The following is a 60,948-nucleotide window of genomic DNA, read 5'->3' as shown; positions in this document are numbered from 1 at the left end:
CACATTAGTTGCCTGCAATATGTTAAAACTACTGAGAAATGCAGATTTAGAGATGCGACCATCAGTTTTGTTATAAATACTTATTAATCCAGCTGTGGTATATACTAATCAACTAGATTTTATACTTTGGGGCTGAAACCCTGAGGAACCTGTGGGGTCACTGAGCAGAGTTCAGTATGCACCTATTCCCAGAGTTCAGTATGCACCTATTCCCAGAGTTAAAAACTAAACCATACCCATCAAGAAATAAAAATCCCAATATATTTTAATGTTTGAATATTTATTTGTAATCACAGGCTTTCCTAAATTATTAGATTGCCTTATACTTGGCTGTTTTACTAGAATAATGATTTAGGCTATTTAATGCAGAGTACAGTCATTTTGTTTAGAATGTGGTATAGACAGGTTTTTCTTGCTTTTCAGAAATTACTAAGCTCCGTCAGTGCCACAGCCGATCCTTCTTCAGTTCCAGAGGCCTCTTCTGGTGTCTGTCGCTCTTGGCAGTGGTACTTCACTTTCAGTGGTTTGCTGGGGTACCAGACCAAGTGAATACGGCAGGGAATAATTTCCTGGGGAACAAGAGTTCTAAAAGATTATGATCTGCCAAAACTTCTGGTTTAAGCAATTCTATGTACCATTATGTTTTACCTGTGTTGAGAATTCATGGAGTAGAACAGTATAATCAAAATCAATTGCATCATCATTTGTTTTCTGGAAGAAGAAGAAAAGATTTAGTGCAACAGATAGGATAGGTTTATACTAGCTCAGAATTTGGAAGGCTCGTCTTACATAACTTCTTCAATGGGTGCCTTGAATCACCTGCCACCTCTTTGAGTCTAGCCTCATCTCCTTTGGTGCTATCCTACATCAAGATGTAGAAGTCATGGATTCTTACTGTTTTGCCACCAAGTCAGGAAAATCTAGTAAGATCTTTCTATCACTTTTTCTCTCTAATACTTACAGGTTTTCATGGAGACTAAGGTCTATGAGGATAGGGAGAATCTGTTGATACTCATATATGCACCTCAAGCTGATATGTAGACCTGCTATGCCAGGCAGTTAAGACAAGGGCAGGGCAACCAGGATTTCTCGAAGGCCACTGTGGCCAAGTACTGTGCTAGGCATTTATTTCATACATTTTCTCATGGAATTCTCCCGTCCTGCAAGAATATGTATTATGGTAGTGGTAGTCACTCAGTAGTGTCTGACTCTTTGCAACCCCATGGACTGTAGCCCACCAGGCTCCTCTGTCCATGGGGTTTTCCAGGTAAGAGTCCTGGAGTGGGTTGCCATTCCTTTCTCCAGAGGATCTTCCCAACCCAGGGATCAAACCTGGGTCTCCTGCTTTGCAAGCAGATTCTTTACCATCTGAGCAACCAGGTAAGCCCTAGTTTTATAGGGAAGGTAATGTGAGGTTACAGCTAGTAGGTGATAAATGGGGATTCAAACCCAGATAAATCTATGGACTCCATCACCCACATCCTTCATGTTTTACCACACTGCTTCTAAAATCAGCACATTTTCCAGGTAAGCAGGCAGTCTCCCACATCTCTTTTATTCATTTGATTTTTATAAATGTTATGAGTGACTAAATCAATTTCCTGTATTTTGACAGTAACCACTTGGGCTACAAAAGAGCTTATCCCTTTAGTTAAAAAAAAAAAAGGGAAGAAATATTTAAACTAATTTGGATTGTGATTTTAATCCACCAGGCTTTCATTCAGACTATTTAAGAATATGAAAAAGCAAAAACAAAAAGGGCTTGATACTACATTCTGTCTTCCCTTTGCTTAAACTGTTGAAGATTTTTTACAAGCCATGAAATTTCCATCAGGTGGAGAAAGGGAGGGAGGGATAAGGTAAAAAGAGTGGGCCTGGATCAATCACAAATTGACTGCTTTTCTGTGATGCTTTTCATCATTGGGTAGGTTTGCCTTCTGCCTCGCAGCGTACCCATGAATGGTAAAAGCACATATCCAAAAGACAGACTGCACAGTCAGAGAATTCCTAAGAGAACATGTAGAGTCTCTTTTCTACAAAGGAACAGCTTCTGGAGGCCCCAGTTGTCAGTTGGGCATTGCTGGCTTTGGGGTTGGAGTTAGCCTGTTTGACTCATTTGGTGGCGATCTTGACCTTGGGCTCTATTGACACAGCTGGCTGCTGTGCTGCGTAATTCTTGTCTCAGACTTCTGTGCTGCCTGCACGATTTCTCGAGATCTGTTTACCATATATTTCTACAGCTAAAAAAATTGGTCTGGGGGGTTCAGGATGAAGATTTTTTACAAGCCATGAAATTTCCATCAGGTCGAGAAAGGGAGGGAGGGATAAGGGAAAAAGAGTGGGCCTGGATCAATCACAGAACACATGTACACCCATGGCTGATTCATGTCAGTGTATGGCAAAAACCACTACAATACCGTAAAGTAATTAGCCTCCAATTTAAATAAATTAATTTAAAAAAAAACTGGTCTTATATGTATGTTTTCAGGGCAGTGCCTCTTTGTTTTTGAAAATAGCATTTCTGAGGGAAAGTGGCAATCTCCAGATTTATGGCAAAACGGGAAAAGGCCTGAAATAAACGATGGCATTCCAATTAATCCAGTTAATAATCCAAACAAAAATTTGGGTTATTGTAATGCTTGGACACTCTCTACATTTAATTAAATAAAGTGATTGAAATTAGGCTTATTAAAGAACTGCAGCCCAGACAAGGCACATCCATGAACCTGGCAAAGTATCCAGGGTGCACTGCCCATACCTAGGGCTCTGCCAGGAAGCCATCATTTTTAATATTATTCAGAAATAATCCCTTAGTTTTGTTGAAATCATCACATATGTCAAAACCTTAGTCCAAACTGATGACCTACTGTCACATTTTCTGATAATTCAGCACCGTAATCTTCCTAGAGACAGACTGAAGTGTTTGGTTTCCTTACTCATGACCCACCCTACCCGCTACTGCCCTGCTCACCTCTAAAAAAGGAACGATCCCTGGCAGAACCAGGGTGGTTTTAGTAGAGAATAGGTAGGCTTAGGTTGAAGGCAATGGCACCCCACTCCAGCACTCTTGCCTGGAAAATCCCATGGACGGAGGAGCCTGGTGGGCTGCAGTCCATGGGGTCGCCAAGAGTTGGACACGACTGAGCGACTTCACTTTCACTTTTTACTTTCATGCATTGGAGAAGGAAATGGCAACCCACTCCAGTGTTCTTGCCTGGAGAATCCCAGGGACGGGGGAGCCTGGTGGGCTACCTCTATGGGGTCACACAGAGTTGGACACGACTGAAGCGACTTAGCAGCAGGCTTAGGTTATTAGTATATGCTATGAAAACTTTTTTAATTGAGTGTAGTTCATTTACAGTGTTGCTAGTTTCTGTGTATAGCCAGGTGACTCAGTTATACATAGATATACATATTCTTCTTCCTATGTTGCAGTAGGTCCTTGTTGGTTATTTTATATATAGTAGTTTGTATCTGCTAATTTACCCCTCTCCTACCCCTTTCCCCTTTGGTAACCATAAGTTTGTTTTCTATGTGAGTCTTTCTGTTTCATAGATAAGTTCATTTGTATCATATTTTAGATTTGTCATATAAGTGATATTGTATGGTATTTGACTGACTTCACTTAGTATGATAATCTCTGGGTCCATCCATGAAGCTGCCAATGGCACAATTTCATTTCTTTTTTATGACTAATACTGTGTATCTATACTACATCCTCTTTATCAATTCATCTGTTGATGGACATTTTAGGTTGCTTCCATGTCTTGGCTATATTGTAAATAATGCTGCTGTGAGCATGAGTATCTTTTTGGATGATGGTTTTCTCAGGATATATGTCCAGGGGTGGAACTGCTGGATCATATGGTAATTCTATTTTTAGTTTTCTATTCCTTAGTTTTCTAAGGAACCTCCATACTGTTTTCCATAGTGGCTGAATCAACTTACATTCCCACCAACAGTTTTAGGAGGTTTCCTTTTCTCTAAATCTCCAGAATTTCTATTTGTAGACATTTAAAATGTGATGGCCATTCTGAGAAGTGTGTGGTGGTACCTCACTGTAGTTTTAATTTGCATTTCTGTAATAAACTAGCAAGATCAGTCCTGGGTGTTCATTGGAAGGACTGATGCTGAAGCTGAAACTCCAGTACTTTGGCCACTTCATGCGAAGAGTTGACTCATTGGAAAAGACCCTGATGCTGGGAGGGATTGGGGTCAGGAGGAAGAGGGGACAACAGAGGATGAGATGGCTGGATGGCATCACCAACTCGATGGACATGAATTTCAGTGAACTCTGGGAGTTGGTGATGGACACCAGGGAGGCCTGGCGTGCTGTGATTCATGGGGTCGCAAAGAGTGGGACACGACTGAGCGACTGAACTGATTGAGCGTCTCTTCATGTGCCTGTTGGCCATCTGCATGTCCTCCTTGGAGAAATGTCTATTTACCTCTTTTGCTTATTTTTTGGAGGTCTGTTTTTTTTTTTTTTATATTGAGTTATATGAACTGTTTGTACGTTTTAGAAATGAAGCCCTTGTCGGTTGCATTATTTGCAAATATTTTCTCCCATTCCATAGGTTGTCATTTTGTTTATGGTTTCCTTTGCTATGCAAAGCTTTTAAGTTTGATTAGGTCCCAATTGTTTATTTTTGCTTTTATTTCTGTTGCCTTGGGAAACTGACTGAAGAAATTTTTGCTACAACTTTTATCAGAGGATGTTTTGCCTGCATTCTTTTCAAGGAATTTTATGGTGTCATGTTTTACATTTAGGTCAATAGTGGTTTTCTTAGCGGAATAAAAAAGGTAAGTAAGATGGTTTCTGTAATATACTGTTGTTGGCCAATGGGGGCCTCTAGTTAGGGTGAAGACCTGTACTGACTGACTGACTGCTACTGGTTAGGTAGTTTGAGGTGCCGACAATAGCTAGTACTAATATCATTTGGAACAATGCTAGAAAAGTAACAGCCTTTAATGTGAATTGAGAAAAGTAAAGCTAAGGATGTCAGTAGGTCTGTATCTTTTTTTTTCTCCCTGGTCAACAGATATTTCCACTGCCCTTGGTTTGGTCCTCATGGTCTGAGAATGACGTCTGTTCTTCAGTTGTAAGGCAGTAACTGCCAGGAAGATGGGTCTTATATTTGTAGTTCGGCTTTCTTAGCCCACTTTCTCTCAGGCTGTGTTTGCTTGAGGCTGTGAGTTTCTAAAGCTGCACTTCCTTACACAATTGGATTAAAAGGTGAGTTCATCCCTGAGTGTACAGATAGTAATTCCCACCCAGAAAGCTTTCAGTAAAACTATAACCCTTGTAGTTTCCTGAGCTACCTTGGGCCACGGGGCCCCTCCAGTCACTCCTTGCTTCTCTGTCTTGGCTTTGTCAGCCCTGCCTTCCTGGCTGTAGTCTCCTAGGGACAGTCCCGAGACTTTCTGATCTTGGTGACTTTTTTAAAAAAAAATGTTGCTTGTTTCGCTTCTTGCTGGTTTTGTTTTGTTTTTTTCTGAAAGATCACAAAAATCTTTAGTGGCTACCAAATAGAATTTGAAAATCTATGAGGGTTAGTGCATACTTTTCTTTAAGAGAACTCTAATCTTGGAAGCTAAGCTAACAAGTGTCTGGCCCAGTTAGTACTTGGATGGGAGACTGCCTGTAAAAATAAGATAGCTCTGATCTGAAATGTGGACTTCCCAGGTGACTCAGTGGTAAAGAATCCACCTGCCAATGCAAGAGACATGAGTTCAATCCCTGGGTTAGGAAGATTCCCCTAGAGAAATTAATGGCAACTCACTCCAGTATTCTTCCCTGGAGAATTCCATGGACAGAGGCACCTGGCAGGGTACAGTCCATGGAGTCACAAAAGAGTCAGACATAACTCAATAAAGCAACAACAATCTGAAACGCTATCAACCTTAAACCAAATTTCCAAGTTGCTTCAGTATTGAAGCTAACATAAATCTAAATAAGTTTGTTAATCTTCATTTCATAGTCCTAAGAGAAGTGATTTGCCTCAGGTGACCCAGCAAGCAGTTGCACATTCAATTATTATTTATCTAAAATACCACAGAGTAAAAATCTAGAACTACTCAGTGACCATTCTCCCCCTGTGTTTGATTTCCCTAACCCTACAGTTATATTTGTCCCCACTTTCCCACTTTGTAGGCTGCTTAAAGGATATTGATGGACAGATGATAGACATCAAGACTGGCTAGAAAGAGCCAGAAATGGAGCTGCTGTTTTTGAACCACAGCAAAAACTGGTGGTGACTTTGGTGATGTGAGATACACAAATGCAAAAAATGGAAAACACTGCCATTAAAAGATACTAATTTTTCTGTTTTGTCTCTGTTACTCTCTTCCTATTGAGTTTTCCTCTGACACTCATTAAAATTATTTATATTACTTTGACACCATTTTCTACACTAAACAAAAAATTTCCCCTAACTTCTCAGTTAAAGTCTTGTGTTGAGGATACGACTGTCTTGATAAATGAGAGAAAGTGACCTAACGAAAGATTTAGTGCTGTATCCAGACCCCTAATGTAACAACTCTCAGTTAAATGGTCATCTCTATTAAAAAGTGCTCTATAGGGGAAAGAAATGTGTTCATTTCAATAAGTAAAGAAAATACATTTCAAACAGTTGTCCACTTTACAAGTGACCTTTGAAAGGCACACCAAGCTCTTACTGGCATTAATAATGCTGACTGGATGCTGGGCAAATCCTTGTCCTCAGAAGATACTCACTGAGCAATCCACAGCGAATCCACTGCTTCACCCACCCGAGAAGAAAATGATTTTTAGAAATCTGTACTTAAAGTTGGCTCAGTTGCCTCTTGCAGAATAGTTGATATTGTTTACTCTGGAAATGCCCCTCCGCTTCCTGCACATCATAATTGGCTGAGAAAACCCCACCTCAGCCTTCTCCATGTCCACACCCAGTAATCGTTCAGTTGTATCCAACTCTGCGAACCCAAGGACTGTAGCCCACCAGGCTCCTCTGTCCATGGGATTCTCCAGGCAAGAATACTGGAGTGGTTGCCATTTCCTCCTCAGGGATCAAACCCGGATCTCTTGCATCACAGGCAGATTCTTTACCATTTGAGCCACCAGAGAACACCCAACCAGCTGAGGAAGACTGGCCCTACTTTCAGTTCATGACCACAGACCTAGGGCCTGCAGAGCTGTGTGATGCTCAAATCCACGACTCCCCCTCAACCCCCACAAACACACACACACACCCCATCACCTCCTGTCTCATCCTTGCTCTCAGCTGGTGACTTTCCCTCATTTTTCACTGAGAAGAGACAGAATAGAACTTCCACAAGCTGCCACATGACATCAGCCCTCCCAGCAGCATCTGTGCCACACCTGTCTGCATTTCTCCAGGTGAACCCTGTGCCCTTGACCAAGGTCTTCTCCTGGATTGACCTTATCCTCTCTATATCTCTCCAAAGATACTAACTCCATCAAGTCTTCCTTCTCTTCCCTACAGTTCTCCTTCACCCCTCTCTACTGGATTTTTCTCATCAACATACAAATATGTTGCTAAACCTCCCCACCTGAAAATACAACAGAAAACCCATGTGACCCACCCTCCAGTGCCAGTCTCTTTTTTAAAAAATTCCCCTTTATAGCTAAATTCCTTGAGACAAGGAGTGTCCATTTCCATTCCCATTCTTTCCTTACCCTGCTCCAGTCAAGATTTCACCCACACTGTGCCAGTGAGACAACTCTTGATAAGCTTGCCAACTGCCTATATCAAATGGCCAATTCTTGGTCCTCATCTTCCTTGACTTCCCAGGAAAATTTGAAACAATCAGCCCTCATTCTTGAAAGACTTTATTTCCTATTGTCTCCAACTTCTAAAGTTAGAAGTGTTCCAGGACTCAGTCCTTACATGACCTTTGTCTACATCCATTTTCTGATCTCATCCACTCTTGTGGCTTTAAAAGCCTTCTGTGTTGTGTTTGGCCTTGAAATATAAAATCAAGCAGGGCAAAGGCTAACAGTGTTGCCAAGAGAACGCACTGGTCATAGGAAACACCCTCTTCCAACAACACAAGAAGACTCTACACGTGGACATCACCAGATGGTCAATACCGAAATCAGACTGATTATATTCTTTGCAGCCAAAGATGAAGAAGCTCTATACAGTCAGCAAAAACAAAACCGGGAGCTGACTGTGGCTCAGATCATAAACTCCTTATTGTAAAATTCAGACTTCAATTGAAGAAAGTAGGGAAAACTACTAGGCCATTCAGATATGACCTACATCAAATCCTTATGATTATACAGTACAAGTGGCAAATAGATTCAAGGGATTAGACCTGCTAGACAGAGTGCCTGAAGAACTATGGATGGAGGTTCATAACACTGTACAGGAGGCAGTGATCAAAACCATCCCCGAGAAAAAGAAATGCAAAAAGGCAAAAGGGTTGCCTGAGGAGGCCTTACAAATAGCTGAGAAAAGAAGAGAAGCAAAAGACAAATGAGAAAAGGAAAGATACATCCATCTGAATGCAGAGTTCCAAAGAATAGCAAGGAGAGATAAGAAAGGCATCCTAAGTGAACAATGCAAAGAAATAGAGGAAAACAATAGGAGACTAGAGATCTCTTCAAGAAAATGCGAGATACCAAGGGAAAAGTTCATGCAAAGATGGGCACAATAAAGGAATGAAATGGTATGGACCTAACAGAAGCAGATATTAAGAAGAGGTGGCAAGAATACACAGAACTATACAAAAAAAAAAGATCTTCACGACCCAGATAATCACGATGGTGTGATCACTCACCTAGAGCCAGACATCCTGGAATGTGAAGTCAAGTGGGCCTTAGGAAGCATCACTACAAACAAAGCTAGTGGAGGTGATGGAATTCCAGTTGAGCTATTTCAGATCCTAAAAGATGAGGGTGTTAAAATGCTGCCCTCAGTATGCCAGCAAATTTGGAAAACTCAGCAGTGGCCACAGGACTGGAAAAGGTCAGTTTTCATTCCAATACCAAAGAAGGACAATGCCAAAGAATGTTCAAACTACCTCACAATTGCCCTCACTTCACAGGCTAGCAAAGTAATGCTTAAAATTCTCCAAGCCAGGCTTCAATAGTACATGAACCGAGAACTTCCAGATGTTCAAGCTGGATTTAGAAAAGGCAGAGGACCAAGAAATCAAATCGCCAACATCCATTGCATCATAGAAAAAGCAAGAGGATTTCAGAAAAACATCTACTACTGCTTCACTGACTACGCTGAAGTTTTTATGTGGATCACAACAACAAACTGGAAAATTCTTAACAAGATGGAAATATCAGACCACCTTACCTGCCTCCTGAGAAATCTGTATGCAGGCCAAGAAGCAACAGTTAGAACCAGACATGGAACAATGGACTGGTTCCAAATTGGGAAAGGAGTACGTCAAGGCTGTATCTTGTCACCCTGCTTATGTAACTTATATGCAGAGTACATCGAAATGTTGGGATGAATGAAGCACAAGCTGGAATCAAGACTGCTGAGAGAAATATCAACAACCTCAGATACACAGATGATACCACTCTTATGGAGGAAAGTGAAGAGGAACTAAAGAGCCTCTTGATGAAGGTGAAAAAGGAAAGTGGAAAAATTGACTTAAAACTCAACATTCAAAAAATGAAAATCATGGCATTTGGTCCCATCACTTCATGGCAAATAGAGAAACAATGGAAACAGTGACAGACTTTATTTTCTAAGGCTCCAAAATCACTGCAGATGGTGACTGCAGCCATGAAATTAAAAGACACTGGCTCCTGGGAAGAAAAGCTATGACAAACCTAGACAGCATATTAAAAAGCAGAGACATTACTTTGCCAACAAAGTTCCATCTAGTCAAAGTCTAGGCAAAGTCTGCTGGTAACTTGCACCAGGGTTATAAATTTGGGTACAAGTTTGGGTAGAAATTAGCTTGATTTGGGGCATTCCAAATTCCAAATAGAGAATTTGGACAGTCCTCTGAACGTAAGAGTCTCAAGTTCAGGGGAGAGGTCTGGGTTGGTGTCAACAGCAACGTTGCTGTTTCGTCGCTCAGTTGTGTCTGATTCTGCGACCCCATGGACTGCAGCACGCCAGGCTTCCCTGTCCTTCACCATCTGAAGATGAGAACATGAGTTTGAGCAAGCTCAAACAAGACTCATGCTTGAGCAAGACTCAGGCTGAGTCTTTTCTTTCGGTGTGCTCCAGTCCATGGGGTCGCAGAATCAGACACAACTGAGCGACTAAACAGCCACGATGCTGTTGACACCAACCCAGACCTCTCCCCTGAACTTCAGACTCTTACGTTCAGAGGACTATCCAAATTCTCTATTTGGAATTTAGAATGCCCCAAATCAAGCTAATTTCTACCCAAGTCTGTTCCTCTGTAAATGAAAAGTAGCCTTCCCGTTATTCATGCCAAATCTAAGAATCATCCTCAACTTTTCTCATTGTCGTACATTCCACATTCAGCCCATAATAAATAACTAGCCCATAACTAAATAGCCCATAACTAAATACTGTTAGTCCGTCTTCAAAATCCAAACGCTTCTCACCACCTCCACAGCTGCCGCCCTGGTGCAAGTTACCAGCAGACTTTGCCTAGGTCACTGCAATACTCTCTTGTTCTGCCGGCTTCCACCCTTGTCTGTCTAGTCTGTTCTCAACACAGCAGCCAAAATGATCCAATCTGAAAGTCAGATTGTCACTCTTCTGCTAAAAAGTCCTACAGTAAGTAAATGACAAGGTCCTTCTGATGGCCTCCCAGGCCTTGTGTGGACTCATCCAGCCCATCAGCCACACTGCTGCCTCGGGTCCCTCTGCCTGAAACCCCTTCTCATCTGGAGGCATGGCTCGCTCTCACTTCTCTTGGACCTCTGCTCAAATTAGAGGGGCCTTACTTTAGACCAAAGTATAATTCTCTCAATGCCCCACATTCCCTTCTCCCTACTTTATTTTTCTCCATAGCCCTTATCACCATTTGATACACATTTTCTTATTTATCAGTTCACTATCTTCTCTCACTAGAATTAGTCCCAATACAGATAGCTACATTTGAGTCTTTTGTTCACTGCTATATCCTCAGTCCCCAAAACAGTACCTGACATTCACAGATTTATTGAGTGAATGAAATGCAGTTAAAACTCTTGCCACAAATCTAGAAATTCATATTAATTTTTTCTAAGAACATTGCACTGGTTGTACCCCTTGGGTTACAAGTTAATTTTTTGTTTTTCTTACCCACTGCTTGACACTGCTAATCTGTGACATGTAGTAGTGTAGAAACGGTGTTGACTTCTGCCACATCACATAAGAGCTGCCCAGAAAAGCTAGGTCCCAGATGGGTCTCAGAGATGGAGCAATATATCCATGACTGTCTGAAGGAACAAAAAAAGTGCATTCATGTTAAGACATTTATAGGACAAAAGTTTAGAAGTTTCAGTAGTCAAACAGGACTCGTATCTGTGTCTACAGTGTATAGAGGTTTACATGCTTCAGCTTGCCTGGTAAGTAAAGCTACTATAAAACAGTTTAAGGGCTACTTGCTGTATTACATAAATGCACACTAAGAGCTGTAATGATTAATCTAAAAATCCTCAGTCTCTTAATTAGATGGGAATATCTATCATTATATTCTCCACATCACTTTCTACTTTGGTTCTACAGTGAGTGTGCTGGTCTTTACCAATCTAGCGAATGTCTTTGTCCTTCTCTGATCCTAGGCGTTAAAGCCAATCAGTGGCAGCATCTGTCACTTTTTTTGACCAAATGAAAAAAATCAAGTGGGTTTTTTCTGTGGTATTGTTTTTGGAACTGTAATCTTTTAAATTCAGCATTTATTTTTTAAAAATTACTTAATATCAGATACTGGGATAGGTAGGGAAACAATGACTATCTTTTGTGACTTTTAGGAACTCTAATTTTAGCAAGTTATTTATGAGCTGTTCATGGACCATCCTTTATGTAGTTTGAAAGAGAGATTCCTGGTCTGTATTAAAGCCCAATAATAATTTAATATGTGAGGAATACTAACAGCTCACTTAGGAAATGAACCCTTCTTGGTAAAATAATCTTTTGCATAAATTCTGCTCTGTGTTGGTAGAACTTGATTGATTTACAACAGTATCAGCTCAGAAGGCATTCACTGATTGCCTGGGTGCTGTGGGCAATAGAGAGAGAGACCCTACCTCCTCTTGTTGGCAGTGTAGAAAGGCAGCTGACACCTTTCTTAAGAGAAGGAAGATTAGAGAGGATAGAGAGAGATCCTACCTCCTCTTGTTGGCAGTGTAGAAAGGCAGCTGACACCTTTCTTAAGAGAAGGAAGATTAGAGAGGAGAGGAGGGCACAGGGAACGGGGAGATTTCTTTGGGCTGAAGAAGTTGGGGAAAATGTCACAGAGATGAGATTTAAACTAAGCCTTGAATTCTTGTGTGTGTGTGCGCACACATGCATGTGAGACAGAGTAACAGACTTCCTTCCTCTTACAGTGCCACTCTGGGTTTAACTCTCGAGATAAAACAAATTAACCACAGAAGAAAAATCAGTTATACAAAATACTGCGAATAGTGAGAGCAACCGAATTTGTGTCCAGCGTGAATTCAGTAGCACTGATGCAGAGTCACTTTGGACTTTAGCTGGTTATTTCCCAGTCTTTTATATGTAACATATTGGGCTCAGCTATAGGAAGTTTATGACCTTATCAGAAAAGGTGAAAGTTTTACTTATAATGAAAACTAGACAATTACTTTTTAGGGGAAAAACAGTGCAGAGCAAGGATATCATAAAATGGATTAGATCTTCTCACTCACCAATTGTAGAGAAAACTGCTCAACAGTCAAAAACTCTGGGTTAATTAAATAATGGGATCTGCTGAGAGTTGAATTGCCTACTCCAACATGGATTTTGATTCACTTTATCCAAAACCAAACCTTTTCAGTTGTAAGTAGATAATTTTATATATACAGGCTATAAATAGCACCATTAAATGTCTCTGCTGAATTTAAAGTGACAAGAGAACTTGTAGATTTCATTGATGAAAACATGCACTCTATTAAATTATTTGAATCTTCATAGCAACACGTGGAGAAGGCAATGGCAACCCACTCCAGTACTCTCGCCTGGGACTACAGACCCTAGGGACTGTAGCCCACCAGGCTCCTCTGTTCATGGGATTCTCCAGGCAAGAAGCCTGGAGTGGGTTGCCATTTCCTTCTCCAGGGGATCTTCCTGACCCAAGGGTCGAACCTGCGTCTCTTATGTCTCCTGCATTGGCAGGTGGGTTCTTTACCACTAGCGCCACTTGGGAAGCCCCCTTTTCTTCCCATTTGCACTTAGCTAAGCAGGGGATCAATCCCTAAAAAACTAGATTGTAAGCATTAGTCAGTGGCCCCCTTATTGCAGGCAGTTAAATATAAGCAAATTCTACTACAGTATGAGATTCTGATTCTTTGGAACAGGATTTAATCCAAGTTGTCAGAGACCTATAATGAGAACGATCCAAGCTCTGCATTTGAGAAGCGCAAAGAGCAGGATCCTACCTCCAGGTCTGTCAGAACACTCGGCCCCTGTAATGGAGGGACACATACGCAGTAATGAATGGGGACCGCAGGGCCTCCACGCTGAAACGGGTCTCTCACAGCCTCCGGGCAAATGAGCAGGCTGAGAGAGTGACACAGGGAGCACTGTGGTGGTCAGATGTCAAGTCTAATGCCTAAGTGCAGGTGCAGAGATGACTTTGCGGTTTTGGAAATTGGATTTGCCAGTAAGTGCTGAGTCTCTGAGTGCCAGAGCAAATGCGCTCTGCTTCACTTCAGCTGAGTCACTGGAGAGGCAAGGTTCATTTCTCAGAAGAGACGGCACCACTGCCCATTAGCTCTGGATAAAATGAGATCAGCTTGACTCCACTACAGCCTCCCAGCAAGGCCCCGAGACAGTCGGCTCACCCAGCCCTGGTGCAGAACGCGATGCTGGGCATAGCCAAGGCCCTTGATGGGGTCTCATCACTTTAAGTTCCCAAAGCCACCACCAGAAACCTCTAGAAACGTCTCCTTGGCTCCTGGGCTCAACCCTGAAAACTGCACTTCTGTGTGTGGGTCCTGTTACAAAGACCTCCACCTCTTTTGGAGTCGAGCTCTTGCCCTGCCCGCGTCTGGGGTGGAAGTGGGCAGGCACAGATAGTTCCTGATGGAGTCACTATCTTGTACTGGAGGAGAAGAACCGGAAAAGGATACTTCTGAATTTTGTTTAAATAATGAGGTAAACCACCTTCTGTCATTAAAGTGCCATTTGGGAAATAAATTTTCAGATAATCATTCTTCTTGAGATTTAGTAATGACACTCATTCCTGAATATAGAAATTCCAGAGATGGGTATATACCAGGAATGCTGACTGCATTCAAGGGGCTTTTAAGTTGCTTCATGAGCTTGTAGAGCTGGTAATCCTCTTCCTGTCTCCTCTCCTTCTTAACGAGCTGAGTACATGTCACATTAACGGCTGGTCTGGGTTTCTCATTCCTGAAAAATACTTGAGCAGAACATTTTCCCAGACGTTTCTCACCTTCCTGAAATAAAGATTTTGGAATTAAAAAGGATGGTTCCTCATCACTTCGCACCCACCCCAACATACAAACACAAGACTGGGGAGCTCCCCGTACATGGCAGGTATGCCCTGGCCTGCATATGTAATGGTCTCCTTTGTAGAGTGTGGTTTTGGGGCTCACACTGAACACAACAATCTTCGCCTTTGCTGTCTTTTAAATTCCTGCTTTCTGATGGTGCCCTTAGGAAAGAAGGCTGGGCCTTTTCCAAAGAAATACTCACTGACAGCTGTGAGTGCTGCTCAACTCAAAACTCTAGGACAGGTACTTTGCTCTCTGGGACCAATGTAATGCTCACTTGGAGCTCAAGCTTGCAAACTTTGACCAAGAGGAAGCTGATCTCCATGAACACAAGTGACAATACCATCATGCTGCCGGATGAATTTGGTCCTCCTACTCCAATTTTACAGATTAAGACTCACGTTTAAAGAGGAACCTCCTCCATGTGTCACAGCTAGTAGGTAAGTGGTCAGCCAGGACCTGAGCTGTATCTGATGCTGGGGCCCTAGCTCTGTGAGAGCCCCGAGATCTAATCTGGAAGAAGTAGAAGCACAAACCACCCCAGTGGTGCTGCTCCAACTACCCACGTGACTGAGGGCTGTCGGCTTATACTCACATTGAAACCTGGACACACTGAGTGTTCTGGGATCTCCCCCAGAGACACGTGGAGCTGGGTAGCTGGATGCTTTAAGTAGACGTCAAGTGCACGACTCATTTCTGGGACAGTTCTTTACTCTTTTAGGTCACTGATTCCTTAATCTAACAATAAAAGCCAAGGAACTGCTTCCCAGAAAAATGTATGTTCATTCAAACCATCCACTGGGCCTTTGATTTGAGGAAGTTCATGGCCCGAGTTAACTCCTGTAACAACTTGGTCAGTTGACCAAGTTCTTTTCCCTTTTACAGTCATTTGAACTGGGCAGAGTCCCAGTTAAAACAACCAGAAAAAAAAAAAGCCCACAAACAAATTGTAATCAAGATTAGATTTACCTAATAAGCTCCCCCTCCTAGAACTAAAGCCAAAAACTCCACAAAAACTGCAATAGGCTTTCCTAATCATCAGTGCCATGCAGCGAAATGGTGAAGGGAGCATTCCAGAAGAGGCTTATCAAGGGCAAAAGACAGGGCTGGCACGTGGGCTCTTGATGTCAAAGCTATTTCCAAGGCAGCAGAAACGAAATGGGTGTTGTCCTCTTTTATTTTTCTCCCCCTCCACCCAGTTGGCCCCACAGAATCAAAGCAGTTGCCTGAAGATGAAAGAACTCTCCTCAGTCCCTCATCAGCTCCCCATGCCCTTCAGAGAAGCACAGCAGGTCAAAATAATCTAGTAGTCATTTTCCCTTTCGCTTTAACTGAACACCTCCACTGGCAACACAGAAACCAAAAGCACCCTCCTTATGCTTTAAGAAAATGTTAATTCTTAGGTTAATAAGCAAAGTTGGCGTACTGTTGTCTGGTCAGCTCTGAATACTGGGAAGCTTTCTTCCAGAAGCCTCCACTGGAGGGGCCCTGCCTTCTCTGAAGCGCTGCCTCCCTGAGACACCTTGGTGCTGCCTGCCCACCCTTGCTGCCCTGACTCAGAGCCACATAGAGGGATTTGGCTGCTCCCTCCACCCAGGTTCTGGTTGATGCCTCCCAGCTCGGCCCAGCCCTGGGAAGTTCATCCAGCTCTGATTTCTGTCTGAATCTCCTGTTTACTCTCTTCTTGACAGCAGAGGAAAGGAAACTTGGAGAATCATGGGCTGCTGGGTCACAACTGGAGAGGCTGAAGGTGCCTGCGGCGTGACAGGCTGCTCTGGGTTACAGAATACCTCTGTTCAGGGCAGCTCCCAGAGATGGTCTCCTGCTACGCCAGTCCACTAACGAGAAATGTCACCAGCTGACAGGAAAAGAGCAGGCTGACATTTAGAAGTGAGTCACTCCAGGGATTCTGAGATGTGAGGGAGGGGCAGCAGATGCTAGGGTGCGAAACACTTGCCTAGCGACAAAGATGGCTGTGTGGACTGTTAAAAGCAACCCTGTTTAAGGTCATGAAGTTGTCCTGCCAAGCTCTAGTCTTTGATTCTTGAGAACAAATAGAAAATGAAGCAGGACGGGAAAACACACACACACAGGTAAACCTCCAGGCCTCTATATACAGGTTTGATCAAAAAGTCTGTTCATCTATTATGGAAAACTCCAAATGAACTTCTTGGCCAATCCAATATTAAGATTCTCAGTTAAAAAAAAAATCCATAAAAATTGCTAATGGGACACTTCACGAACCATGGCAGCTTACCTCTGCGCTGTAGAATTCTGTGGTAAACACCAGGTCAAATTTATATTCCTTCTTCTGATTAACCTGAAACACAGAAATGGAATTTTAGCCAAGTGCAAGTTCTGTTAATGGAAATCAAACCTGAATATTCATTGGAAGGACTGATTATGAAGTTGAAGCTTCAATATTTGGCCACCTGATGCAAAAAGTCAACTGATTGATAAAGTCCCTGATGCTGGGAAAGATTGAAGGCAGGAGGAGAAGGAGACAACAGAGGACGAGATGGTTGGATGGCATCACCAACTCAATGGACACGAGTTTGAGCAAGCTCCGGGAGAGGTGAAGGACAGGGAAGCCTGGCGTGCTGCGGTCCATGGAATCACGAACAGTCAGACGAGACTCAGCAACGGAACAACAACAACCGCTTACTCTCTTGGGATAACATGACATGCAAGTGGAAGCTGTAGCACTTATACCTGAATAAAATCGATTTTTTTTTTTTTTAACCAGGAGAAAAGATCTCAAATTTTAGTCTGGTTATGCCACTCTGCTTGCTGATTTGACAGCTGCTTACAAACAGGAAGGTTGAGAGGGGGAAACTGGTCCTGACACTAGAAGTTGGCTTTGTGGGAGCAGCTAGATGAGAAACAGATGTGAGCACACAGGGTTGAGGAGAGGGTTCCTTCCTTCCCCAACCATCGGTGCCCCTCCATGCCCTGTGCTGGGCACCGGGCCTCAGCAGCTCCCCCTCCTGCCACTTACAGTTGAAAACAGGATCCGGTGACAAAGATGCACCCAGTAATAAATGATGGGTTTTCAGATGGTGGTAAGTGAAAAGACAGTGGTAGTTAAGGAAGGCGTCTGGGGGAGGAGCCCTCAGCTGAGGTCAAAGGAACAGTGCGGAAGCAGCACCCAGACGCAGGGTGCGCAGAGTGGATCTACATGAGAGGCCTGAGGTGGGAGAGCTCTGTGATGGGCTGAGCCTGGGGCAGGGTGAGTTACCACGGCAATCATGGTCTCCACTTTGGAGCTTTCACGAGTAGGCATGCTTCTAAACTTTGGAAATGCATATTTAGCCTTTTTAAACCTTTGAACTGATTCCAATGCAGAGCTTTAGAGAATACATATCCATATCACTGAAGCCCATTAGACTGTTCAGAAGAACTTTGTTATTGGCCATCATTTTTTTTTAAAGAGCACAATGATCATTCAGTAAAAGGAATGTTTTCTAGAGAAGAAAAGGAGCTTCTGCCACCCGGAGCTGAAGTTATTCCACACAGTGTTAAGTTATTCAGGAAACAGCCATTTCCCTTTTGTGGGAGGTGGGGGTGAGGTGGAAACACAGCCGCACGGGATCTTAGTTCCCCAACCAGGGATCGAACTCAGGTCCCCCTGCAGTGGAAGCAGAGTCTTAACCACTGGACAACCAGGGAATTCCCTCTGTTTCCTGTGAACTTCAGCCCAGGAACACAAAAACCAAGCATGGTTATTTTAAGTAGACGAGATATCATCCATTTCTATCACAGGGTTTAAAAAAAAATAAATTCTGGGAAACTGGAGAATGGAGAGTGAGGATTCTATGGCAATTGTTTATATAAGGAATATTTAAATGTGTGGATGTATAGATATTGCTGGGGGTCAAGGGGCACCCAGAGCCCATGCATGAGAGTTGTGTGCTTAGGGCTCATTTTCAATCTCGAAACAAGTTCTGGTGGAAGCTGAAACACTGATTTCATTAGATATTCATACAAATTACAAAATTCATACACACGTGTCTGTCTTCTCAGCCATTCACTGTTGGCCACCTGGTATGCCAGGCACCAGGGAGATACAAGGAAATTAAACATCCTGTCCAGCCTGACTGGAAACTTGCGCCCTGTGTGGAAAGGGTACATCAACAGCCACGCAGTGCAGCTCTCCTATGCGGCCAGAGCGGCATGTATGCTGGGCGCTTGCTCTAGGGAAGCTTTCTAGAGCAAAGGGGAGCCAGGCAAAGACGTGGGAAGGGAGGGCAGGGGCTGGCGTTTCAGGGAAGGCTGCAAAGCTAGGGAAAAGGCTGTCTGGGGATGTTGGCGCAAGGTCACAAAAGCATTTTTTGTAAAGAGGACTTGGAACTTGATCCCAAAGTATGTGGGAACCCCAGTAAAGTAAACATATTGCAGCGCTCCGGCTGTTGTGCAGAGTAAAGCACGACAGACTTTAGATGGTGCCTTGGTCAGGGTAAAAGTCCAGTGCTCACTATTTGTATTGTTATTAAAACCTGTTCAAACCCACAGCTAACATCATACTCAATAGCGAAAAGCTAAAAGCATTTCCTCTAAGATCAGGAACAAGACAAAGCTGTCCACTCTCGCCACATTTATTCAACATAGTTTTGGAAGTCCTAGCCACAGCAATCTGAGAAGAAAAAAATTAGAGGAATCCAAATTGGAAAAGAAGTAAAATTGTCACTGTTTGTGGATGACATGATACTATACACAGAAAATCCTAAAGACGCCACCAGAAAATGACTAGAGCTCATCAGTGAATTTGGTAAAGTTGCAGGATACATGGAAATTCTCTGACGGTCCAGTGGTAAGGATTTGTGCCTTCACTGCAGAGGGCCCAGGTTCAATCCCTGGTTGGGGAACTAAGATCCTACAAGTCACACCATCCCTCCCCGCAAAGCTGCAGTATACAATACACAGAAATCTTGCATTTCTACACACTAACAATGAAAGATCAAAAAAAATAAGGAAACTATCCTAATCACAACTGCATCAATGCAATCCCTATCAATTACCAATGGCATTTTTCATAGAACAAAAATTTTTGTAATTTGTAGGGAAACACAAATGACCTTGAATAGCAAAGCAATCCTGAGAAAGAAAAATGGAGCTGGAGGAATCAGGCTCCCTGATCTGAAACTACACTACAGGTACCTTCCCTGGTGGTCCAGTGGTTAGGAATCCACCTTCCAGGGCAGGGGACAAGCGTTCAATTGCTGGTCGGGAAACTGGGATCCCACATGCTGTGGAGCAACTAAGCCTATGCACTGCAGCTACTGAGCCCACATGCCACAGCTCGAAAAGCCCACACAGAATTAAAAGAATTAATCTTCAAAATGCACAAGCAGCTCATATAGCTCAATATCAAAAAAACAAACAGCTCAACCAAAAACTGGGCAGAAGATCTAAATAGACATTTCTCCAAAGAAGACATACAGATGGCCAAAAAGCACATGAAAAGATGCTCAATGTTGTTAATTATTAGAGACACGCAAATGAGTGTTCACCTCACACTGGTCGGAATGGCCATCATCAAAAAGTCTACAAACAATAAATGCTGGAGAGGGTATGGAGAAAAGGAAACCCACCTGTAAATGTTGGTGGGAATATAAACTGGTGCAGCCACTATGGAGAACAGTATAGGGATTCCTATAAAAACCAAAAACAGAACTACCATATGACCCAGCAATCCCACTCCTGGGCATATACCCAGAGAAAACCCTAATCTGAAAAATACCTGCACCCCAGTGTTCACTGCAGCACTGTTTACGAAGCGACCTCAATGTCCATCAACAGAGGAATGGGGAAGACGTGGCACATACACACAGTGGACTACTACTCAGCCATGAACAGAAGGAAATACTATCATTCACTGCAACGGGGATGGACCTAGAGATTGCCATACTGAAGGAAGTAAGTCAGGGAAAAACAAATATCATACGATATTGCTTGTATGTGGAATCTAAAAAATGATCAAAATGAACCTATTTACAAAACAGAAATAGAGTCACAGATGTAGACAACAAGCTTATGGTCACCAAAGGGCACATGAGGAGAGAGGGATAATCTGGGAGACTGAGACTGACGTATTCATACTACTATATATAACTAATAAGAACCTACTGTGCAGCACATGGAATTCTTCCCAATACTCTATAATCACCTACAGGAGAAAGGAAGTTTAAAAAGAGTGGATATATGCATATGTATAACTGATTTTCTGTGCTATATGGCAGAAGCTAACACAACATTGTAAATCAACTATACTCCAATAAAAATTAACTGAAAAAAATCACATCAGGGAGAGCTAGAACTGTGCTGGGAAGTAGGGTCTGGCCCAAGGATGAGACTATGGAAGGCTGAGATCCAGACTCCATTTAGCTTGTGCTGCACTCAATATGCCAGCAAATTTGGAAAACTCAGCATTGGCCACAGGACCGGGAAAGGTCAGTTTTCATTCCAATCCCAAAGAATGTTTAAACTACCCCACAACTGCACTCATTTCACATGCTAGCAAGGTAATGCTCAAAATCCTTCAAGCTAGTCTTCAACAGTATGTGAACTGAGAACATCCAGATGTACAAGCTGGGTTTAGACAAGGCAGAGGAACCAGAGATCAAATTGCCAACATCTGTTGGATCATAGAAAAGGCAAGGGAATTCCAGAAAAACATCTACTTCTGCTTTATTGACTATGGTAAAGCCTTTGACTGTGTGGATCACGACAAACTGTGGAAAATTCTTAACAGAGATGGGAATACCCGACCACCTTACCTGCTTCCTGAGAAAGCTGCATGCAGGTCAAGAAGTAACAGTTAGAACCGGATATGGAACAACAGACTGCTTCAAACATCAGCCTAGTGTGCTACGGTTCATGGGGTGACACAGCCAGCCATGATCAAGCGACTGAAAAACAACAGCTTGTTTTTACTTTGGTTTTCTCCTGTCTGGAGCTTGCAGAGAACGAGCAAGGCTGTATATTGTCACCGTGCTTATTTAACTTATATGCACAGTACATCATGCGAAATGCTGGGCTGAATGAAGCACAAGCTGGAATCAAGATTGCCGGAGAAATATCAATAACCTGAGATACGCAGATGACACCATGCTTATGGCAGAAAGCAAAGAGGATCTAAAGAGCTTCTTGATGAAAGTGAAAGAGGAGAGTGAAAAAGATGGCTTAAAACTCAACATTCAAAAAACTAAGATTATGGCAGCCAGTCCCATCACTTCGTGACAAATAGGTAGGGGAAAAAAATGGAAACAGTGACAAGATTTTATTTTCTTGGACTCCAAAATCACTGCAGATGGTGACTACAGCCATGAAACTAAGACACTGGCTCCTTGGAAGAAAAGCTATGACAAACCTAGACACTGTATTAAAAAGTGGAGACATTACTTTGACAACAAAGGTCTATAGTCAAAGGTTTGGTTTTTCCAGAAGTCATGTATGGAAAAGTTGGACCATAAAGAAGGCTGAGTGGCAAAGAATTGATGTTTTCAAACTGTGGTGTCGGAGAAGACTCTTGAGAGTCCCTTGGACTGCAAGGAGATCCAACCAGTCCATCCTAAAGGAGATCAGTCCTGAATATTCACTGGAAGGACTGATGCTGAATCTGATGCTACAATACTTTGGCCACCTGATGTGAAGAGCTGACTCACTGGAAAAGACCCTGATGCTGGGAAAGATCGAGGGCAGGAAGAAAAGGGGACTACAGAGGATGAGATGGTTGGATGGCATCATCAACTCAATGGACAATAGTTTGAGCAAACTCTGGGAGATAGTGAAGGACAGGGAAGCCTGGAGTGCTACAGTTCATGGGGTCACGAAGAGTCAGACACAACTGAGCAACTGAAAAACAACAATTTCTTTTTACTTTGGTTTTCTCCTGCCTGGAGCTCACAGAGAACCGTTAAAGAGTATAAATGGGACCTGCATGAAGGTAGCTGAACAAGGTGCCCCATACATCTGTCTCCAAGTCTCAACACCTGACCCGAGTTAGAAGAACACATAGAACACTCCCCTAAGCCACGCGGACACAGAGGCAGCAGTTCCGTGTGCTGGCAGGTCTAAGGCTTGACCTGCTTGCTGCGCCAGCCCTGTAGACCTCCCACCTGCTCCACGCATGGCCTAGGAGTCTGCCCTTCACCTCCACTCAGGGGTCTGGGGTCAGCCCCCTTCACAGGAGTCAGGATGCCCCTCAGGCTGCTATCTGGGGGTCAGCACCACAGGTGCTAAGAAGAGGAGAGGTCAGCAGAGTTGGTGGCACCACCTTCATGCTCCAGGACACGGAAGAAGGCCAGGAAGCAGCTGGATGGCATAAAAGGAGATTCAGTGGAGGTGGTGGTTGAAGCTGTGGCATTTCCTGTCATACCCCCGGGAAGGTAATACTGAGAATAATCTTAAGGACCACCCACCTTTCCATAACTAATAAACTGGACACACTTATTTGCTATCCACAGAAATTCACAAAAGCCTGCTATAACCTTGATATAATTGTGCATATTTCAAATAGAGTACTTAAGATATTATTTAACTCTGTAATTTTTTTTTTGAAAACACATGGAGGCTAAATGAGGAGCGGTTACAGAGTCCAAGCTCGTTCTGCTCACCATAAGATGAGTCAGTGAATCCTAGACGAGGTGTTGGGATCAGGAAGGGATTTTATTCAGGAGCCGGCTGACTGAGAAGATGGCAGGCTAGCATCTCAAAATAACCATCTTTTGGGGCCTGGCTGGCAGGTTCTTTTATGGATCAGAGATGGGGGGCGGGGGGAAATGAGGAAACAAAGTAAAAAGCTATTCAATCCTTGTAAATGAGCCCTGGAATGGCAAGCCTCGGGCAGGGCCATGTTTTTGCCTCACTTCCTTCACAGGTGGGCGGCTCAAGTTACTTCCCTGAGGCAGACCACCATATATGCTTATAACAATAAAAGCTGCAAAATAAAGGTTAAAGTCGCAAGAGCAGATCCAGAGTAAATTCAAAATTAACCCTTCCCAGTTACAGCATCAGTACCTACTCTTTGCGGGGAAAGAAACACCTGGAGTAACCAAGGCTGTGAGCTGAGTCAGGATGGAGCTGTCCTTTTGAAGAGTAATTTTCCTTCCCGATTTGCTAATCAGGCACTCTTAAGAACATCAGCAAGAACATCTACATTTTGTCCCAAACAGGATTTTTATATTTGTGGTTGTACTTTATCATTTATCAAGACTCAGTCCCTTTATCTCCCCTAAAGCCCTCTCCCGGCTCCCTTCCTCTGAGTCACCAGTTCCTCTGAGGCCACGTGGCTGGTTCTCCAGAGATAAGGTGGCAGCCTTGGAAGACCTGTCAGGGCCATCTGGGATAAGTGTCTCACGCTCCTCAGGCCACTTTAGGGCTGTGTACTCCCTTGGCTGTCTCTGATTAAACTATCCTGTGATGAAGAGGTCTCTGTAGTTCAACATGCACCCCAGGAGTTCCTAACGTGAAACAGGGCTGGGAGCAGGAGGACAGGGAAGAGACTGTCACAGCTGCCCTCAGGGCAGTCAGGGCACAGGAGAAGGACTTCAAATAGTTCATGGTACAGCTGATTATGTGGTCATGGATGACTTAGGAGCTATGAAAGGATAACTGGAGAAGTGATCTAGTCTGGGGGCCAGAAAAGTGACATTTTAAGCTGAACTCTGAAGTTAGGAAGGAATTAACTTTGGGGATGTCAGGATCATGGTATGTATGGACATGTTCATTCGTGTCTGACTCTTTGAGACCCCACGGGTTGTAGCTCACCAGGCTCCTCTGTCCATGAGATTTCCCAGGCAAGAATACTGGATAGCCATTCCGTTCTCCAGGGGACCTTTCTGACCCAGGGATCAAACCTGCCATGTTGTAAAGCAGATTCTTTACCATCTGTGCCATCTGGGAAGCAGGATGACTGTGAGTGGCTGGCAAACATTCCGCAGGGAAGGATGTGGGATGAACCAAGGTGGGGATGGCAGAAATGCAGGGAAGCGTATGGTGGACAGATGTGGATGTGAACTCGCAGGCCAACATGGTCAGCCAAATACATTATTCAAGGTCAGAAATAATCACTAGAATTCACAGTTTGTGTTAGGACAACGTTATTAAATCTACCATCATTTAAAGGATGCTTATATTTATAGAACAATAACATATACCCTCTAGGGCCTGTGCTGGGTGTGGCTCTAAGCATATCACATGTCTTACCTGGGTTAACAGAGCTCTGAAGGCCTGAACACAAGTGAGTAATTATGAGACGCAGCTAAAGAAGCAGGGAGGGACCACTGCGCAACTGTGACATTGGCAATGAATGAGAAAGTGCATAAGGCCAACCTGTTGGCCAGGGCTGGGGGTTCATGGCTGGTGGGAGGTAGCCCGGTGCAGCCCGGCTGGGGGGCAGTCTGAATGACTCAGTCAAATCAAGATTATACATGCTTTTATGATCCAATAACTACTTCCAGGTGTGTATCCCAGAGAAACGGTGATACTGTAACAGGGGACTTATGGGAGGATGTTCCTTGAGGCATTCTGTGTGTGGTGGGAAGTTGGAGACGATCTGCTGTGCCTCCCTGGGGGGTAGGCAGGTAGAATGGGGGTGCTACACAGAAGGGAAGGAGGAGAAGGGGGAGACAGAGGATGAGCTAGTTGGGCGGCATCACTGACTCGATGGATGTGAGTTTGAGCAAACTCCAGGAGATAGTGAAGGACAGGGAAGCCTGGCATGCTGCAGTCCATGGGGTCATAAAAACTGGACACAACTTAGCGACTGAACAACCACCACAGATCACAGCGGGGAGAGGTAGCCAACTAGCCATACTTAGAGCAACTAAGAGAGACCCTCAAGGCAGGAAGTGAAAACAGCAGACACAGGAAAATGCACAGCATACCACTTACGAAAATGTTTTAAATAAAAATTTGCACACACAGCAACAGTATCTCTCATAAGAACACTTACAGAGACTTCCCTGGTAGTCCAGTGACTGACTCAGTGTTCCCAATGCAGGGGGCATGCGGTTTGATCCCTGGTCAGGGAACTAGATCCCACAGGCTGCAACGAAGACCTGACGCAATCAAATTAAAGAGAAGAAAACAAAGACAGAAGAAGATACATCAGCCCTTCTCCAAGTTCCCCAAGGGAGGGGGATGAATGGTGTAGACAAAGAGAGTCGCCTACCATATCAGTAAACAAAAAATACTGCAGCCATAAAGCCCCTACAGTGCGCCCTGAGGGGGATTCAGGAAGGAGAAAAGCAGGACACTGGTCCTAAATAGTTGAGGTGTCTATCAAAGGAATGATTTCAATGAGCCCAGACTCCTGCATCTTCCCATACATATACAAGCTCTAAACTCTAACTTGAAATGTCTGTATTTGTGAATAACAGTAATCTTGTAATCTTTGGATATTTGACATTTTCCCCCCCAGAAAAAAACTCCTACATCTCCAGGCTCCTCCCTCACCTCTTTGAAACAGCCCCTCAGCACAATCTGAGAGGCTGTATCCTGGGCTGTAGTCCTCAGTGAGTCCACCAAAGAAAACAAACTTCTCAGCTCTTAGGTTATGTATTTCTTCAGTTGACAGATCTGGTGGCCAATGAAGGGACCCAGTGCAGGCTTCTCTGCTTCACCAGGATCCGGAGCCGAGGTAGCAGCAGTGGCCTCTTAGCCCAGCCTGCCTCCTCAGAGAGAGTCGCAGTGAAAACGACAAGAAGAGGAGTGAGTTTTTTTTTCTTTCCCTTTCCTGACAACAAAGAAGATTAAGCACAACAGTGAGCAGGCCTGAACATCCCCTAGCTTTTTTTTTTTTTTTTTACTTTAACTGCTAACTCTGCGGGTCTGCAAATAAGTTTGCTTTTCTGCCTTCTAACTCTGCAGTGGTGCTGTGTCAGCTGTGCTTAGCCACTGTGCTGTGACTGTGCTTAGTCACTCAGTCGTGTCCAACTCTTTGTGACCCCATGGACTGCAGCCCTCCAGGCTCCTCTGTCCTTGGGAATTTTGAACAAGGCAAGAATACTGGAATGGGCTGCCATGCCTCCTCCAGGGGATCTTCCCAACCCAGGGATCAAACTCAGGTCTTCTGCATTGCTGGCAGATTCTTTGCCATCTGAACCACCAGGGAAGCCCAATAATACTGGCATGGGTAGCCTATCCCTTCTCCAGGGGATCTTCCTGACCCAGGAATCGAATCGGGGTTTCCCTCATTGCAGGTGGATTCTTTACAAGTTGAGCTACCAGGGAAGCCCCTGCAGGAGCTATACTTCACACCTATTTTCCTTTGGCTCTATGCTAAATGCATCCTGGACCTGGTGTTTACCCCTACAACCCTCTTCCCCTTATAGTTCCTCTTTTTACAGAAGGCCACAGAGCCAGCCAACCGCCAGACTCAGTGACTGGGTTACTGACGCAGACTATGACTGTCTTTGAAACAATGCAAGAGGAAACAATCAAGATGCTAACCCTTTTGTTACTCATCGCCGACTCCTGACTGCGAGCCCTCATCTTACATAAGCCCCTAGACTCCCCATAGCGCAGGCTGCGGGGGAGGGGGGTGCACAGATCTTGAGGTATAAGCCTACTGTGTTCCCCTCTCCACCGGCTGAGAATTAAAGCCACCTTTCTACTTCCTCGAAGCTCTGTCTCTGTATCTTTTGTTTGGCTTCAGTGGGCAGAGAAAGCTAAGATTCTGGCCGGCAACAAGAGTACAGACAAATGTGGGTGAATCTCTCCTGGCTTGTAGCTCTCCCAGCAGTGGCTGAGGGTCCTAAGTTTTACTCGGTGGTGTTAACCTCCTCTTGCCTCCAAGATTATCCTGAAAACTTAGTTTCAAGAAGAGGTACCTGGGTTATCCTCAGTTGAAAGACACTCAGTAGGGTTGGACTGTGTAATTAGGTGGGAAGCTTGCCTGTTGTTTTAACTTGGATTGGCTATTTTAATAGAGTTCTTCAGAATAAAATTGAAGATATCTCATGAGAGCTTTCAGCTCCAAGGAAGGAGATCTCCCAGTGGGCTTTCTCAGGCAATTGAGAAACTTGTGGGAGTGCTGGAAGCACGTCCTCATACCATGCAGCTGTCCCTATAGGGAAACCCACACATTTTAATTAAAAACTTGCTCTGCCAGGGATGAGCCTACGAGCTGGCCACTCAGTGACCGGAGCACTCAGAGTGGTCTTACACTACCAGAAGGAGAAACTGAGACACGTGAGAGCTGGATCGACTCTGGGGTGACATCTAGCGGAGTTAAGCTTGCAAAAAGCACACAGGTCCGCGACAGGATTGCCGCTAGCATTTTATCTGGGCAAACTGACTTTACAACGGGGACCAAAGCTTTCAAAACAAAAGAGCAATAGATGGCCAGCCTCCAACTAACACCCCAGCCAGGTTCATGTACAACACATATGGAAATTTATACTTGCAAATACTCACTTGACTGGAATAACTATACTAGGAGCTCTCAACCCAAAATGGTCAAACTGGGGCTCTTTTAACATTCTGAAACTCATTTTTAAGTGTGTATGCAGCTAGAAAGAGCCTACTCGATAAAATATCTTTTCAGAATTCAGAAACAAAAGCCCTTCTAGGAGAAACTTGCATTTCTCTCCCTGTGTCTTTAAGATGTAAATGCTCTACCTGATTTTCTTAAGCGTGTGTGTGTGTGTGTGTGTGTGTGTGTGTGTGTTGGCAGTTTGGTCTCTACCATCTGGAAGGTACACATATGGTGCACAACTGGCAACCCACGGAATAGACTGGGGTTCTGAGAAGACTTCGTCTGGCTGAGGCAACTCTCAGGGGCTTTTGTCACCCTAAGCTTTGTTGCATCTACCTGTACATCAAAGATCTTTCCTTTCTTAGACTTTCAGTTGTGTCTGACTCTTTGCCATCCATGGACTGTAGCCCACCAGGCTCCTCTGTCTGTGGAATTCTCCAGACAATACTGGAGTGGGTTGTCATTCCCTTCTCCAGGGGGGGCTTCCTGACCCAGGTAGTCTATAGGGACAAACTAAAATGGATATAGAAAGCTGTAGAAGAATTGTAGGAAGGCTGCTCTGACAAAGTTATTCTGTGCATGGTTCCGTTTGGATTGAATTTAATTAGGTAAGTAAATTTTGTTGTTGAGGGTGGGCTGGTGCAAGACTGGAGTTTGGTTTTCTCTCTCTTTTATGAGAATAGAGTTTTCTTATGAACTATTTTTGGTAACAGATTGTGAGTTGCTCTGCCTTCTACATGATCTGTCATTTGCCTTAAATATCTTTTATTGTCTCTTTAGTTGAGTGAATAAGCATTGCTTCAGTGACCTATGATCCTATTTGATCAAGTGTTTAAAAACTTGACATTTTAAAAAAAAAGAACAAACTTCCCAAGTATCAAATTCTAATTAAGATTCTTTTGACCCCCAGCTAACTTTGGGATGTTTCAAAGGACCCCTGAAGCGTCCCGGAGAGATTAATTAGGTTTATCTGGCATGTTAAATTACATGGGTAGCACTATCAACTAAGTGTAGCAAAACCTTCTTATTTTATGGGTAAAAGTCATTAATGTAGTCATTCCAAAAGTTATACAGAATTCCTAAAAATCTGATGTGCCCTAATACACTGTTATCAGTTATAATTCTAGTCATTATCTTTAAAAGGTTGTTCACCACAAAAATAAGTTTCTTGTCAATTATATTGTGAACAGATCTTTAACCATGCCATTTTAAGTCTTTTGTCATTTATAGACAATCATTGTTTTACTCTAATGCTTTTACAAAATGAGGATTTTCAAGAGGATTCATAAAAAGAGCTTTTTGACAAATTTGTTTCTGATAACTTTGAGATCATACCACTGAACTCAGTAAGAAATTACAAAACTCTAATGGAAAACCTGATGACTTCATACAAATCAACTGGAATTACACAGAACTGAACGAATTGATAAATATGATTTACAATTTTATGACTTCTGAAATATTCTGATTTTTAATGTTTGTTTTCCAGAAAATCTTTCCTCTTATACTCTTTTTGATCTACAAGCTGATAAAATATACCTTTGTAAACAAAGGTGAAATATTTATCCTTTTCTCTCTACATGATCCTTCCAAAATTTGGCTTATCCAGCTGGCTCCCCTGTGAACTTGATGGCTTATTGCGAACAGATTACAACTAGTTACACTAATCATTGTTTTAATTTTTTCTCTTGCTGTTTTCAAATTATTTATGCCTTGTGTCTTTCTCTGCTGTATTTTATTAATGTTACTAGCTGTATTACCTATATTCTATTTCACAAGACTATTGTCTCTTTCATTACCCAATGCACAACCAGGCCACTGAAAAAAATTAATGATGGCTAAATGTCTTGAGGCAATTGATCACATATATAACTCTATATAAAATAACTGTAACAGTAAAATTCTAGATATGGGAAGAAGCAACAAGGGAAAACATTTCCTGGATGATAACTGACTAGTAAAACGGACAATTCCGAGGATTTTAGATAATCAACAGGGCCTCATCCAAAAAATTTAGCACACTGAGTAGCCTATCAACAGAACCCTCACCTAATCTAGGGATGAGCTTTCCTAGAGCCATGGGACAAAACTGGTCATGAGATGCCTCCCAACTGTTGGGTCAATTTAGGACCAAGAACAGGCACTGTGGACAAAGAATGCTGCCTGCCATTTCAGTAAACAAAGAGTACTGCAGCCTTAAGACCCCAAAAGTGGACCCTGAGAGGAAACCAGGAGGGGAAAAACAGGATATTGCTCCCAGATAGTTAAGATGTTTATCAAAGGAATGATTTCAATGATCCCAGACTCCTGCATCTTCCCATACATAGAAAAGCACTAAAATCATTAACTTGAGGTCTCTGTTTTAGTGATCAGCAGTAATCTTTGGATGTTCAACCAAATATTTGTTTGTTCTTTTCCAGCAAAAACTCCTACATCTCCTAGCTCTTCCCTTACGTCTTTGGAACAGTCCCTCAGAGCAATCTGAGAAGCTGTATCTGGGCTACAGTCCTCAGTAAGTCCGCCGAATAAAACAAACCTCTCAACTTCCAGGTTCTGCTTTTGTTTGTTTGTTTGTTTGTTTGTTTTTTCAGTTGACAATGGGAAAGGGGATAAAAGAGAATAACCAATCATCAGAGAGGGGTCTCCAGGGAGCAAAGGTAATGAGGGTATTACTCCCTCAGCTTTGTGCCTGGGACCAACAAGTGCAAGAAGTCAAGTCCAAAGTAACTTGGTATGGATGTCTCCACCCTGGATCTTAAACTTCTGCTTTTGACCTGCATATTGGTGTGATCAGATCTGTGCGTGCAATAAACTGCTCACTGTCGTGATTTTGAATCTAGAGGCTCTGCACCTGGGATGCAGCTGAGGTCTCAAGTTCAGGTGGTCCTCCCTACACTTAGAGCACGGGTTGCTACACGTGGTACGTGGTACAAAGCATGTGGTTCAAAGCTAATCCATTCATTAAAAGATGTTTTTTTTAAAGCTGAACCTTTTTTAAGAGCCAGGTCTGTCGGGAAGGGGACAGGCAGGTCTGGCTTCCCTGATGTGAGGCATGTTCCCACAGAGAGGATCTCAGGGCTCTGTTCCTCCCATCATCACGCTGCCAAAACTGCCCATCTGCGAACAGATTAGGAAGCTCCACAACCCTCTCTTAAAGCATGGCCCGGGGCACAGCACCTCATTCTAATCTTTTCCAGAATGAGGCTTTTTATATCAACAACAAATCAGTAAACAAAGCAATTGACCATGTGGCTGTATAACCTGAAGGAATGAATTGGCAACTCTTTGCTACAGATTTCTAATTACATATAAAAGAGGACTTATTTACTATAGCCTAGAAGTAAATGCATTGTAGTCATGGACCACCAATGATGTGGTTCATGTTCTAACCAGTTTTTTTGTGTGTTCTGTAGATTTTTCTTGGTTTCTTGGTTTTTGTCCCCAAAGGCCATGAACAAGGATAGTCCCCCACAGCCGCCCTCTCTCAGGACAGGCTCCTTAGAAAAGTGACTAGCACTTTGATTTGGGGCAATCCTGGTGGCTCAGATGGTAAAGTATCTGCCTGCAATGCGGGAGATGCAGATTCGATCTTTGGGTTGGGAAGATGCCCTGAAGAAGGGAATGGCAACCCACTCCAGTATTCTGGCCTGGAGAATTCCATGGACAGAGGAGCCTGGGGGGCTGCAGTCCACGGGATGAGACACGACTGAGAGACTAACACTTTTCTTCACTTGGAGTCATCTGGGAGGGAAACAGGCCACTTTAAAAGTCCTGTTTAATAAAGTGTACCAGAGAATGCCTTCAAAGTACAACTCATCTCACTAGGTATTTTTTTATAAACAAAAAAATGCTCCTCAAATATCTATCAAAATGTCAAGCATTTATTCAGGGATTGTGTATAAAGCATCCTGCTAGCCACTGGGCAGCATCATGATAAAAGCTACAAAATACATGTCAAATATCCTGAACTCTCACTACATGCTTCATGTGGCTCAACACAGTGCCCAGGAAGTACTTAACACAGCACAAGAGTCCTTTCAGGGAAATACTGATCTTATCCCCATTTAAGGATGAAGACGGAGGCACTTACCCGAAGTTAAGGAATTACACCAAGTCCCAGAGGTACTAAGTAGTGAAGCCTGGCTCCAGACCCCTGTTCTTCCCTTGAATAGCGCAGAGGTTACACATATAGACCCAGTCACTCCCCTTAAGAGAGGACAGAAGGAAAGCTGCCTGGGGTATGTGTGGGAAGTGTGTGTGCATGAGGTATGAGAAAGGGAGGGAGGGACAGAGAGACTGACAGAGTTGGACTGTCAATAATCATGCTTCCTGTAGACAAGACAGTGAAGACCTTCTGGAAGGGAGACGGCCAGGCAGGGTATTTCTGTTTCCTACGGCTGCTATAATGAAGTACCACAAACTTTGTGCCTTAACAGGACAGACATGAACTCTTTCACAGCTCTGAAGGCTACAAGTCCAAAATTAAGGTGTTGTCTAGTCCCTCTGAGGCTCTGGATAGAATCCCCTCTTGCCTCTCTGAGTTTCTGGTGGTGGCAGGCAAACCTTGGTGTTCTTGGCTTGCAGCTATATCACTCCAGTCTCTGCTTCTGTCTTTAAATGGTGTTCTTCTCTCTGTATCTTCACATGACCTTCTGATAAGGTCATCAGTCACTGGGTTTAAGGCGCATGCTAACCCAATATAGCCTTATCTTAATTACATCTGCAAAGACTCTGTTATTTCCAAGTAAGGTTGTAATCACAGATAGAGGGGTTAAGACTTCAACACAGCTTTTTTGTGGGCACAATAACCCACAGAAGTATGAAAGTGAGGATCATCCAGGACTCTGGAAGGAGGGCCTGTATACACCCTTTCAGGCAAGGCTGAAGTGGGCACTTGAGTCAGTGCAGCACATGAACAGGAATCTCCAGGAGGAGGAGGGAATGGAGACGACCTGGGAGAGAGAGGGTGAGGGCCCTCAGGACAGGAAGAGAGGTGAGCAGCCAGGCTGGGGAGACCAGCAAGTTAGTGATGGGGATACTTGGAGTGGAGGTTACCATGATGGGTGGGGCCAGATTAGAGAAGGTGTCTTCAGGGACTTTATTTTAGAGCAATGGGTCTCAAACTTGAGCTGGAACAGAATCTCCTGGAGGGCGTGCTAATGAAGACACTGGCCCCACCAGTGTCTTATGGGGCCACTCCAGTTCTGATTCAGTAAACCAGGGGCGGGGCCGAAGCCCCTGCATTTTCACCAGTTCCAGGGGATGCTGTGGCTGCTGGTCCAGGGACCACACTTTGAGAACTCTCTGGCACTGAAGTTCAGAAGGAGGGACAGGAAGTAAACACCAGAGGTGGTCACTAGAAGACAGATGACCAGGGGATGAAGGACATGACCATCATTTCTCTCCGAAGGCCTGAGGAGTCTCCTATCATGAGACTGAATGAAATGGAGGAGTGTTATCGTAAATTCTGATCCACCTGGGGTCTCTGGCAAATCAGGTCATGATGCCTTACAAAGTTCAGGGGACAGGTATACCCTCTCTTTCAGGGGATGCAACTGATAAACTCCATGATGACATAGGATGTGCTGTTTTTCAAGCAGGGATATTTGGAGTAGGTAGTCTGGATTAAAAAGAAATGAATGGATTATGGTTGTCCTAAGGGTTAAAGGAGATAAGTTTATTTTATTATTGATATATTTACTTATTTAGGCTGCACTGGGTTTTAGTCACAGCATGTAGGATCTTCAACCTTTGCTGTGGTATGTAGAGTCTAGCTCCCTGACCAAGGATTGAATCTGGGTCCCCTACACTGGAAACTCAGAGTCTTATCCATTGGACCACCAGTGCACGCATGTGTGCTAAGTCACTTCAGTCGTGTCTGACTCTTTGCCACCCTAAGGACGGCAGCCCGCCAGGCTCCTCTATCCACAGGATTCTCCAGGCAAAAATACTGGAGTGGGTTGCGATTTTCTTTCTAACACAGGATCAAACCCGAGTCTCTTACATCTCCTGCATTGGCAGGTGGGTTCTTTACCACTAGCACCACCTGGGGAGTCCCTAGACCACCAGGCAAGTCCCTAAAATTGTTTTTGAAGAAAATTCATTCCTTTGCTTCCTGCTGCATGGGTAGCTACTTGGCCATGTAATACAATTTATATTCAGAAGTTAAAAATCACACATTCCAAAAGCAACTCCACTAAGTTGTGTCTCATTTCTCAGTAAAAAGCTGTTTCTGTAAAACACAAAGGTTTTGTTTTCATGTCAGTGGGATCAAAGATGTTTCCTCCAGCACATGTCCACACTATCATTATATTAGATACTATACAATGCTTGCTTGCTTAAAAGTCACTGAAATATGGGATGTGAGTATTGAATGTAAAACTGAGGAACCTAATAAGGGATGGAGAATAGGTGTTTATTATTCTAAGAGCACATTTAAAAAACCTAACATCCCCTTTAAACTCAATCAAATCCAACAAAAACCTGGGCAAATTGAGGAGCAGGGCAGGTACCCAGAGAAATCTTGCTGCCAGCTGCTGTAGGGGCTGCAAAAATGCCGTGACTCTGGGAGTCTCCAAAGACACGATTCTGCCCAAAACTCACCTCTACAAAGAAAACCCTTAGGAACTGCCTGGCTGTCCAATGGTTAGGAATCCCCACTTCCACTGAAGGGGGTGTGGGTTCGACCCCTAGTTGGGGAACTAAGATCCTACATGCCATGCGGTGTGGCCAAAAAAAAGAAAGAAAAAAAAAGAAAACTCTACGTTTCAGGGAAAGACTGTCTCATGTTTTTCCCCTCTGCCATTGGTTTCCAGGCACAGTCCCTTCATGCGGCCTTAGAGCCGGCAGTGATAGCCTTAAACTTCATGTTCCCACACCGAGGGGGTGGGCGGCGGGGACAGGCCAGTTGTCGAGAGCTCAAAGCTGATGCTGATCTCCCCTCGGGAGCACAGTGAGCTTCACTGACCTAACAGACTCAGCTTCTAAATGTCCCCTCCAGCCTTCACGTTTGGTAAGAAAACATAAATGTCATGCCATTCCAGGAAAAGCAAACTTCTTCATTTTATAAGGTTAGTTTTATGAGTCAGGCTTAGTTGGAGACAAGTAAACAACTCATTTGTGGATAAAAATTGCTGCGCTGCACTTATGTTCTGGACAGGGAGAACATTAGTGTATTACATTATACCCTGGAGTTATTTCATTGCATTTTCCTTCTCTCGGGCAATGCCTGATAAGGTGAATGCAACATATGGAGCAAAAGTCAGTGACCTTCAGATCAGGCCCTATCCTGTGGGGATGAAGGAGATCTCTGCCTTGGACACTCTCAGGCTAAGGGGTAGTGGAGAGAGACAGGAAGACTACTGTTGTGTTAATCTGTTTGGTCAGCTCTGGGTATGAGTTCTTGATCCTCCCCAAAGAGCTGGGGAGTGGTCAGAGGCAGTGTTCCCCTCTGGCCTAGGATGGGGCTCCTCAGGAAAGGCTGATTGTGAGAGGGATTCGAGTTGTTGTAGGCAGCTTGGGAATGGGTTGGGTCCTGGCCTGGCCTCCTCCTGTTCCAGGTGCCCAGTGGTCCCAACACCCCTCCAGCTGCCTTTGTTTTCATCTAATTTTAATATCTTAATTACTATGTTTTACATATTTAAATATTTTTCTTTTGGGGTTTGTAGTCAGAAAACTTCAAGGATATAGAATCATTAAATATTAGACTTGGAGACTTTCAATTTCTTGCCAACACAGAATTGACTGACACTTGATTATTCAGCATTTGGCTGAAGATGGGGAAATCAGCACCTCCTAAGGCACTTCTTCGGAGAAGGCGATGGCACCCTACTCCAGTACTCTTGCCTGGAAAATCCCATGGATGGAGGAGCCTGGTAGGCTGCAGTCCATGGGGTCGCTAAGAGTCGGACACGACTGAGCGACTTCACTTTCACTTTTGACTTTTCACTTTCATGCATTGGAGAAGGAAATGGCAACCCACTCCAGTGTTCTTGCCTGGAGAATCCCAGGGACGGGGGAGCCTGGTGGGCTGCCATATCTGGGGTCGCACAGAGTCGGACACGACTGAACTGACTTAGCAGCAGCAAGGCACTTCTTTCTATTGTCTTTAGCAGGTCCCTTCGTCAGTACAGGGGAAGACATAAAGAGAAGGGATGCCCTCCACCCTGTAGAAGCTGACACATGTGCAGGGCAGGAGCACAAAGCAGCCTACAGTCAGGTGCCAGTCAAGACAGAGTATGAAGGGCAGGCGTGCTGGGGGGTGAGGTTGTTACTGGGGCTGCAGAGATCAGCCAGAGCTGCCCTTTCTTGAGCAGAGTCACGTGTCTGGCAGTGTGGCAAGTACTTGCATCAGCTCACAGTCACCCGGAAGCTGGGTGTGGTGGGCTGAGGAGTGGCCCCCAAAGAGGTCCACATCCTAATCTCTTAAACCTCTGAACATGTTACAAGGCAGAGGGGACGTGGCCAGTACGATCAGGTTAAGGACCCTGAGCTGGACAGAGTATCCTGGCTGATCCAGGTGGGCCCAGTGTACTCACATGGGTCCTTACGAGTGTTATCATCAGCTGCTGCCTGCTGGCTATGAAGATGGAGGATGGACAGTGAGCCAAAGAGTGAAGGCAACCTTCAGAAGCTGGAAAAAGCAAGGAAATGGATTCTTCCCTAGAATTTCCAGAGGAAACACAGCCCTAGATCTTAGCCCAGAAGACTGATTTCAGTCTTCTGACCTCCAGAATTGTAAGAGAATGAATTTGTGGGAGTTGTTTTTTTCCTACAAAGATTGTGGTCATTTGTCACAGCAGTGAAATCAATACAGATACAAAATTACTTGTGATCCTTCCTAGTGTTCTGTGTGGGCACCTCCCTTGGGGCCATCCGGATTGGGACACATCATCTACACAACTACGGTACAAGGCTCTTTTCCAACTCAACTTGACTGGCCAGAGGCGTCCTGAACGATTCTAAGAAGTAACCCAAAGTGGAGAAGTGCTACTGCTACTATGGGACTAACTCTGTGCAAACCTCTTAAACTGGGGACCATCACAAAGGCGAATAAACGCCAAGCCTGCAGAAGTGCGGAAGAATTTCTAGGTGATTCATGCTGATGCTCTGAGATCAAGGGTCGGGTGGGATTTGGGAGACTGTGTGTGTGTGTGTGTGTGTGTGTGTGTGTGTGTGTATTCAACATTCTGTGTCTCTTTAAGATCAGTCACTTTAGGGCTATTTACATTCTGTCTCCAGCAGAACCACCTAGGTTGTTCAAGAAGAGCATGCCACCAAGCCAGACTCCTGGTGGTTAAATTCATGACAGTGATCTTTATTTGGGGCCAAGACTAACTCTCTGTGATCACACGCATCCTTGGCTCTGACACCCTGTGTGGCAAGACGAGTGGAAATGTTGTGGGCTGGTAAAAAAAAAAAGTGTGTGATTCAAAAGCAACTTCTTACAAGCTGGTTAAAAGCATTCTTACTTGCCAGCTCACTTGTAGCTGGCTCAGATGACTGAAGGACGAGGCTGGGAAGGCCAAGGCTAGATTTAACCTCAGGGCCTTTTTCACTTCGGTGCTGGACCCAAACTCTGCAGTCAGAGCCTGCAGGCTAGGTGGGCACTGCGGGCCGGGGGGGGGGGAAGGAGGGCAGAGACATGGGGGGCACTGGTGCCATCTCAGCAGGTGCAGTGCCCTGGAAGGTCTCTGTTCTGTGCTTTCTGGATTGTTATGTTTCATTAACACAGCAGAGGGCGCTGAGGAGCACCACCTTCACCCTGCCAATAGCTATCCCCCTGTGGTTCTTTCACGGGGGCTGTAAAAGCACTGAGAAGCCTTCCTTGTGTGAAAGTAGAGATTTTTTCACTTTAGGGTTTTATTACATATCCTTCCCCTCCATATTCATTGCAGCCTTCTTCATTCTCCAGTTTTTCTTTTCTATGGTCTGCTTGATGCATTGCTTTTCTATTCTTGTGAACTATCACCTCTGAATTATTGACATTAATGGAGAGAAGACTTCAAGGAGAACAGTAATTAGATGAATTATGCTGTATTAAAGTGCTTTATAGATTGAAAAGGGATAAAGGAAGAAGCTTTTTCTTAGTATACTAGGCGCTCTCCCAGCTGTCTTGTCGGCTCAATGGACAGGCTTTGTTCTGCCCATAGACACTGGGGTTGGTGGGGGCACACAGCAGCCAGTCCACCTGTGGGGAGGGGGAGGGATGATCAACAGAAGTCAGCTGGTTTGCTCTGAAACTTGCCTGTGTCAGGTGTACCCATTACCTAGCTGCAAAATTGTTAAGTAAACTTGTGAAGAGTAGGCAGGAAAAAACGTAAGTCCACAAAATCCAAGTTAAATACTGTAAAAAGAATTGATAAAGCCTCTAAAAACTCTTGCTGGTTAACTGGGTATGAGTGAATCAGGGTTAGGCAAGAAAAGTCAGAAGTAAAAGGAGAGGATTGTGAACTGTATTCTTTGCAAGTGCTTCTGCCATCATACGTAAACAAAAGTGAAAGTCACAGATGCCCATTATGGGTGGATCTTCTTGCTTGAAAGACTGCAAGGAGTGCCCATTAATGTCCTTCACGCTACACCAAAAGACAGATGATAGTTTTATATTTGCTGATTTTCATTTAAATTGAAGCAGTTAAGGTTTGGGCATAATTACCCCCCGCCTTACCTCTGGTCAAATGTTTTGATTAATGTTTCCAATCAGGTCGTGGCCTGGTCCTCTGAGCAATCCTCAAATAAGGGCTGATTTCAAATGGGTTGCCTTTGTTCTTAAGTCTGTGCACACAAAGATCTCACCAGTCTTCCTAAATGCCAGGGAAAGGCTGGCTTCTCACCAGCTGCCTGGGGCAGGGACTAGTGGTCGTAGGTCTTACAAGTGTCCTGAGCGTGCTTGCCTCACTGTAGGGGACAGCCCCAGGTGGTCAGAAGTAGGCTTATCCAGGGTACCCTGGGTAGCACAGGAGCTCTCAACACCACAACCTTCCATGCTCTGGGGCCTGTGGCATCAGAGAAACAGGAGCCTTCTGGTCATGGAAGGGTAGTGTACGGTTGGGAAAGAGAGGTCATCAGACAGGGGCAGTGAGGGATGCCTGTGTCCCTCACTATGACTCTCTCCTTACAATCTCTCCTTATAATCAGTAAACAAAACAGAATACTCACAAGTGGTTTCACCAGCTAGTTCTCACTTGAGAATCTCAATACTTCTTTGCATTTACTACCATCGCGGGTGGCCAGACAGTAAAGAATCTGCCTGCAATGCAGGAGACCCAGGTTTGATCCCTGGGTCAGGAAGATCCCCTGGAGAAGGGAATGGCAACCCACTCCATTATTCTTACCTGGAGAATTCCACGGACAGCCATGTGGAGGCAAAGAGTGGGACAGACTGGTGACTAACACTTTCACTACCATAGCTGTTACTGCATTTTACCACTAGAGGGCAATAGTGTTCCTAAAATAAGGGATTTGACCAGAACCAAAAAATCACTTAGAATTAAGAAATTTCAGAGCTGGAAGAGGTCTTAAAAATCATCTGGTTCACAGGCTTTCAATTTTTTTTCAACTGAAATGCACAAGAACTGCATACTTCATAATGAACCATTTCCTACATGTATGTTCGCAATCTTTTGAGGCACTACTTACCTTTACTCTGCAATGCACACTAAGCAATTTGTATTCCAAATTGTTTCATTAAACACAAACAAAAAACAACTGAAACCACTAAACAGATGTCATAACCCACCAGTGTGCCATTAGCTTGAAAAACCCTGATTTGGTCCCAGTCTCTCATCTACTAAGGGACACAATAACCCAGAGGATGGAGAAGGATGCTACCAGCTATACTTCTCTCACTCACCCAGCCACCTGCTAAACTCAGAGTCAGTCCTGGAGGAACTCAGCACTTATTCTACCAATGCATTGACTGGATAAAGTAGTTGAGAGTCTATCATTTTCCACCTCTTGTCAATGATACAACTGCTCATGTAATTGAAGCAGAAATTCTTTGCATTAAAGGTCTCTTCTTATTCAAGTAGTTTCAATCAATCAAGTGATTTCAATCAAGCAATTTCATTGAATTTCCATAGAAACTGAAACCACTTTAGTCTCTTGTGAGTCTTGGCCCTGAAAGTCACTAAGTTCTCTTCCTTGGCTCCCTGATGTTAAAACATTTATAATCATTTTGGGAGGAAATGTAAAGGTAAACCAGAAGATCACAGCAATGTATCCTTTCTTAGGGTCATTGCTCTGTGTTCTTCTACTTAACTCCTCCTCCCTTTCATGCATATCTAATTTATTGATTATCCCCTGGGATTTTTTAGGCCAAAAAGGAGCATCCCTTTAAACTTCAGGACTATATTATTACAGATGAAAAGAGTAACTGAGCTCTCTGGATAAGAAAGGAAAAATTTTCTTCACTCACTTGGATTTTGAGAGCTAGTTTATTTTGTGAAAGATGCCACAAATTTTATTTTTTTTAAAAGGGGGTATCCAGCAAGGTCCTACTGTATAGCACAGGGACCTCTGCTCAATGTTATATGGCATCCTGGATGGGAGGATGCCATACATGTACATGGATGCCATACATGTATGTACGTGTATGGCTGAGTCCCTCTGCTGTTCACCTGAAACTATCACAGCTTTGTTAATCAGCACTCCAATCTAAAATAAAAAGGTTTTAAAATTATATAAATAAAAAATAAGGGGATAACTAAATGCATGAAAATGCAAATTATTTTATTATTCAATTATTTAATGGTCAGAAGGAAGAAAAACTTTTCTGAGGCTGAAAAATTCCTAGTGCACTTTAGAAATCTGAGCTTGGCTTTCTGTAGAGAATCCTTCCCACTGATAAACAGTGAGCAAATCTCCAGGCGGGGAGTGGGGGTGTGGGGGGGGTGCTGTTCGGGCTCTGGGACGTGGCTACTCTCCACTTTGATAGAAAGTTCTCAAGTTCTATTCCCTCACTTCTCTGCGGGGAAGTGGGGGGCGGGGGGGAGTTAAACTGAACCTCCTTGAGACAGCAAGGTCTGTTACAAGTGACAAGAGCAGGTTGCCTTTTTCTAGGGAAAAAAAAAAATGCTTTCACCAGTCAATAAATCTAGCCAAACTGGGTGCAGGGTTAAGTCTTTGAAGAACCAAGGCGTTCTCTTCCAAATGGCGTTCTCACACCCCCAACACCACGTCTAGAACTATCTTAAAAGTTCAACTGCCACTCCTTAAAATTTTCTCTTTATCCTCTTCATTAAACTCTAGCTTCTTCAATGATGAGTCTACAGGCTTTGTGGAATATTGGGGGTTGCTGGAAAGAGCATCGTTACTTTGGGGACAAAGTGTAGTTCTGTAACTTTCGTAGTCATCTTCTACTTGAAAAAGCAACGTAGCTCCACGGACACAAAATGATACCTACAGCCTTGAAATCAGCAACCAAACAACGAGCTGCCAAATTCTCATTCATTCCGTTTACAAACACAACAGCCCTGGGTCATTCACTCTTATTAGATTAAAGCAGACGCCAGGATTAAGAAGGTTCCTGGCCAGGCCAACGCGTAAACTGCAATATTATCCTAAACCCTTGCAAGACGGCCTGCATTTGACAAGGGAACGTCCACGGTTCGGCGTGGGAACTGGCTTGGATTTTGAAAAACCCTGTCCAGAACTGACTCTCAAGCCACTGGTGGGTCGTGCATTCGGCGACCACCTCATAGCAACCAACTCTGGAAAGACCAAGCCTGGCCTTTAGGCCCTGTTCCTCAGTTTCCCCATAGACCTGTTTCCCAGGTATGGGAGCTACCCTGTGAAAATTCTTTACGTCCTTGTAAATGCCAGAAAGAACAAGTCCGCTTTCCGCGGATTCTGCGCCCCGACGGGCCCTTCCAAGCGCGGGAGCTGTTCCGGGCTGTCTCCGCACCTGGCGCATACCGTTCTCGCCGGCGAGCCCCAGCACGGGCGCGCGCGTACGGCAGTCACCGCCCACGCGGCTGGCGGCCGGTCCCCGCGCGCGCCCCCCGTGCTGCTCGGGTACTCACCCACGAGCGGCCGTCCAGCACATTCGCCAGCACCTGAAGGGCGCTGGGCGAGGCGGCGCGGAAGTTGAAGAAGTGCAGCGCCGCGCGCGCCGCCTGCGAGAGGAGCCGGCTCGAGGGCTCCGCGTCCTGGAGCCACCCGGAGTCCTCGGGGCCCCCGGACGCCGCCGCCCCCTGGAGGGCGAGCAGCAGTAGCAGCGGTACCGCGAGCCGCTGGGCTGCGGGGCGCGTGTCCCCCGGCCGGGGAGCGGAAAGCGGTTGCCTGCGGAGCTGCATGGACGCGGGTTGGCGCGGCGCTCGACCGGTGCGAGCTTCGGGTAGGCGGCGCCGGCGCTTGAGGAAATAAGGCCGGGCGGGCCCCTCCCCCCCGCCCCCAGGGCGGCCCGCTGGAGGGCGTCCGGGTCCCTCTCGGCTTTTCCCGCAACCCCTGGGCCCCTCCGCCCCGCCCCACTCCGCCCGAGCTCCAGCTGCCCCGGCTCGGTACCCGGACGCGGCGGCGCCTCCGCGGCGCGGGGCGGGGATGTCTGGCCGGGGCCGCGCGGGCAGGGGGACAAGGGGCAGTGGAGACTTCTCTCTCCAGGGAGCGCGGCCAGGTCGGCGCCACCCCGCGCCCACAACCTAGCTCGGGGACCTGGTTTCTGGCTGCTGTTGGTGTGATTTCGAAGCCCTCAGGGTTTCACAGCAAACCTGCTTCAGTTGTTCAAGGCTTGGAGCTTGTTTCCCAGAAGAAGAAATTGGAAACGGGTGGAGAACAGGACGTGTCGCTGGCATTGATGGGGGTCCTTATAGTACAATGACTTTGAAGTGAGCCAGATACCCAGAGAATTGGGGCTGGAGAGGGGGCTGCGGTGGTAAGCTGATAAGAGCCTAGAGGCCCCACTGGACTTGGAAACGTTGATAACCGTGGTGGAGCGCAGATGGGCGTGGAAACCAGAGTCCGGCGAAGTGAGGCATGGATTGGGCTGTAGTTCTGTGGAGGCAGCAAGGGTTGACGACTCTTTTTAGACACATGGCAGTGAAGGAAGAGATGGCCATTGTTCTTAAGCCACAGACAGAAAGCCCAGGAGAACTCGGAATTAGAGGCACTCCCAGCACCCGTTCTCCCACCTGTCTTTAGTTTGTTCAGGGGTCTGCCCCTCCCCAACACTCGCTGACCCCATCCCTACCAAGGAGCCGAAGAAAGTCCCTTCTCCTTGCTGGTTACCGGTTGAAGCCCCACATAAAAAGAATCTGGATAAGATATGCGTGGGGGAAGGCTTGGGTGGGGGTGCGCGACATGGGGACGCCATCTTTGAAAACATCTTTCCTCCCCGACTTCTTCGTTTGGATGTTGTCCGTCTCGGCCCGTCTTTTCTCCAAGGTATTCATGGAACACTCATCCTGCTAGGCCTGAGGGAAGTGAGGAGGGGGCAATCTGTAAGTCTCCATGCTCCTGGAGCACACCTTCTAGGCAGGCGGAGACCAAGAGGCAAGGGAATGAACCCTTTGTTGCGTGCAGTTACACGCTGTGGAGAAAAAGTAAACCTGAAAGAGGATGGGGAGTTGGTTATAATTTAAAATAACGTAGTCAAAGCAGACCTCACTGAGAAAGTAATATTTAAGTAAGGACCTGAAGGAGAGATGAGGGAGCCAGGTGGACACTGTAGGTCGAGGGGACCGCAAGTGCAGAGGCCCCGAGGCCAGAGTCCACTGGCATGTGTGAAGAAGTGCGAGCAGATGCAGCTGGAGGGAGAGGACAAGGAGAAGACAACTGAACGCCAGGTCTGAGGGACAATGGGAAGACGGGCAGAGCATGTATATTGTGTCTGGGTGTGCCCCATGTAAGTGCGCCCCTATCTTGCCAACAGTCTCGCGATGAAGCCCATCTGAAGAATGGCTGAGCAGAGGAGAGATGAGGAGCCCGGGTTCCTGATGACGTTGAGCACCCAAATCGGCTGATCCTGGAGCTCATTTCTTATGTTCACTGAAGCTGGAGGTTCCGTTTCTTGCCTTCAGAGGCAGCCTAACACAAATAATTATCTTCTTAGAACCTAAGCATCTTCTCCAAGGGGTTATCATGGTAGGTTTCTTGAGAAGTTATCACTTCCAGGTTTTATAAAGACTAAATTTTCCTTATTTTATTTCAGTGCTTCACCCCCAGTGGGTGCTGGGCAGCTTTCAACTGCGGGAAAACTCATCAACGTTGTGGACTCTGCAGTGGTGTGGAGTCGGGTGTCTCCCTGATGGTTTGAAGGATTCAGCCTTTCTCCATCCTTCTGCACAGCTCTCCTCAGCTGTTTGGCTTTTTGTCCATAGACTCACCTGTACCTCCATGATTATCGAATGGCTGTCACAGCTCCAGACACAGCTCCAGGCTTGATCCCTGCACTGGGAAGATCCCCTGGAGAAGGGAATGGCAACCTACTCTAGTATTCTTGCCTAAGAAGAAATAGTCACACGAGGGAACAAGCATAGCTGCCTGAGTACAGAGAACTCTTCCAAGGTCAGCTGTTTATAATAGTGGTAGTAACTACACTCGGGCCAGATTGGTCAGGAACACACATTTCAAAAGTTAATTACAGTATTCACTTTATTAACAGATTTTCTAGAACAGAAGATTCCCTTGATTGAGAACTGTGTGTGTGTCCTTTGTCCATTTATCTGTGAGATTGTTGAATTTCTAATTGATTTATAGAAGTTCTTTAAACACTAAGGAATGGGGTTCCCTGGTGGCTCAGATGGTAAAGAATCTGCTTGAAATGCAGGAGACTCAGGTTTGATCCCTGGGTTGGGAAGATCTCCTGGAGAAGGGAATGGCTACCCACTCCAGTACTCTTGCCTGGAGAATCTTATGGACAGAGGAGACTGGAGAGCTATAGTCCACAGGGTCGCAAAGAGTCAGACATAATTAAGCGATTTTTTAATTGAGCGATTTTCACTTGCAGGCCAAGATGTGTCACAAGAATCACTAATATTTTTTCCCCTAAGTTTCTACACTGTGTGTGTGTTGTTCCTTGTTGCCAGATGCCATGTGCGCGGGCGATGTTAACGGCGCACTATGTGTGCCAAAGGGGCTGAACTTGTGTCGCAGGGCTGATCCCCCCCTGGCCTCCCTGGTGTTGTGGGAGGACTGCCCTACAGGCAGGGAGGAAAGTCGTAGCCAGTGGGACTGGCCACTTCACCTCCCCCCACCCCCCGCCAAGAATGTCCCCTATGTCATGTTTGTGTGTGTGTGTTAGCTCAATCGTGGCCAACTCTTTGCAACCCTAAGGACAGTAGCCCTCCAGGCTTCTCTGTCCATGGAATTCTCCAGGCAAGAATCTTGGAGTGGGTTGCTATTTTCTTCTTCTAGTTCCTTAATCATTGCTCAGGTGATTGTGAGCATTTTTATAATGGAGAATTTGGCTTGTGTTTAAGAAATATATTGGTATAAATCATCATATATGTACTTAGATATAATTTTATGAAAAGATTCAGAAGGAAAATTGATATAATATTTTTCCAGGCTATTTGTAATGTCAATCAAAATTAGCAATTCATGTACCCACTGACCCAGCAAACCTACCTCTATAGCTTATAGAAATGATATATCCACACTGTACACAGAGATGTATGAGAATGTTTCTCTCTTATGTAGGTTGTAAATTCATTTTACAGATGTCTCATTTTCTGCTCTCCACCCCAGAACAATGTCTGGCATACCATAGGCATCAGTACAAATTGTAGGAAAGAATGAAGAGTAAAAGCTGGAAAAATCTAAGTCTCATGGCTGAATAATTATGGTACCTCCATCTAGTGGGATACTCTACCACCATTAAGGAATGAGATCCAGGCGTGTAGATCTCTAAGGTATAATGTTAACAGACAGCAAGGTGTAGGGTAGGGCAAATTGTATGCTACTGTTTGTTTAAAATAATATACATAATAAATTCAGCAGAGTACTGATAGTGCTGCAAGATAAGATTTTATGGTTCAAATTATATATTATGTCAATCAGACTGTTTTGTTCTCAGGGTTTCCAATATTCTGCTTTTATTACAAAAAGCATCTGAACTTCAGACATCTCTAATGATGTATTACCTGGCATACTGCCACTGAAGCTGTGTAACCACTGTCTTAATGATCTAACTAAATCTCCTCATAATGTAATTAGAAGAGGTGAACATTTTCCCACTTTGGAATACTAGTTACCAAAACTGTCACAGTGTTAAAGTAAAAATGATTCCTTTCTCTTGCATTTCAATTAAAAAGCACATGCATGAGAGAAAGTTGAAAACAAAAAGGGCAACTTTATGCTATATGTTAGGTCAGTGCTCAAGTCCACAGACTACGTTTAAAGGTAAACTTCCTGGTTCTGGTCCTCTAGTAAAAATGGAACTAATGAACCAACTTCATAATTATCAGGAAATACATGTTAGCTATTCATTCATAATCAAATCTTTCAATGATTTCTAAGACTCTTTTGGTATCCTGTTTTGGTTGAGCTAGTTCAGGAGACACACTGGTTGAAAAAGGATTGAGAAAACACGTTTTAAGGTTGGAAGGTCCATCTTTGAAAAATAAAGATTTAAATATAGCCCTTGAAAAGGTTATTTAACCCAGAATTGCTGGACATGACAAGTAGAAAAAAAGAGTCATGTTTAAATGCATAAATAAAAAACTGTTGGTAGGTTTTTCAAAACAGAAGTAATTCTTCCAACTCAAAGACATCTGCTGAAAGTCAAAGTTATCCTACTACATGATTCATATTATTTCTAACATCCAGAACTAAATATTTGATTTTTATATGTTTGTTTATTTTATGATGTTACTGTTAAATTTTTATTATCAACCTGAAAAAAAAAAAAGAAACAAACTATATAAACATAAGCATGCATGTTTGCTAAGTCGCTTCAGTCATGTCCAACTCTTTGTGACCCCATGGACTGTAGCCTGCTAGGCTCCTCTGTCCAAGGGATTCTCCAAGCAAGAATACTGGAGTGGGTTGCCATGATATGAGTATATACAGAAATGTGGATACAGGCAAAGATGTCTGAACAAGTTTATAAGAAAATAGCAATAACGGGATGGGGGACAAGAGTGTGAGAAACTCTTTACTATATAATCTTTTGCAGTGTTTTTTAACATGTATTACCCATTCTAAGTAAATAAATGAAATTCTGTGTATGAGTGCCTTTCCTATCAGTTCCTTCATCAACATTCCTACAGGGACATTACAATTCTATTAATATCACTCAGCACAGCCAGAGCAAGCATGACCTCAGCTTATAGATGTAGTTTGCACTTGTCTTCCTCCATCTGCACCTCACCTTTCAACACTCTCCTGTCTTTGGCCCAGTCACGTTTCCCCTCATTAGACTATCCAGGACAGGAGCCAAAGAGCTAATTCATACTGTGGTGTAAATGACTGCCACAGTTCACTGCCTTGCTTCTTTCAGGGGTTTTGCCATTTTAATAGGGGCAGAGTCTTGAGCCAGGAGACCCGAGTTCTGATTGAACAGACTGCAGGATGGGCAGCTGTTCATTGTCCAAGTCGAGGTATTCAGCAGCCCTGGGCACCTGCCCTGCCCCTTCCTGTCCCTTTGAGTGGTAAGAGGCAAGAGAGCTAAGTGGGAGGGCTTTGAGAGGCATTAACTGTTGATTCCCCTCTTCCAGGAAGGAGGAGCTGGGATGTGCCTTCCCTGCGGGTAGCTAAACACAGGCTTGCTGAAGTGCCTTTACAGCAGCCTGAGGGGCCTGGGCTGTGATGTGCAGAGAAGAGCAAGGTGACCCTACTGCCATGGCCATCCCCAGCTCTCCCGGCTTGTAGAGGGTGTGTATGAGGACTCAGGAGCCAGTTCCACGAGCTACAGGCCCCCCGTTCTTTATCCAAGCCCCAAGAATACACCTAAGAACAGGTGGAGTCAGGTGGGCATTCAGCCAGAGGAGCTGTCATCTGAGGTTACAGAAGCTGGAAGAGCTCTGTTTCTCTACAGATCCAGCCCAGAATACTGTCCAGATTCTCCACCCTGGGATCCCTAGGACAATGGGGGGTTTGTAAATTAACTGTTAATGAAACTTTCAGTTTGACTTTTGACCAGCAGTCTCTTACTGACTTATTAGTAAATACTAACATGTTTCTGTGAAAATGTCATCAAATAAAATGGAGGAAAACATCTTTTCTAGCTAAGAAAAGCAAAAGGACAAAAAAGGCTGGGGTCTCCCAGCAGGGACTCCTCTTCCTCTGGGTGATGCTGCTCTGATCTTCGTCATTCCCTGCTCTTCCCCAGTGCTGCTGAACATGCTTCACTCCACCTTCACACCCCTGGGCGTGTGTGGGTTTCGGCATAGACTCGGGGACCTATTTGGGCATGTGCTGGGCTGCATCCTGCAGGCCTGCAAGCCTTGGAGCTGCCCAGCCATGAGACGGAAGAAAGAGCCTGAATACAGAGAGCAAGACATCAGGGGTTATCAGATAGCAGAGCTTATCTAAGTCTGAAGCCTTATGTCCTGGAGAGACACCCCCTACCCCATACGGCAGACAGGACACGGCTGTAGTCTTGCTATGGGGAAGAGGAAAAAAAAGAGGTTGACGCTTACATGGGGAATTAACATCAAGTTGGCTCATCAGTTACCAGGGAAACCAGTGGCTGGGACAAGGGGCAAGCACGCAGACAGTTATTGATTGGGCCTTATGATTAAAGAGACTAGATAGTGATATGAGAGAAGCAGGAACTGGTCAAGCAGGGGATGGACAGAGAGCAGGAAAGCAGCCATCTTGAACAGCCTGACCACACAGAGAGTGAATCATGAATTGCTGCTGATGGGGTCTTGGAGAGGAGCTCTTGTGCTCTTCTAAGACACCATGTTCTTCCCTCTCTTGCTGTGACTTTGAGAAGAAGCCATGGCCCCGGAAGCTGTTGGTGCCATCTTGCCATCCTCAGGAGAGTGGGAGTCAGGATGAAGGCAGAGAGGAGGCATAGAAAGAAGCCAGGTCCTTGAGACATTACTGACCTGCTGGCTCGTGATCTTCCTGAAGCCTGCCCTATCCAGACCTTTCAGTTATAGGAACCAGTGAGTCAACTTTATTGTTTAAGCTAACTGAAGCATGATTTTGCTGTCCCAGTTGAAAAATTTCTAATGGATTGCTGAGGCAGGTACTACTGGCAGGAACCAAAGAGCTCTAACGCTGCCCCGTGGGGGTCTGCTCATGCCGGGCCAGGGAACACCCGACCTCCCTCCGACCTGAGAAGACAGTATTGGCAGATTCCACCAACACTGGGATAAACCAGGTGGTGAAGGGAGACCCTCTCCCCCAACAACTCCCTACCTCTCCAGCTATGGGGGCCAGGCCAGGCTTTGAGCCGGGAGGAGAAGTGACTGTTCCTAGGCTGGACAGCAGTCAGCTGCACTGCCTCAGGCTCTCCTCTAAGAAGAGCAGGCTCAGGAGGAATGGGAGGGAGGAAAGACCCTGGGGAAGAGAAGGAACCCCTAAGATAGAGACTGGAATCCAGGCTGCGGCTCAGAGTAGGATCCATGAGCACTGCTGGGGCAGATGGGGTATCTCGAGTATCCTTAATGATAATGTTTTCTTCCCCGTGGAGGCTTGGGGAGCAAAGTTGACTTCAGGGACAGTAAAGATGAAAACCCCCAATTTATCAATTTATACACAAGTGACCCGCCTGCCAATGCAGGAGCTGTAAATATACGGGTTGGATCCCTGAGTTGGGAAGATCTCCTGGAGTAGGAAATGGCAACCCACTCCAGTATTCTTGCCTAGGAAATCCCATGGACAGAGGAGCCTGGCAGGTTTTGGGGAGCTATGGGGTCGCAAAGAATTGCACATGACTGAAGCGACTTAGCTCACACACACACATGATGTAAAACCCCAACTGCTCCTTTCTGGATCCTGACATTCGCCCAGATCGTCTCTAGGACAGTCAGAAGCTGCTAACAGTGGAAGGGAGCTTAGGGAAAGAGGGGCGTATTCAAACTGTACATCTTTGGTTCGTTTCTATTCCATTTGCAGACAGCACAGAGGCTCAGAGCTCAGACTTGGAGCTAGGCTGCCCGGTGTGAGGAGCAGCTGCACCAGTGTGAGCTGAGGCCAATTGTTTCACCCCGACCCCAGGCCTTGGGGGTATGACCTCCCTCACAGGGTTGTCAGTGAGGCTCCTGGGCACTAATATCTACACACACGTAAGGCATTTCACAGTAATGGCTGTGATTGTGATTATTATTTACTTTAAAAATTGAGGTGTAATCTTGAAACTAATGCAATCAGCTGTGAAATTTTCACAAATGATGTAGAGAAATCAGATCAGATCAGTCGCTCAGTCATTTCCGACTCTTTGCTAACTCATGAATCGCAACACGCCAGTCCTCCCTGTCCATCACCAACTCCCGGAGTTCACTCAGACTCACGTCCATCGAGTCAATGATGCCATCCAGGCATCTCATGCTCTGTCATCCCCTTCTCCTCCTGCCCCCAATCCCTCCCAGCATCAGAGTATTTTCCAATGAGTCAACTCTTCGCATGAGGTGGCCAAAGTACTGGAGTTTCAGCTTTAGCAATAGCAGGGTCTAAAAACTGCTGGGTCATTAAATAAAATTTCAGCTATTACTTTTGGCCTCCTTTTTCTCATCTTTTATTGGAGCTACTGACATTGAGTCTATATTCCTTTTTTTATTCTTCTCCCTGGTATCAGTGAATGTTGGTGGAATTGGAAGAATATGCATAATCAATCCTTGGCTACTGAAAGCTGCTTCATCATAGTTCAGTTCAATTCAGGTGTGACTGAGATGCTCCTATCTGCAGCCCTGGAACTAGGAACGCTTGTGGAGAAAATTCAGCTCACCTGGTTCTTTGGGTTCGATCTTGTATGCTCCAAGTGACCTCTTCACTTCTGTTTGGGTTCACCCTGCAAACCTCCACATTTTCCATGCTGTGTCGGTGGTCCACAGTGTCTCTCCTGAGACCCCTGGAGGGAGATGCTTTGCTGGTGGTGGAAAGAACAGAGGCTTGGGTCACTCCATCTGCTGTCCTAGACTTGTGGCTTCCTCATTTCTCCCTTGAGGGTGCCAGGGACTCGTGGGGGACTCACCATGTCCTACACAGGGGCTCATAAGCTACCTGAGGTTCATACTGGCTGCAGTGAGTCCCCAGAGAGGGCATTTTGCTTTGGGAACAAGAGAAGGGTTGGAGCTTTCCATGTTGTGCCCACACACCCCCAGACTCTCAAGGACAATGCAGAGGCTACAGTGCCCATGACCCTAGATATAGGTCTAGGCTGTGGTGGGACAGCTAATAGTTGTTTTCTGAATCTCTGAGGATAAGGAGAGAGCATTTCTAGCCTGAATCCAGTGAGGCTGAGTTCTTTGAGATACACAACTGGAGACTAGTTTTCTTCTAAAAGAGATGTGATAGGAAACAAAGGGCTTGCATTTATTCCTGTTACCAAAGGAAAGATTTCCCATGATGTAGTTTAGGTAAAGACTGATGTGGATGTTTGGAAGCCTTGAAATCCAAATGAATAAAACTGACACTATCCAATAGAATTTTCTGATGAAAATGTTCTATGTTTACACAATCCAGTATGGTAGCCACAAGCTACAGGTGACTATTTAGTGCTTGAAATGGGGGTAGTGTAGTTGAAGAACTGAATTTTAAAGGATATTTAATTTTGATTGATTTAAATATGCATAGTCACTAGTGGCTGGTGATGATCACTTTAGACACACAGTTATAGACAACTGACTTTCACTACAGTAATGATTTGGGGAAAGAAAGTAGCATTTTTGAGAGTTGTATTTCAAACACAGTGGTGGATGGTTTCTGTAACAAAATTATCTCATTCAATCCCCACAATTTAGAGGGATAAACTGGGGGCCAGAGAGAGGTGACTGGCCCAAGGTGGCATCCTTAGAAGGCTCAAGGGAAGGGTTCAGCCCTGGGTCTGGTCCATTCTTTCTCCAAGCACCATCCTGTATGCACTATAATCAGAGAGACTCAAGATGGACTGGAGGGGGTTATCTTACAGCAACAAAGCTAATTAAGGCCAGAAAACACAACTTTGTGGTTACGGAAGTTGGGATTATCTTAAGAGAAGAATACTGAGGGAACCAATCAGTCTTTAGTATTTAGTTTTTGGAGGAGAATAGCAGGCTGCCTCTCTCACCACTACTGAAAGTGGCACTTAATTCTGGCTACAAAGAGCATAGAGGAAAAGGTTTTAAAGCCTTACCTCTGTCACGGGGGCACTTCTTTCCACATCTCAGTGAGCCTGAGTGGACTGCAGGTCCCCATGGGCCAACTCTGGTCCAGGAGGAACTCAAGCCTTGGGGCACTGTGAGTAGCATTTAGACTAACCAGAAACTGGTGGCTTCTGAAGCAAAAGCCTGTATTCAGATCATCTGTAGATCTCAAAACTGATGTTAACAAAAGCACGCAGCGTGAACAGCCTCTCTGCTCAACCACTCTTGATATGGAGTTATTGCCAAGCTTCAGCAGATGAATAGAATTGTGAGGAAACTCTCTGCTCCACTCAACTGTGGGCAGGAAACAATTCCTTAAAAATCCACCATGAAACTAAAAGTAATTTAGATTGTATAGCTTTGAGGAAAAAAACTTCTCTTGCAAAGATTTGAAAGGAGAGTTTGACATGTAATTGACAACAGATGGATTTTTTTTTAATGAAATGAACATGGTCAGTACTGCATGTATTGGATGTTGCAGTTTTCCAAAGTAAGCCGTCATTTTTGGCATGTCACTTGAGTTAAGAACACAGCATCATCGTAGACCAATTATACATATTCTGGTGAACTTGGCATGGCATTTTGTTTTCCCATCACTCACTTAAAACAGGATGTCTGCCATTCTGAGAATGAATTAAAATTCTATTTGGTGATCTGTACACTGTGATGTGAAATAAATTATGAACTGGGACTGCTTTGATGTTCCAAGCAAAAAATATATAAAGCTTGAAATTGTAAAGTTTACATGATGCTGTATTAATTACAGAGTGAAATAAAGGATTTGGAAGTTTGTTTTTTCTTTTTTTCTGGTAGCAATACTTAGAATTTTAGGTTCTTCCAAGAAAAAATCCCCAGTAGTTGTTAATATTTGTATACCATAATTTTCCTGGAGCAAGTGACCTATGAAACTCTGTTTATGGCACTAATGTTTACCAATCAAACTTGCACAGAGTATGTTATCAGGGAAATCAACTCTGCATACCACAGAGGAAGGCCTATGCCCAGCCATGGCAGTCTAGATAACAGGACAGTGTGTTAGAAATCTCACGTTCTGCTTTTCTTTCCCTCCTTACCATTCTTTCCATGGGTTCATTACAGGGCATGAGTCTAATAAAACAAAGTGCTGAGAAGTAAATCACCTGAGTAATATGTATAGGACAGTCTCCTACACCATCTGTATACATAGAGGTTGGTGTTCTTTGGAATGTGATGAAGCAGTTTGTGAATCTTTAAGGTAGGAAACCATTCAAGACAGGCTGGGTCTGTGGTGGGTTTAGAAGAGTCGGCAGGTTGGGAGAACATCAAGGGGCAGCCTGTCCAGGCAGAAGGGGAGGCCTGAGCCAGCAAACGAGGGGCAGCAGTAGGGCCACCTGGAGTAAAGTAAACAGCTGGAAGACCTGGTGGCCTGGAAATGGGATTTGTTCTTGGAGGTTCCTCAGAACTTCTGTACACCTAGGCTGAAAAAAGCATACAAGTTGGGTCATATGAATATTTGTTTTGGAAACAGATGTTTTTTGGAAATGGTTTTCATTGGTAACAGAATTATGAATAGGTTTTAGGATTAGGAGGTCCTGTTGCTGGCTAGCATGAGATTCTTATCTTTTGATTCTTACAGGACTAGCAAGTACAGTCTAGTGCACAGGGCTATGGTCTGAGAGGAGGAGGGAGGAGGTCTAGTCCCAGCTTCACCACCCAGACTGACTTCAGTCTCTTCTATGTAAAATGCCTGGTGTGGGAGGAAGGAGATGATAATCAGAGGGAACTGCCAGTTTGGAACACAGGAGGTTGTACTCTAGCTGTGCCCACTCAGTGCAGGGAGACTTGCTAATTGTCTTTTCCTGGGACTAACCTCAGTGACATCTCCCCACCTTCTACAAGAAGCTCAGTGCCCTCTTATGAGCATGCATATTTTAGGTATGAAAAAAATCCAAATGTCCCCCAAATCAATGATTTAATGGCTATTCCTATCATCTGAATTAAACAAAACAATTGAATGGAGATGACTCAGATTTGAAATGGTCAATAAGCTGATGTAGCAGTCAGGAGAGGCTAGGATTCACTGCAATAATGAATATGCTGTAATCTCAGGGCTTAAAATAGCAAAGGCTTATTTGTTGTTCCCATGTAAGTCCATTACTGGTTAGCTGGGAGCCCAGCCCATATCACTGGTTCCAGGAGTGGGCTGCCATATCTGCTTCCTCAGGTGCCGGCTCCTGGATGGGGCTGAGGGGGCAAGAGAGCAAGGACAACTGTCCTCAGGTTCTTGAAGTTCCTGCTGGAAGTGACATTCACTTCTGCTCACCTTGTATGGGCCAAAGCACATCCGATGGCTGGGCCTAACTTCTTCAGAGGGTGGGAAGGTACAATACCATTATGTTCCCCAGGAGATGGGGAGCTAGAAGTATTTGCATGCATGCTTAGTCACTTGGTCATGTCCGACTCTTTGCAACCCCATGGATTGTAGCCCTCCAGGCTCCTCTGTCCATGGAGATTCTCCAGGCAAGAATACTGGAGTGGGTGGCCATGTCCACCTCCTCAAGGGGATCTTCCCAACCCAGGGATCAAACTCAGGAATCCTGCCACTACAGGTGGATTCTTTACCATCTGAGCCACCATGGAAACCTGAAGTATTTGGAACGGCATGAATGCCTGGCACAACAGAAGTGCCAGGCATGGCCCAGCTTTATCACAAGTCTTTTGGTAACATTATTGGTCTGCTATGCTGCCCTAACAAAGTGCCACAGGCTGGGTGGATGAAATAGCAAAACAATTTTTCTCCCACTTCTGACGGCTAGACGTCTGAGATGAAGATTTGGCAGCATTGGCTTCTTCTGATGCCTCTCTTCTTGGTTTGTGGGCGGCTGTCTTCTCCTGGTGTCCTCACATGGTCTTCCCTCTGTGCACGTCGGTGTCCTAATCTCTTCTTATAAGGACACCAGTCATATAGGACTAGGGCCCATCTCAATGACTTCACTTTACCTTGGTACCTCTATTTGGGGGAGCACAATTCACCCCTTAACAGATACGTAAAAACTGGGGCCTATCTCATGCATTGCGGCTATGACAATACTAGGAGCATGCAAAACTTTTTTTATTTTTGGTTGTGCTGGGTCTTCACTGCTTTGAGCAGAGGCTACTCTCTGTTGCAGTCCAAGGGCTTCTCACTGCAGGGACTTCTCTCGTTGCAGAGCTCGGGCTCTAGAGCACATGGACTTCAGTAATTGTGGCACAGGGGCTCCGTACTTCTGGTTCTCCGGCTTTAGAGCACAGACTCAGCAGCCATGGTGCACAGGCTTAGTGGCTTTGTGGCATGTGGGATCTTCCTGGAACAGGGATCGAGCCCCTGACTCCTGCATTGGCAGGTGGATTCTTTACCACTGAGCCCCCAGGGAAGCAAAACTTTTTGATACATCTTATTCCTATACTTGGTGCCGAAACCCTAATGAAATAAATTTCTGCAAACAAGTCATTACTTGCTATGACCTTTAAGACAGATGCTGTGATTAGGATTTAAAAGTTAAAAGAAATTTAAATTCAATGGCAGGCCTATAGCGAAAGCTTTCCTAATGCATCTCATATCCTATATTCTTTCTGAACGTAGACTGTACAGAGTGCAGAAGACTGATTTAATTTTTTTAAGTGCTCGATACCTTTTTCTTTTTTTAATGTACCTTTATTATTTTTTTGGACTGTGCTGGATCTTTGCTGCTGCACGTGGGTTACTCTCTAGCTGTGGTATGCAGGCTTCTTGTGGTGGCTTCTCTTGTTGCAGAGCAGGGGCTCTAGGCACACAGGCTTCAGTAGTTGTGGTGCTCGGGTTTAGTTGCTTCACAGCATGTGGGATCTTCCTGGACCAGGCGTTGAACCTGTGTCTTCTGCATTGGCAGGCAGATTCTTTACCACGGGAGCACCAGGGAAGTCCTGATTTAATTTTTTACTGTAATTTTCTTGTGATCTCTATATGGTAGAAAATCACAGACCAGTTAACTGTTTTTGAATATTTCCCTGCTATTAGCCATTGATCCAGGCTAGTGATTCTGAAACTTGCCCATATAGCAGAATCCCAGGAGGTCTGGGATGTACCTGAGGGTTTGCATTTCTAACAAGTCCCCAGGTGGTGCTGTTCCAGGTCCGGGGACTAGACTGCAAGGAAGGCTGGTGTAGAAATCTGCAGCTGGGATGGTAAACACCATCTTCACATGCTTCCTCATCTGGGTACCTGTATGGTTCACACGCTGGTACACAGGTACACACGCTGGCACCTTCTAGGCACAAGTAGGCAAGCGAGTCAGAATTGTGAATCATCTGACCAGGACAAGCTCTTTTGTATTCTTAGTCTCTGTATAAACCATGTACTATTATTACTCACTCTGCACCAGGCCTGCCTCCTCTTGGCTCACTTTTCAGTCACTTTATTTTTGTTTTTTAGAACAGAGGGTTCTAGTAGAACATTCTTTGTAACAGTTATGCTAATTCCACCAGTTTTGAAAAAGAAAAAAAGACTTACTCAATCCTTTTTCCATTTCCAACCGGTGCTGTTTTCATAAACAAAATTCCCCGGGCCCAGGGTTAACTGTGACCAGTTCTGCTTTGGGGGATCATGGAACTTCCTGCTAAGACATGACACTCACTCTCTTCTTGACCTCCTTGCCCTCTGTTGGGCTGCAGACTCCGGCCCTGCCACTAGGAATGGTGATGTTTTAGTTCCCCAAGGAGTGGTGATGGCCAGGGAGGTGACAAGTGTACATGCCCAGAACAGGTGGCTGAGGCAGGCCTGTTCTCTGCCTTCCCAATATCCGTTGTCCTTTTCTTCCTTACTAACTGGACCCCAGTATTGTTCCGGGTGGCAATGTGTCCCCTAAATACCATGGTAATGCCCTTGCAGCCAACAGTGGCTGTGTGATCCAGTACTGACCAATGACATCCAAGGAGCTTCTGTGTGGGACTTCCAGGGAATGGCTTTTTAAATGGGTCTGGCTCAGCTGGGGTGCTCTTATCCCTTTCCTTTTCCTTTTTTTCCTTCCTAGAATGCAGATGCAAGACTTGGAGTTGTAGCAGCCACTTTGCTACAAGAGCTGCACATGGAGGAAGCTGGAGCAGGAAGAAAGAAGGGACCTGCCTCTTTAATGACTTCCCTGCAGCTGCTGATCTCCAGACTTCCTCTTCTGTGAGAAAACAAACCCCTTGCTCAGCAGGGCCTCCGTCAGGTTTCTGGTTACTCAGTTACCCACAAGGGCTCTGCTTCGGGCAGTGTGGTAGCTGGGAAGGAAAAGAAGTGGTTGAAGGAGGATAGGAGTGTGCTCCCTGCTGCTGTCACAGTAATGAGAAGTGGTGACCACCATTTCCTGAGCACTAACTATAGCTCAAGCATGATGCCAAGCCCTGGACACAGATTACCATGGAGTTGAAAGGAATCCTGAGCTTTATCCAGCCTCACCCTTTCCCCTGAGGATGCCAGACTTGGAAGGAGGGTGGGGTTGGACAACTTACATGGGACCTGGGAGCTGAGCATTCTGTATATAAAGAAATGGGAGCTGGGAGCTGAGCATTCTGTATATAAAGAAAAACCATGTCTCTCACTTTCCAAATGTATCAAGACACTGTTGTGATTAATATAATAGTATAGGGACTTCCCTGATGGTCCAGTGGTTGAGAATTTGCCTGCCAATGAGGGGACATGGGTTTGAGCCCTGGGCCAGGAAGATCCCATGTGCTGTGGAGCAACAAAGCCTGTGTGCCACAAAAACTGAAGTCTGTGTGCCCCAGAGCCCATGCTCCACAAAGAGAAGCCACAGCAATGACAGGCACCACAACGAAGAGTGGCCCCTGCTTGCTGCAACTAGAGAAAAGCCTGTGCACAGCAGCAAGGACCCAGCACAGCCAATAGATAGATAATAAGAAACAACAGAGACAACAGAATAATATATATTAATATGTAAAATAATATATATTAACATGTCATATATTATCTATAACATATACATATATGTATATGTTAACATATATAATAATATATATTGATATAATAAAAGCATTGCTAAATGCAGAGGTTGTGGCCGTGATGAATTTTCTTGGGTGTGTGTGTGTGTGTTTAAAGGGTTTTCATACCCCAGGGTTATGAACCCCTCCTCATGCAGACCTGCCCTGTGCCGCTCCTTCTCTGAGAAAGCCCCCTGGGAACCTCAGGGCCTTCCTTACCTTGAGTTCAGCTCTGACTCTGGGTAGCTCGTACCAGTGATCTGGTCCACTTGAGGGCAGCTGAGAATAAACCCTTCTGAATATTTGGAGGTCAGTAGTCATATGTCTGGAGAAGGCAATGGCACCCCACTCCAGTACTCTTGCCTGGAAAATCCCATGGACGGAGGAGCCTGGTAGGCTGCAGTCCATGCTAAGGGTCGGACATGACTGAGCGACTTCACTTTCACTTTTCACTTTCATGCGCTGGAGAAGGAAATGGCAACCCACTCCAGTGTCCTTGCCTGGAGAATCCCAGGGACGGGGGAGCCTGGTGGGCTGCCGTCTATGGGGTCGCACAGAGTCGGACACGACTGAAGCGACTTAGCAGCAGCAGCAGTCATATGTCTTCGCACCTCTTCCCTCATTGTCACCTTGATCTAGACTGACAGTTTATCCTGGTTTGCCTGGGATTATCCCAGTTTTGAAACTGAAAGCTCTGTCTGGAAACCTTCTCAGACCTGGGCAAATCAGTATGTTTAATCCCTTAACCTGTAACTGTCTACACTTCTTCAGGTTAAGCAGCGTGTTTCCTAAAATGTTTGCAGTAGAATGAGGTGTTTACATCTCTTTGCATCCTGACTCTGCTCTCGGGCACACTCTCCAGCTTGTCAATGTTGCTTATAAAATCAGCACCTGGAACCAAAGACAACAGTCAGTGTTGAGTTTGGCGGACTTGTCTGTCAATGCCATCAGTTTGTAACCAGTTGTACCACCATTGGCTCCTAATTGCAAGTGTGATTAAGGAAAACCATAGGGCTTATGTCTCTCAAGTCCAGTTTCCCCAGTCACACCCTGGATTTGGCAGTTGGCTTTTTTGACCTAATGGAAGTTTGTTTTTTCATTTATTTAACATTTTGGCTTGGGCCCAGGCCTCATTCTTGTTCAGGTGATGTGACTTGTGAGCCTGCAGCCTGTCTTACTGGTGGTCTTAGCCCTGTATGTGCCTTCTAGACATTTGGTAAACACTTCTTCAACACTCTCATCCAGGGCTCTGGACAAAGCACACCATCAAGACACCCTTTTAGGTGGATATGCTGTCAGTCAACAATCTGAAGTTTTCTTGTTGAGCCACCTAGGAATCCATCTCATTGTTTTTTGGCCTGTGGGGGTAATCACAGGGATTTAGAGCACAAACTCCTGAAAAATAAAGATCCGTGGGGGGGATGAAGCCTTTCCCAGAAAGGATAGGGTGTCACTGGTCAACCCTATTCTAATGAGCACAGAGAGTTGAAGCACTGACCCTATAATTTTGTGGGTGGTTTACTCCCCACAAATCCACAATGGTTGACTGACTCCCTTTGGCCACTCACAGGTCTCTGTGTCAACTCCTCTCAGCAACAATTATTTAGCAAACTCCTGGGGAGTTCAGATTGATTTGCTAACTATTCCAAGGTTTTATTCTGTCACATGAAGACATTGGTGCAGTAGGATACACTTTGACAGGTATCCTTTTAGAACTTGTGTTTTAACTTTTCTGTTCCTCTACCTGTTTCTGTGACCTTAATTACAACTGAGTTAAGGCCTACAGATAAATGCCCAGGTCTTAAATGTGCAGTTCCATGAGTTTTGACAAATGTATGGATCCGTACTACCAGCATCCCAATCAAGATACAGAGCTTGTCCATCACCACAGGCAGGTTCCCTCCCTCACCCTTCACACAGTCTAAGGCTCTACCACTGCAACAGATCTTAGACACCATTCTAACATAATTAGGGTAGAATAAATATCCTACAGAAAACATGATCTGAATGTCCTTCCTACATTCAACTGTCCCTACAGTTTAGAATGTCCCTCCCTCTACCGGCGGCAAGGTACCAAGTGTTTACTACATCTTGTCCCCATAATTCCCGTTGCTAAAACAAGCAGTTACATACATCATAACAGCTAAAGCCTTTATTCTGTGTTGTAACTTGTGGTATGTAACAAACACATGTGTAAAACTGAACCTAAATGGGGACAATCTGCCTGGACATGAGTGTCATTGGGTATGGAAGGACCAATGGCATGGTCACTGGCTGGCTGGATTAACCCTTGGGGCCTGCAGCCAGGAGAGGTGCACACAGGGGAGGGTGCTGGCTGGCCTCCACCACTGGTCTGCGTTGGCTGCTGTTTAAGGAGCCCCGCATTTGAAGTGCATTGCTGACTGCTGCAACCCATACACCTTCGTGTGCCTGGGAAATGTGAGTGATTGGTGGGGCCCGACTTTGCAAATAATGAAGCTTTCGTTTGTTGCCAGAGGTGAACTGGCCCATTCACCCTAAGTGGACAGAAGAAAATTCGGAAATTCTGCCTTGTAAGGAGTGTTCACATTTATTATGATGGTGACCTCAGGAAAACTCTGGAATATTCTTTAAGTCTGATGCAAATTATGTTTTAGGAATCCTACCTC

At 44.9% G+C, this 60,948-nt stretch overlaps 1 protein-coding gene across 1 annotated transcript; it reads right to left on the bottom strand.

Annotated features, from left to right (window-relative positions):
- Positions 1-261: 261 nt before the first annotated feature.
- On the bottom strand, positions 262-43,387 carry RARRES1 (retinoic acid receptor responder 1). The gene is made up of 7 exons (XM_005907360.2): positions 43,314-43,387; positions 42,113-42,683; positions 16,869-16,931; positions 14,371-14,554; positions 11,235-11,371; positions 649-711; positions 262-569 (listed from the first exon to the last, which is right to left on the bottom strand). The coding sequence occupies exons 1-7, from the start codon at positions 43,385-43,387 to the stop codon at positions 420-422; spliced, it is 1,242 nt and encodes a 413-aa protein (XP_005907422.2). The 3' UTR covers positions 262-419.
- Positions 43,388-60,948: the final 17,561 nt, after the last annotated feature.

This window comes from Bos mutus, chromosome 1, assembly GCF_027580195.1.
Source record: "Bos mutus isolate GX-2022 chromosome 1, NWIPB_WYAK_1.1, whole genome shotgun sequence".
Taxonomy (NCBI): Eukaryota; Metazoa; Chordata; class Mammalia; order Artiodactyla; family Bovidae; genus Bos; species Bos mutus.
This window is presented reverse-complemented; position numbering and strand designations above follow the sequence as displayed.

What these genes read in the sequence shown, in the direction of transcription:
- RARRES1 (XM_005907360.2), bottom strand. Translation starts at nt 43,387, where the DNA reads ATGTCGCGCACCCCCACCCAAGCCTTCCCCCACGCATATCTTATCCAG. An exon ending in TTTATGTGGGGCTTCAACCG is followed by an intron (nt 42,684 to 43,313) that starts GTAACCAGCAAG and finishes CGCTCCCTGGAG; the next exon opens with AGAGAAGTCTCCACTGCCCC. An exon ending in TCCATGAATTCTCAACACAG is followed by an intron (nt 570 to 648) that starts GTAAAACATAAT and finishes CTTGTTCCCCAG; the next exon opens with GAAATTATTCCCTGCCGTAT.